This window comes from Globicephala melas, chromosome 3 (assembly GCF_963455315.2).
Source record: "Globicephala melas chromosome 3, mGloMel1.2, whole genome shotgun sequence".
Classification (NCBI taxonomy): domain Eukaryota; kingdom Metazoa; phylum Chordata; class Mammalia; order Artiodactyla; family Delphinidae; genus Globicephala; species Globicephala melas.
This window is the reverse complement of record NC_083316.1, coordinates 138,714,435-138,786,523: the sequence shown is the minus strand read 5'-3', so window position 1 is coordinate 138,786,523 and position 72,089 is coordinate 138,714,435. Positions and strand designations below refer to the sequence as shown.

General features: G+C 39.7%; 1 protein-coding gene and 1 pseudogene across 3 annotated transcripts; one reads left to right on the top strand and one right to left on the bottom strand.

Annotated features, from left to right (window-relative positions):
* The first annotated feature begins 34,912 nt into the window (after nt 1-34,912).
* Nucleotides 34,913-36,790, top strand: LOC115844264 (afadin- and alpha-actinin-binding protein pseudogene; annotated as a pseudogene).
* A 16,588-nt stretch (nt 36,791-53,378) lies between these two features.
* Nucleotides 53,379-69,322, bottom strand: MAT2B (methionine adenosyltransferase 2 non-catalytic beta subunit). Of its 3 annotated transcripts, XM_060296572.2 has the most exons (8): nt 69,163-69,298; nt 68,597-68,787; nt 60,942-61,136; nt 59,492-59,606; nt 59,148-59,300; nt 56,350-56,543; nt 55,013-55,126; nt 53,379-54,493 (listed from the first exon to the last, which is right to left on the bottom strand). In XM_060296572.2, the coding sequence occupies exons 2-8, from the start codon at nt 68,681-68,683 to the stop codon at nt 54,323-54,325; spliced, it is 1,029 nt and encodes a 342-aa protein (XP_060152555.1). In that variant the 5' UTR covers nt 68,684-68,787; nt 69,163-69,298; the 3' UTR covers nt 53,379-54,322. The 3 variants fall into 3 exon arrangements, with proteins under 3 accessions (XP_060152555.1, XP_030697105.1, XP_030697104.1); XM_030841245.3 differs by lacking the exon at nt 68,597-68,787 and having other exon boundaries at nt 69,163-69,322; XM_030841244.3 differs by lacking the exons at nt 68,597-68,787; nt 69,163-69,298 and adding an exon at nt 66,748-66,912.
* Between the last annotated feature and the right edge of the window lie 2,767 nt (nt 69,323-72,089).

Here is a 72,089-nt window from a genome sequence, read left to right as displayed (position 1 = left end):
AGGGCTGCAGGCTGCTGTGCCCCATCCCAATTCCCGCCACTGCCCCAGATCCTGCTGCAAAAGTGAGTGGGACCCTTACTCCCCAGCTAGGAAGCGGGGGACAACATAGCTAGTCTTTGTTTTATTCATATCAGGCATGTCTGCCGCTCTGTGCAAGTGCCCATTCAGTGTCCGAGAAAATGAGTTTTGGCATCAGATACACCCAAACTCAATACACCCCACCTCTGCCCCTTACCAGCTGTGTGATCTCAGCGAGTTAATCTGTGTCTCGAGTTTACATCCTGATCTATAAAACAGGGATAATGGTCCCTGACTCACTGGGTTGGTGTGAGAATGCATGCCTGTTTGGCACACGACACATGTTGTTAAATGATGATAACAGAGCTGGCACTGTAAATAACTGAAGCAGGTTTTGAAGGCCGGGTGAATCTGAGCTTGGGGTGAGCAAAAGTATCGAAGCCAGAAAGCCTCTGGATGCGATTTAGACTTAGTGACTAGGAGGGATGCAAACTCCAGCATCAAGATCAAGGGCAGGGTTGGGAGTCCGACAGCCCGACCAACATGACTCACAGCCATTTGTTGAACATTTACTCCTTCCCTTGTAACCTGTCAGGGGCCACTATCGATCATCTTCCTTCCCTTCTGAGCCATCCGCGCAGCTGGGCTGACAAGGGTGAACGGCAAAGTGCTGGCTCCTAACTAGGAGGTTTTCATGATGCCACATTTCTCTGGCTGCTGCTGTAGTCTTTTCACACCAGGGAGACCAGCCCTGCCCTCGAGTGCTGGGCAGATGGATTAAGTTTCCAGTCCCCGGTCTCCCTTCAACCTAGAGTCCGTTCTCTACTTTGTATTCCGGACCCATTTTTAGGCCAATCCCCAATGGGAATCTTGGCCCTTGATCCGTCATTACCTTTTCAGGGAGCTTTGGTCCCAACTGCTTTGTGCGGATCCATTCTGCCTTTCAATCACTACACCTCCTCCACTTTTCCTTGTTGCCAGTGAAATAAAAGCCCATCTGACCTGCCTCATCTGCAGCATCTTCCCTGATAAAAATTGAAATTGACATCCCAGTCTCAAGCTGGAGGGGGTTTTTTTTTAGTTTTATTGTGATAGAAATTACATATCTTAAAATTTACCACTTTTAAGTATACAATTGAATGAATGATAGTAACATTACAGTTGTACAATCATCACCACAATCTAATTTTGGAATATTCCCATCCACCTAAAAAGAAACCTTGTGCCCATTTACAGGCACTCCACAGTCCCACCCCTAGACTTTTGACCATTTCATGTAAATGAAATAACACAAAGCATGTACTTTTGTATCTGGTCAAGCTGAGCTCTTTTTACATATCCTAGTGCCTTGGCCGTCACCTTGGACAGCCCCCAAAAGCCCATATATCCTTCTTCTTTTGTTCTCTATCCTCTTAGTGAAGATGCCTGCCTTTCTGAACAACTCTGAGCCTCCTCTATATATTAGGCTCTGGGCTTAGCCTCGGGATACAGTGGTCAGCAAAACTAGACAGAGTCCCTGTCCTCACGAAGTTACACAAGTATTTATTTCACCCAGATTTAAAGTTATCAGTGTGATGTGTTCTGCAACAGAGAGACAAAAATCTTGATTTTATTCTGAGCTAACTTAATACAGTTTATAAGAATTGCCTACTATCAAGCATCTTGAAAACCACAGACTTTCCGGTCAAAGTGGAAATGTTTTTGTTTTTGCTAAAAGCAAGACATGGTATTCTATGCAATCCCTATCAAAATCCCAGTTGCCTTTTCTGCAGAAACTGACAAACTGATCCTGGAATTCATATGGAAATGCAAAGCATCGCAAATAGCCAAAACAATCTTGAAAAATAAGACCAGTGTTTTTCCTAATTTCAAAACTTACTACAAAGCTACAGCAATTAAAATAGTGTGGTACTAGCGTAAGGATAGGCATATCGATCAACAGAATAGAATTGAGAGTCCAGAAAAAAACATAGACATTTATGGTCTATTGATTTTTGGCAAGGGTGCTAAGATAATTCGTTAGGGAAAAGAATAGTCTTTTCAGCAAACGATGCTGGGACAACTGAGTATCCACATGTAAAAATTAGCTCAAAATAGATTAAAAACCTAAATCTAAGAGTTAAAACTATAAAAATCTTAAAAGAAAACATATGTAAATCTTTGTGACCTTGAATTAGGCAATGAATTCTGAGATATGACAACAAAAATATGAGCAGCAATAAAAAACAGATTAGACTTCATCAAAATTGAAAACTTTTGCACAGCAAAGCACATTATCAAGAAAATAAAAAGACAACCTATACAATGGGAGAAAATATTTGCAAATCATATATCTGATAAGGGGTTAATATCCAAAATATATAAAGAACTCTTACAACTCAACAACAAAAACAATCCAATTAAAAATGGGTAGGACTTCCCTGGTGGTGCAGTGGTTAAGAATCCACCTGCCAATGCAGGGGACACACGTTCGAGCCCTGGTCCGGGAAGATCTCACATGCCGTGGAGCAACTAAGCCCGGGCACCACAACTACTGAGCCTGCGCTCCACAGCCCACATGCCACAACTACTGAAGCCTGTGCACCTAGAGCCCGTGCTCCGCAACAAGAGAAGCCACCACAACGAGAAGCCGGCGCACCGCAACAAAGAGTAGCCCCCGCTCACTGCAACTAGAGAAAGCCCGTGCGCAGCAACAAAGACCCAACGCAGCCAAAACTTAATTAATTATTTTTTTAAAAAATCATTTACACTTCAAAAAAATGGGCAAAGGACTTGAATAGACATTCTCTGAAGAATTTATACAAATTGTTAACAAGCACATGAAAAGGTGCTAGGGTTATTAATAAAGTATAATTTCATTTTACAGAAAAAAATCACATGAGATATCATTTCACATCCATTAGGATGGCTTTGATCAGAAAGACAGACAATAACAAGTCTTGATGAGGATGTATAGAACTGGAACCTGCATACATTGCTGGTAGGAATGTAAAATGGTGCAGCTGCTATGGAAAACAGTTAAATAGTTCCTCAGAATGTTAAATATAGAGTTACCATACGACTCAGCAATTCTACTATTTAGTATACACCAAATAGAATTGAAAACATATGGCCACACAAAAACTTGTATACAAATGTTCATAGCAGCGATATTCATAATAGCCAAAAAGTAGCAACAATACAAATATCCATCCACTGACGAAGGATAAACAATATGGGGTATATCCATGTAATGGAGTATTAGTCAGCTGTAAGAAGCAGTGAAGTACTGATAACACACTACAACATGGATGAACCTTGAAAAGTTTGCTAAGTGAAAGAAATAAAATAAAGAAGGCCACAAATTACATGATTCTGTTTATATGAAATGTTCAGAATAGGCAAATCCACAGAGACAGAAAGTAGATTAATGGTTGCCTAGGGCTGAGGGGAGGGATGGGGGTGTAGGGGATGGGAGGTGATAGCTAAAGGGTACAAGATTTCTTTTGGGCTGATGAACATAGCCTGGAATTAGATAGTGGCGATAATTGTACAACTTTATGAATATACTAAAAAATACTGAATTGTATACTTTAAAGGGGCACATGAAATATATCTCAATAAAAAAATAAGTAAGGCTTGGTCACCCTAAGCCAATTCAAACAAAGCAGAAGAACATATAACGTGAGAGTAAGTGTCTGCATTCCCTTTTCCCCACATGACTGTCATTAAGCTCCTGTCTCTGGGCTCCAAGCCTACTTTTCCATAACCTGCTTTGTGATGCTTTGACTGGGACTCAGCATGTCACATTTCTCACAAGAGGGACATTGTCAGGCAGCAATGTCCCTTGACCCCAGGAGTGCAGTTTGTTCCGGTTCCAGTCTCCAGCTTCTTTCAGCCCTCCTAGCACCATCCCTGTGGCCCCCTTTGGAAGGGTACCAGAAAAAGCCAGGAAGTGCTCCCTTCTCGCAGGTCTGAGCCCTCCTCTGAGGTTCTAATAACATTCAGCCTCATCTTATTTCTCATTCTTAGATGCGGTAGCTGCTTCCCACAGTTACTGTCTTTGTGATATCTCAATATTCCCTTCTTACTTTTTCAGCACTCCAACCTTGTATATATTTCTTTATACCAAATCCCTTTTGTTGAAATATTTTGTATGGTTTCTGTTTGCTTAATTGCATCTTGACTGACAAAGCCCATTATATACCTATACATTCCTCTAAGTTGCTTTTAATTCATATTTAAGTATTACCTACCATTGTTCTTTATATAATGGGATACTATATTATGCCATAAGTTGCTTTACATTGTTTCGTCAATGTACTTCCACATCATTTTGTATACAGTTAATGTATCCTTTTTTATGGTACTTGGATGCATTTCATCTTCTCCCATGATGTTCATTGCTCTAAATGTGTCTAAAGTATATTGCTCTTTTGAGAAACTTTGATTGCACTGAATTCTAATTATATTCACTTATTTATGAAGCACCTACTCTGTGAAAACATTCTACTGAGTGTTTGAGAATATAAGGATAAATTAGACATGGTCTTGCACTGGAGGAGATACGAGATATAGCTGAGACTATAAAACTGAATTTTTCAAGACATTTCCAGTTTTAAGTAATCTGTCCTTTTCCTTCAATATACTAATTCTCGTACCCAAATTTTTATTTTCAGTCAAACACAAATCTCCATTCAGTCGCTACTATGCAACTCTTTATCCTGAAGTTCATCTGCTCCATAAAAAGAGGGGTTCTATTCATACCTTGTAATGGTTTTGAGACAAAAATTCTGAGAGTGCACCTAAGTTTAATTTTTTTCAGATAAAAAGGTAGTAGTTCCAAGGAGATATAAAATTTATCAAACTGGAAAAAATAGTAATATAATTATACCTAATATTACACTGATATTCAGAGAATTATCTGAACCAAACTCAACTTTGACCCTATTGGAACTTAAATAGTCTCCCACAGGGTCACCAAAAGGTATTTTCTTAGACATCCTAACAAGGTCATTTCTCTTGGTGTACATAAGGGCAAGATACCAATCCTACATTTCATTGACAACTGGGAGAGGCCCAGAGGCTCAGAATAATTTATGACATTTTCTTTAAATAAGTTCTCTTCATAAGTCCATAGTATATTCAAAAGGAAAAAGAGGAATGAAATAAACTTATTTAACATCACTAAGAGTTGCTAGAAAACCAATTCATGACTCTGAAATTTGATAATTAAAAGGGGGAAAAAAGGTCAGAATATACTGCACCTGTCTAGTGTAAATATATCTTAAGGCAATGGAAACACCTTTAGTGAAGCAAAGAAAGTTTTCTATGTAAAAGAATTCCAGCTAATAAATACAAAAGAAATCATAGAATTCACAAATCACCATTTCACAATCTTTAACGAAATACCAAATCCAGGCAATGATCATGTATTAGTTTCTTAGGGCTGCTGTAACAAAGTACCACAGACTGGGTGGCTTAGAAGAACAGAAATTGAGGGCTTCCCTGGTGGCGCAGTGGTTGAGAGTCCGCCTGCCGATGCAGGGGACATGGGTTCGTGCCCCAGTCTGGGAAGATCCCACATGCCGCGGAGTGGCTGGGCCCGTGAGCCATGGCCGATGAGCCTGTGCGTCCGGAGCCTGTGCTCCGCAACGGGAGAGGCCACAACAGTGAGAGGCCCGCGTACCGCAAAAAAAAAAAAAAAAAAAAAAACACAGAAATTTATTTTCTCACAATTCTGGAGGCTGGTAGTCTGAAACAAAGATGTCAGCAGGGCTATGCTCCCCAAGACTCTGGATAGAATCTCCCCTTGCCTCTTTCTCACTTCTGATGGTGGCCCCGTCAATCGTTGGCATTCCTTAGCTTGCAGCTGTATAATTCCAGTCTCTGCCTCTGTCATTGTGTGGCATTCTCCCTGTGTGTCTCTGACTTCACATGACAGTTTCCTCTTCCTATAAGACACCAGTCATATTAGATTTAAGCCCACCCCAATGACCTCATGTTAATTTATGTCTTTATGCAAAGACCCTACTCCCGAACAAGATTCCATTCACAGGTACCAGGGGTTAGGACGTCAACATATCTTTTTTGGGGAACACAATTCAATGCATAATAGTCAACAACAGATGATAAAAAGATTAAGCAAAATATTGATGCAAAACGTTACACTGAAAAGATGAGGATGTCACCACCTGAACCCACGGATCAATATTAGTATCACTAAAGGCTAAACAACAAAACATTACATATGACATGACATGATAAAATGTAAACCACTTGGCACCCCTATAGCATATTCTTATGAAACAAATAAAAAGTGAACTGATTTTGAAACGAGTTTGACTTTAGTTCTGCCTTCCCTCCCACAGAATACTGGAGATAGAGGAACACGTTAACCTGTACCACAAGGAAACATCGGCCAAACCCAGACTGCGGGACAGCTACCTTGTTTCTTCAACAAGCAAAGACATGGGGAATGGAAGAAAGGGAAGTGGTCTAGAGGAGGAAAAAGTAGAGCTAAGAGAAAATTCAGGTGTAAGAATGAAAAAAAAACAGACCACATTTGGAAACCAAATCAATAAACAGAGCAATAGTTAGAATATAAGTTTATAATAAAGCAATGTTAATATGCACTGGATATTAGATAATATTAAGAATATTTTCCTAATTCTATTGGCTTTTTATGAAACAGACATTTTTTGAGAGGCATTTTGCAGCATTTAGTGATTCACTGACAGGATATATAATATTTACTTTAAAATGCTACACACAGTGGGTACTCTTTGTTAAATGAGCGAATGGACGGATGGATGGATGGATGGATGGATGAGGATGAGGGTGGCTATGGCTTTCCCCTGTGGATTAGGTCACTCTGCTTTGAATGTCAAGTGTTGCCCATTCAGGTGAGACTTAAAGATTATGTCTTACAAAAATCAGCATTTCAGAAATAGGCTCAATTCCTGAAAATTTCATACCTCTTTCGACCATTTTCTGCCCATATCATAAACTGATTTAAGGATGAACAAGAAGTTAAGGGCCACCGTTTCCTGAGCACCTACTATGTGGCACGCACCATGATGACACATTAAAGCTATTGTCTCAGTTAATCCCTAAAACATTTATATAAGGCAAGTACCATTTTAATCTTCATTTTACAAATCTGGAAATTGAGGTGTGGAGAGACGAAGTGACTTCCCCAGGGTCCCAGAAGTAATAACCAAGAGAGCCATTGCTTGAACAGAAATCTGTCTCCCTCCAGCACTTGTGACTGTAAGAAGAGTGCAGTAAGATCAACTAGGTGGGCTTCTTAATCAATAGTTTGCTCCACCTACATGGGAGACTTTCAATAAAATTTAGGAAATGGAATACACATTATCTCCTCTCCCTCCCAAGACCTCACTATATCAATACTAAAGGGATTTGAAAAGAAAAAGGTATAAACTCATAAGAACAAAGAATAGAAGAAAAAAATGAAAATAAAATTTTAAGATCTGGAAAATAGACTAAGTGGTCATCGATTAGCAGACCCGGGAAAACAGAATCCTAAGCTGGCAGAGGGAGATCCGAGAAGCAACCCATTTGATATCAGAACCCAAATGCACAGGACTTTGTCACAATATTTACTTCTGGGATTGTGGAGTAAGGATGAAACTAAAAACCTGAAAATCGATGGAGCCTGTTTCATAAGCAGTTAGATGCGCAGAGTCCTTTCCTCATTCTGCACAGAGAGGTAGTGAGGGTACTACATAGGCTAAGGTAGGAATCATCCATCAGAAACAGGAGGAATAAGAGAAAAGTTACATACCAAAACTTGAGACTCCCAGCCTTCTTCCCCCACCTGAGCCCAGAGTGTTGATACCTTAAATTATACCCTCTGGGCAGGATGTAAAAGACCTCACTATGGAATCTGACCAGCCAGAGAGGAAATCCCTAACAATCCCGGTATTTGGGGTACCCTAATGAAATAGCCAGTGAAGTCACCTTACAGTGAAGCTCACAGTTGACAGCCCCTATTCTCACGCCAGCTTTTTGTGCCCTATTCTTAAAAATGATCAGGACTTCCCTGGTGGCGCAGTGGTTAAGAATCCACCTGCCGATGCAGGGGACACAGGTTCGATCCCTGGTCCTGGAAGATCCCACATGCTGTGGAGCAACTAAGCCCGTGCGCCACAACTACGGAGCCTGTGCTCTAGAGCCTGAGAGCCACAACTACTGAGCCCATGCACCACAACTACTGAAGCCCACGTGCCCTAGAGCCCACGTGCCGCAACTACTGAGCCCACGTACTGCAACTACTGAAGTCCATGCGCCTAGAGCCCATGCCTCGCAACAAGAGAAGCCACTGCAATGAGAAGCCCCCGCACTGCAACAAAGAGTAGCCACCGCTTGCCGCAACTAGAGGAAGCCCACATGCAGCAACGAAGACCCAACGCAGCCAAAAAAATAAATAAATAAAAATTTTTAAAGAAAGATCAGACTTCTATGATTCCAACTATATGACTGGAAAATATATTCCAACTGTATATTCTGGAAAAGGCAAAAACCATGGAGACAGTGAAAAACATCAGTGGTTGCCCAGGGTTGGAGGGAGGAAGGAATGAAAGGCAAAGAACAGGATTTTTAGAGCAGTGAAACTACTCTGTGTGGTACTGTAATGATGAATACATGTCATTATACATTTGTCCAAACCCATAGGATATAAAACACCAAGAGTGAACCCTAAATAAACTATGGTCTTTGGGTGATTATGTATGTTCATCAATTGTAACGAATGCACCTCTCTGGAGGGAGACGTTGATAACAGAAGCTGTGAATGTGTGGGTTCAGGGGGTATATGGGACCTCTCTGAACCTTCCCTTCAATTTTGCTGTGAACCTAAAACTTCTCAAAAAAAATTTTAAAGGAGCTCTTTATATTATTCTTACAAGTATTTTGAAAACTCATAATTTCATCAAAATAAAAAGTTACCCACCTCATGCCCCCCCCACAAAAAAGAAATGTATATGAAATTGATGGAAGGGGTCAGGAGATAGAAGGTGTTGTGAAATAAAAAGGACTGAGAATTCTGAGATGTGCTTTCAACTTTTTAGAGTTGAAAACTTTTCAACTTTTTAGAGTTGCCTCTTCCCTCTTTCTGGAAATAATCATATTCAAAGTCTGCTCGTTTATAACCCCACATAAGACACAATTTTCAGATAAAAAAAAAAAAAAAGAAAAGAAAATTGCCCGATACCATTGTAAATACCCAAGTCTCAGAAAATAGGCATTTTGGTTCTAATTTGGTGGAACATACAAGTGTGCAGAAAGTAACATCAAAAAAGGGGGAGCAATAACCTAAAAAGCCAACAGCAGGGAAGTGATTAAATACATGGTGTTACATTTGCAACCTGAAATAGTATGACATAGATATATTGAAAGATTGCTTATTGTCATGGTTAAATGTCTATGATAGCACATTGAGCAAAATACGGTACAGAGAAACCTATACAGAGGAATCCATGCAAAGAGGTGTGTAGATGGGGGAGTAGACCTCTTGTATTGTATGTGGCATAGTAGTTTCTAAGAACCTAGCATAATAAGATCTATCTCTTAATGAATGCAAAGTATTTGCATATGGCAAATACTCCATAAATACTGTTAAAACAAAAACCAGATGAAAACAAGCCAAAATGTTATCAATGATGACTTCTGTGTGGTAAGATTATGAGCTATCTTTCTTATAGGTGTGGTTTGCTTTTTTTTTTTCCTGTTTTTGATAATGAACATCCACGATCTTTTTTTTTTTTTAATCAGGAAAAATATAAATTGTCTTCTCCTGGCCATACTACTTTCACCTGGCAGTTAAAGGACCCAAAACTGACCAGACATATCGTTCAATTGTAGGCATCCAGAGAGAGTCCTGCAATTGAAAAAACAGACCTGCGTTCACTGACAGCAAGAGCATTTATGTCCAAAGAAGGCACAATTGTTCCCTTATGAAGGCTGAGAGCTTGACATATATAAGCTCTACTGTATACTATACTGTATACTATACCATACAGTATAGTATAGTATACAATACTATACTATACTGTATGCTATGCTGTATACTATTATATACAGTAGAGTGAGACAGGTTAAAAAAAACATTGTGTGCACTTGCCCAAGTTTCTCAGAAAGCTTAAGACTGAATAAATCCTTGACAAAAGTGATGATTAGATATGCATTAAATCCAGAGTTCCGAAGTATGTGTTTAGCTTGGTTGTGGATTAACACTAAAGGTAAAGGAAAAGGAGGCTTGCTTATTAATAAACATATTTCTTACTTAACCTGCTGAAGGACGTTTTGGGAGGCTAAAGCATCCCACGACCCTGTGGATATTCTCCAAGCTTGAGTGTGGGCACCCTCATGTATCTAGATTGAAAAGTATCAACAAGCTCCTAACAGGGACCCTGTGGATAGTCAGGTCTGAGGCTCTGTCACCAATTCTGAAAGGTCTCATTCCCCTCCCTACCCACTGCAACAATAGAACTTACAAGGGTTTTCACACTTGAGAAGGCCTCTTCCAGAAAGATCCCACACAAAGGTCCTCAGAATTGATCCATCTGTTATGAACTGAATTGTGTCCCCCCAAATTCATATGTTGAAGCCCTGACCCATGATTTGACTATTTAAGAAGATAATGAAGGTTAAATGAGGTCATAGGGGTAGGAACCTAATCTAATAGAACTGGTGTCCTTCTAGGAAGAGGAAGAGATACCAGAGCACAATCTCTGTGCACACACAGAGAAAAGGTCATGTAAACAGACAGCAAGAAGGTACCCACTGTCTGCCAGCCAGGAAGAGATCTCACCAAACCCACCCTGACAGCACCTTGATGTGGAAAGCCCAGCCTACAGAACTGTAAGAAAATCAATGCCTGTTTAAGCCACCCAGTTTGTGATAACTTATTATGGTGGCCTTAAGTCAACTAACTCACCACACTTGCTTTTTAACACAAAAATTTAACCATGCCACATTGAAGAATCTAAGGAAACATTTTACAATGGTCAGACTGACCGAGGTTTGAACTTCCACTTCCTAATTCCCTTTTCATAAAGATCAGGCTAAAGGGGTATTTTCCACTAATATGGATCTATTCATAATGCTTGATGGTTCAATTTATTCTGACTTGACTGTCTGAAGAACTGGATATATAAGAATCAAAATAACTTCCTCTGATTACCAAATAAATGCGTAATGAAAATATGCAAAAGCCATCTGGGGCTACACAAGCCAATCCTAGATATCATGACTGTTCCCTTTAAGCCTGCTTTGGTTTGAATTGTAGAACACTGATGGGAATATTCTTTGAGTTTTTCAGCTATCATGCTGAGAAACACAGAAGGGATCATGGAGATTTTATCTTTGACACTAACAGAAAAGAACTTCTATAGGAAAGCAAACTGCTTTTATGCTTCAATGCTCTCAAAAATGACCAGAAAGTCACTCTAAAATTTACTCCTGAAAAGGTGTCAGATTTGTATTGACTCATGGGAGCCAGATTTTGGTTAATTAGAAGCTCATCTGTGAACAGACATCTGAAAGTTCAATGAAGAACCGTTAACAACTTGTTGGACAGGTTTCTCTTCATCTGTTGTCTCACAGAGCAGTCAGTATTGGGATCTGTCCCTTTTTCTTAAGATATAAAAGTCCAGTTTTTGCCAAAACATACGTTCAGTGAGCTGGTGCCTTCTGGAGGGCAGGCTTTTGTTGGCCTCTTTTATTGATTTTCTTGACCCCAGAAATACACAGTAAATAGCATTCTGTTCAACTTGAAAAGAGAAACTAGACTCCCAACACTGTCCATACCAATCTAAACCCTTCATTGATTAAAAAGAAAAAAAAAAAAGGAAAGGCAACAACAAATTAAAAACCACAAAAACAATAGGCAGCAAGCCAAAGGCAAGACCATTATAAATAAAATGATCTGCTTTAGAAAAGAGGCCCAGTGTTCTCCATCTAATTTAAAAATTATAATGCATTGAGCTAAAAATCAGAGAGTCTCTTTTTATGGTAGATAAAAGGGGGAACCGGGAAGCCCATCAGGGACTGAGCAAGAATCGTGGTTATGCTGGGGGAAGGGGTCCATGATTCCCCTCCTTGACCTACCATAACCTCATCCTGCTACCCTGACTTTGCTGATAATACTGTTTGTAATATAACAGGTGACCTTCCAATTAAGAGTAATAAATCCAGACCTATTTAAGTGATTCTTCTCACTACCTAGTATTAAATTATACATTTATTTTCCCTTGTATATTGCCCTTGAGCACCACCAGAATCAAATCCATAAAGTCACCTCCATTTCCTCAATGTTTGATGAATAAAGGAATTAATGAATGAAACATAGGGGTTGAGATTGTCGCATCTGCTTGCAGCAAGCCCCTGAAGATGAAATGAGAACTCAAGTGATCTGGAGGAAGGGAAATGGAACTACTATATTCAGAACATTATCCCTTGATTATTAGGCAAAAGCTAGGAAAAGTCATTTGAAATAAAATAGAGAAATCTTGTTGGGAATGATCAAAGGATACTACTATCATCAATGACTACATATATAAACCATAATATCAATACAGTGGGAAGGTATACAGCCATTTAAAAAATCAGATCATAGAATATATTTCAAGGGGAAAAAACAGTGACTGCATGTATATTAAAATGGCAGATAGCAAATGCATAACGTAGTTCCATTTATTTAATAATCTGAAATCCCATACCACTAAATACTCAGTAATCATCATTAGATTAATTCAGGGTGATTGGATTTCTTTGCACTTATTGCTGCTTTTAGGAGGTGTCTGTATTGGATATGTATTCATTCATAATTAGAAACTGCTCCATGGAATTCAAGAAGAAAGACTTTCCTTCAGTCTGAAGCTCACAATTGGATCACAGGACTACATTTACTGCCCTCACAGTCGTATCATCTACCCTTTGGAGAGAGTATGGGTGAATGAAAGCAATTCTCTTGTTAGAAATAGGACTCTCTAAGAAAACAAACAAAAATAAATCTACCTCTTAACCTAGTCTGTCAAGCTCCCTGGACCCAAGCAACAGCAACATGGCTCTTCTGACTATCCTCAGACCCTGATCCTTTTCCCTCCCTTTGGATACCTTTTGTTATGTATGGTTTAGAGTCTTGCCTCCCATTTGTCCATCACAGATCTCTGTGCTTCTTGCAGGTGCAAAGGGAAGGCTCCTATCACAGGGAGGATCAAGAGCCTGCTAGGACCTTATATCCACCCAGAAGCTGTCTCAAACTGAAACTCCTTACAGCTGCAGGTTTACTAATACCTGACACACAGAGTTGTCGCAAGGACAAGTGGTAATCCCAAAGTTAGACGCATGGGGTGGGGTGGGGGAGAAGTTCCTGGAAGGTGTCCTCTCAAAGTAAACAAACATCAGATTCACCTGAGGAGCTAGTTAAATGAGAAGTTTCCATGACCTCGCTCCCAAGATTCCTTTTCAGTAGGTCATTTTTCATGTGTACATTGAATAGCTTTCTAAGGCAATTCTGCTGCAGACAGCCCACAGATCACACTCAGAAACAGTGCTTCCAAACTTTATCTAATGACACAGGGTGGACAGTGAGGCCAACGGAAGTGCCTCAAAATTTTATCCCAACTCTGGGTGAACTGAAGTCAACAGGTTTGCCTCTAGCTAACTGTAAAAAAAAAAAAAAAAAGCTGAAGTGATAAAGTAGACTTTCTGAGCATTTGACATTTAAATCTCAATTTCTCCTTTTAGGAATGTGACAGCATTCTCACCTGGGAACTTTAGGCAATGCTGTTGTGCATTTAGAGTTTATTTTGCTCGGTAATTATTCACAAAATGTTTTACAGGGTATATTTGGTCTCCCCAGCTTGACTATAAATTCCTGGCATAGTTGGAAGGCTTTAAAAAAACGTTTTTAATGACATGGAAAGAGAGAAAATGTGCTTAGCTCAGCGCTGTTGACAAAAGTGCATCCAACGTCACTAGATGTATATATATATATTTTTTTTTTTCTTTATTTATTTATTTATTTTTTTGCGGTACACGGGCCTCTCACTGTTGCGGCCTCTTCCGTTGCGGAGCACAGGCTCCGGATGCGCAGGCTCAGCGGCCACGGCTCACAGGCCCAGCCGCTCGCGGCATGTGGGATCTTCCCAGACCGGAGCAGGAACCCGTGTCCCCTGCATCGGCAGGCGGACTGTCAACCACTGCGCCACCAGGGAAGCCCTAGATGTATATTTTATGCTGCCTCATTCAGCTCTAAATCTGGAGTATGATTCCTTTTAAATTGGAGGCCAGGAGTAGGAATATCAGGTGGAGAATATTATCATTTTAAATTTTAAAAAGCTTTTACTTCATAATCAGGGCAAGTTTCACTTTAATGCAATGGTCCTCAAAATGCGGTCTACAACCAGCCAAATTAAAGTGACCTTATGGAAAATGCACATTCTCAGGCTCCTCCCAGACCCACTGAATCAGAAACTCTGGCAGTGCACCCAGACATATGAGTTTTAACAAGTTCTCCAGGGATTGCTTCTGTCTTAGTCAGCTAAGGCTGCTATAACAAAATACCACAGACTTGTGCGGGTGGGATGGGGGGAATTAAACAAGAAACATTTATTGCTCACAGTTCTGGGGGCTGGGAAGTCCAAGATCAAGGTGCCGGCAGATCCGGTCCTTGGTGAGGGCTTTCTTCCTGGTTTGTAAATGGCTGCCTTCTTGATGTATACTCACGTGGCCTTTCCTAGATGCTCTCTCTCTCCCTCTTATAGGGACATTAAATCCCATTGTGGGACTTTCTTGGCGGTCCAGTGGTTAAGACTCAGTGCTTCGACTGCAGGGGGCACGGGTTCGATCCCTGGTCGGGGAAGTTCCGCATGCCGCGAGGTGCGGCAAAAAAAAAAAAAAAAAAAAAATCCTGTTATGGAAGGCCCCACCCTCAAGGCATAGTTTAAATCTAATTACCTCCCAAAGGCCTTACCTCCAAACACCATCACACTGGAGGTTAAGGTTTCAACATGTGAATTTGAGGACATATTCCCTTTGTTACACGTTCAAATGCACACTTAAATCTAAGACTGGGGTTGTAAGGGATGGAGGAAATCTGTCTTATTATGCATATTAAAAACAAATAAACAAAAAACACTTGAAGGCAATAAAATAGAAAAGCTAGCATGTAATCAAAGTGTACAATCTGCTTGCTAGAAAACACTATTCATAAAATATATGTGCATGAAAAGAGATCCCCCCACATACATGTATACAATAAATGCACAAAAACAAATGAAAATATTTCTGTTGCATTTTACAAAGTGCCTTGTCTCACTTGATCTCAGTGGAGTCTCCTAACTTCCCTGAGTTGAAAATTAAGTCCTATTACTTTCCTGTTTTACAGGTAACAACACAAAGTTCAGAGATGACCTCGGGCAAGTCACATTGGTACCCAAGCTGCCTAAATTCTGTATTCACTTCCCTCCACCAAAAAGCATTTCCTTCTTTTATTATAACAAATGAATTCCCCTGTTCCTTCACCCTGTTTCACAAGGATTGGGGTAAATGTTATCTTCCAGAGCTCCTAGCTAGTTTGTTTGTTGTCTGCAGACCTTTTCTTCATTCACAAATTAACAGCTTGTCCTCATATTAACCAGATGGATGGCTGCACCTGGTTAATTGGAGTTGTAAGATGGATAAGTGGATTAAAGAGCACAGCAGCTGGAATGCTCACTGCTAGCCGGACATAATTAAGAAAGGAGGAGTGAGCAAGTTCTACTGGGGCTTCAGTGAGGGAAAGGCTCAGTGGACTGATTTCCTGGAACTGCTTCAATTGCTAAATTATGAGAAGCGCTTGCTGCCGCATCGGAAGAACGTTGCAATTCTGCTGCTGAGAGAGCACAAATTCTGCTCTCTCCCTAAGATGTTCAGCATTTAAATCAATGTTTCTCAGAGTGTGTCTATTGACCACCTGTCTCAGAATCATCTGGATGTTTATTAAAAATGCAGATTTCTGGACCTCATCCAAGACCCACTAATTTAGGGGGTGGGGGTTGCTGGTGGGGACCAGGAATCCGTATTGTTAACAATCTCCCTCTAAAATTGTGAACCACTGACGTATTGCTATCCTCAAATATGTAGAATTTCTAGAATCACCTAAAAAAGCCTGCACAATCCACACTTTGGGAACAGTAACTCTGGCAGAGCCCTTGGCTACCAAAACCTCCAGCAACTGAATCTCCAAAACCCCAAAAGTCCTTGAGAAAGCAAAGAATCTATTGCCAGAATCCAAGTAGGTTTTGTCTCAGAAGCCTCCTGAGACACTTGTTAGAAATTCTCAAAAAAAAAAGAAACATACAGGGCTTCCCTGGTGGCGCAGTGGTTGAGAGTCCGCCTGCCGATGCAGGGGACACGGGTTCGTGCCCCAGGCCGGGAGGATCCCACATGCCGCGGAGCGGCTGGGCCCGTGGGCCATGGCCGCTGAGCCTGCGCGTCCGGAGCCTGCGCGTCCGGAGCCTGTGCTCCGCAGCGGGAGAGACCGCGGCGGTGAGAGGCCCGCGTACCGCAAAAAAAAAAAAAAAAAAAAAAAAAGTCTGTAGTTCTATGACCCGTTCAGTCCAATTGTTATACTTGCTATATTGCCTCTGGAGCTGAAGATTGCCACTGCCTACCCTTTGCACTTGAGTTCAGCGAAAGCACAGTTTTGTTCCTCTGAGTCAGCCTCTATTGCTGGTCCAGGGATCACAAAACTTCTGCAACATGTGTATGATTTCAGACCCTATGTGCTTCTTGAGCTTGTACTTTTCACCTTTACCTTGGTATGTTTTCAATTATTCAGCCTTGATGTTCCATCACACTAAAACTCCTATTGAAATATTGTCACATAGAAGACTAGTTTGCCTGACTGTCAAGGGTTTACTAAGTAGCCCATGTCTGTTGAGATGAGGTATGTACAAATTAGACAGTGAGGATTTGCTTCTAATAGGGACCTACCAGAATAATTTGTGCAATAAAGACTTTGAATAGCTAGTAGGTTTATAGAATTTCTCTAGTGTAATTAGGAGAGGCATTGTTGTGTAATGAAGAAAATTAATTAGAACTAAGTGTTTAGGGAATGTCTGGTTAGGTAACCAAAGGCATATTTGCAGCCTAATTGTTTTTTGGCAGCTGGAGGCATTTTATACCCTTTCAGAGTGTTTAGCTAATGGATATTTTAACATGCCCCACTGTTTGCTTTTCCTTAAATTTAAACTACTTTCCCATATATATAAAAAAAAAAAAAAAACAGTTCATCAAAGGTTTAAACCAAGTATCTATCCCATTGGAAAAATGCCTCAGTTATCTGATTTATTTGATCATACTGTCTGCCAAATGTTCACTGTTTTCAGAGGAAGTCCATACTGAGAGTAATTTGCATGCCCTCCTGCACCATGTGTAATTATAGAGTTCTACTGTATGCTTATAAAGCACAAACACCAACACATCTTCTAATATTTTTCCAATATTTCTTCTAACCTGCACCCAAGTTGCAAGTATTCTGTCTCAAGGCTTCTCTGGAGCAAGGTAGAGTTTTGAAAATACAGTATGTTTTAAAATAAGATGGGAGCTTCCCTGGTGGTGCAGTGGTTAAGAATCTGCCTGCCAATGCAGGGGACACGGGATCGAGCCCTGGTCCAGGAAGATCCCACATGCCGTGAAGCAACTAAGCCTGTGAGCCACAACTACTGAGCCTGGGCTCTGGAGCCTGCGAGCCACAACTACAGAGTCTGCATGCTGCTGCTACTGAAGCCTGCACACCTAGAGCCTGTGCTCTGCAACATGAGAAGCCACCGCAATGAGAAGCCTGAGCACCACAACGAAGAGTAGCCCCCACTCACCACAACTAGAGAAAGCCCGTGCGCAGCAACTAAGACCCAACGCAGCCAAAAATTAAAAATTAAAAAAAAAAAAGATGGATCAGTTGGTTGATTATTTTTCTAATATGCATAAAAATTTGAAGTCAAATAGACATAGGTTCAAATCCTGGCTCTGTCACTTGCTATGAGATGTTTAGAAAATTATTTAAACTACCTAAGGCTTAGTTTCATGATCTGTAAATGAAGATAATAACCCTGGCATTATAGGGTTGAAGTGAAAATTAGACAGAATAGTATATTTTATTAAATTAGGACATTTTTGGTTTCAGATGAGAGAAACCTGACATAAAATAACTTAAAATAATAAGAGGGAAATAACGTTTATTTAGAATAATTTTATATTTCCAAAAGAATTACAAAAATATTAGTTTCCCTTGAGCCAGCTTCCCCAAATATAAACAAGTTCACTGCCAAAAAATTATTAAAACCAGAAAATTAACATCGACAAAAATACCTTAATCCACAAACCTGATTCAAATTTTGGCAACCATCTCTTTTCTTGTTCAGGATCCCACATTGTATTTAGGCTTCGTATCTCCCTGGTCTCTACCGCCTAGGAAAATTCCTCAACTTTCTTTATTCTCTTGACCTTGACAAGTTTGAAGAATATTAGCCAGTTATTTTATAGAAGTCTCTCAATTTGAGTTTGTCTAATATTGTCTCATGATTTGGACTGAGGTTATTCATTTTTAGTAAGAATACCACAGAAGTGATGTTGTACTCTTCTCAGTGCATCAAGAGTCAATATGTCCCATTGCTATGATGTTAACTTTGATCACCTGGTCCAGGAGGTGCCTGCAAGGTTTCTTCACTATAGGGTTACTAACTTTTCCTTTGTAAATAACTATTTTGTGAGATGATACCTTGTGACTGTACAAATATGCTTTTTCTCATCATAGTTTTGTCCACTCATAGCATCCATCAACGATTATTGCCTGCAACAATTATTACCACGGTGTTTGGCAAATGGTTTCTATTTCCACCATGCATTCTGCATTTATTAATTGGAATTTTACTGTAAGGAAGAGTTGTCCCATCTCCCTGACTTATTTATTCAATTATTTATTTACGGATGTATGGACTCACAAATATTTTATTCTATAGGATATAATCCATTACTACCTTTATTTTATTTTTATCTTATTTTATTGCTAAAATTGCCTTAGATTTGGTCATTGGGCGATCCTTCAAGTTGGGTTCCCGTATCTTTTTAACTCGCTTCTGTTATTCTTTGGGCCCTTCCTCACTTTCTGGCACCTATGTACGTCTCATAATTCCAGCCCTGGAATGAGCCATTTCTCCAAGAAAACTTACATCATTGGGAAGTTCAAGGCAATGAAGCTGACTTTAAGCACAGCTGAATCAAAGGGTTCAACGGATGTCACTAGGAATTCAAAGCTTTCTCTCAAACTTTTGGTTCTGCTTTTCTCAGTTTCATTCTTAGGTAAATGCTTACACATGGTGGCTAAGATAGCTGCTGACGCTTACCCTCACAACTGTTTTTCCTAAGAAAAAAGAGAAAACTACTGATAGTCACAGCGAAAGTCCCATAGAGAGGTCATATTAGCACAACTTGGGTGATATGCCCATCTCTGATCCAATCTCTTCGGCCAGGGAAATGCGGTACTCTGCCCAGGTATGTATCATATGGCCACAGGCAGGGAGGAGGGGAGTTCAGTCCCATGAGACCACATGGAATGGCTTTTCCTCAAGAAAAGGGGGCTTCAGTAAGATGTGGATGGGCTCCCGCCATGCACAACATCTACAAAGCTCTTTGCTTAGTGAAGCACATAGTGAACATTACACAGTGACTGTTCCATCAATTCACTCTTCTGCCTCACTTCATCACTTCCATCTGAAAGCAGGCAAATCGGAGATGAGATAAAATTCACATGAATCAAGTTGGTTACTTGCTGGCACTGCTGGCCACAGGTTTTTTTAAGTAAAATGATGAGTATAATGTTACAATGTGGAGGTCTCAACCTCCTATCTACAACAAAAGGTTACCTGGAATGGCTGAGGACTACTATTCCGGTTAACATTGTGGATGGTGTGCACATATATGTTTGCACGTGTGTGTATAACATTCAGATTCACAGTTTTCAAAGATTTAGAGATAGTGTGGCAGAACAGAAATAATAGGGCTTTAGATACAAGTAGATCTCAGTTCCAGTTCTGCCCCTTGCTGTGCCTTGGGTGAGTTACTTAGTCTCCCTGAGCTTGTTTCATCTGTAAAATAGAATAATTCGTACCTCACATGAAGTGAGGAATCAATGACATAATGCATGTAGAGCACCTAGCACAAGAGTAAGTGCACGAGAAAAATTTCAAATAAAATACAGGTAAAAATAAAGGAGATATATAGAAAAAATAAACTAGAATGGATGTCATCTTTCTTCAACAATAATACAGGCACCTCAGCATGTCCAAAACATCATTATAAGCATCAGCTATTGTTGAATTAAAAATATGAATGTTACCAGTTAACAAAATCTGCAGTGTGTATTTCTCTTTTTATGTTGCCTGAAAACAAACAAGCAAACAATAACAACAGCAAAACCTAGAGTGAGGAAAAGTAAACAACAGAGTGAGAAGGCAACCTACAGAATGGCAGAAAATATTTGTAAACAACGTATCAGATAAGGAGTTAATTTCCAAAATATATAAGGAGCTCATAGAACTTCTTATCAAAAAACTAATAACCCAATGTTAATATTGGCTAAAGACTTGAATAGACATTTCTCCAAAGAAGACATACAAATGGCTAACAGGCACATGAAAAGATGCTCAATGTCATTAATCATCAGGGAAATGTATATCAAAACCACATGAGATCATCTCACACCTGTTAGGATGGCCATTATCAGAAAAAACAAAAGATAAGTGTTGGCAAGGACGTGGAGAAATTAAAACACTGTTGGTGGGAATGTAGTAATGGTGCAGCCACTATGGAAAACTATGTGGAGATTCCTCAAAAAATTAAAAATAAAACTACCAAGCAATCCAGCAATGCCACTTCCAAGTATTTATCCAAAATAATTGAAATGAGGATCTCAAAGAGATATCTGTACTTTCATGTTCACTGCAGCATTATTCACAATAGCCAAGATGCAGAAACAACCTAAATATTCATCAACAGATAATGGATAAAGAAAATGTGGTATATCATACAATGGAATATTATTTGGTCTTTAAAAAGAAGGAAATCCTGCAATGTGACATAGAAGAATCTTAAGGATATTATGCTAAATCAAATAAGCCAGTCACAGAAGGACAAATACTGCATGATTCCACTTAAATGAGGTACCTAAAATAGTCGAGCTCACAGAAGCAGAGAGCAGAATGGTGCTTGCCAGGGGCTAAGGGGAGGGGAAAATTGGGAATTGCTAATCAATGGGCATAAAGTCTCAGTTATGCAAAATAAGTTCTAGAGATCTGCTGTACAACATTGTCCCCATGATTAACAATATTCTATTGTACAATTAAATATTTATTAAGAGGGTAAATCCCATGCTAAGTGTTCTTACCAAAAACAAAACAAACAAACAAAAAAAACCTGAGAGTGAAGAAGCCAAAGCCACAGTTCCAAATGTAGGTAGAGGGACTTCCCTGGTGGTACAGTGGCTAAGACTCCACACTCCCAATGCAGGAGGCCCAGGTTTGATCCCTGGTCAGGGAACTAGATCCCACATGCAACGAAAATCCCACATGCCGCAACTAAGACCTGACGCAGCCAAATAAATAAATAAATAAATATTTTTTTTAAAAAATGTGGGTAGAGCAATGGGGCAGGGGGTACATCTGTGTTGAGGGCTATGGCACATGAGGGTTCCACTTCGTTAAAAGTGGCTCCAACAGTCTCTCCATACTCAAAACCCCTTTACTACTTTCCTGGCATTTGTTTGTTAATGTTGATATGACAGTGATTTAACGAGGCGGCTCTTTTAACATACAAGACGGAATATAAATTCCAATAAACGTCATCCCCTTCAAAATAGTTTCAGAGAAAAGATATATACTTGTTTCGGTGATGTTCCAAACTTCTGTGTCTAAAATTTTTCCCAAGACCAGATATTCAAAAATCAATTAAAATTTATTTAAATCCAAGACTAAACAGACGGATCAAGTTTAATGTATCTGTTTGGCATTAAAACAATAAGGTAGGATTTCAGGGGAAGATGGCGGAAGAGTAACACGTGTAGATCACCTTCCTCCCCACAGATCCATCATAAATACGGAACAACAACTACAGAACACCTACTGAATGCTGGCAGAAGACCTCAGACCTCCGAAAAGGCAAGAAACTCCCCCACATACCTGGGTAGGGCAAAAGAAAAAAGAATAAACATAGACAAAAGAATAGGGACAGGACCTGCACCAGTCAGTGGGAGGGAGCCGTGAAGGAGAAAAGGTTCACACACACTAGGAAGCCCCTTCGCGGGCAGAGACTGCGGGTGGCGGAGGGGGAAAGCTTCGGAGCCGCGGAGGAGAGCACAGCAACAGGGGTGCAGAGAGCTAAGCGGGGAGATTCCCGCACAGAGGATCGGTGTCGACCGACACTCACCAGGCCGAGCGGCTTCTCTGCTCACCCGCCGGGGCGGGCGGGGCTGGGAGCTGAGGCTCAGGCTTCAGTTGGAGCGCAGGGAGAGCACTGGGGTTGACGGCGTGAACACAGCCTGCAGGGGGTTCGTGTGCCACGGCTAGCCGGGAGGGAGTCCGGGGAAAAGTCTGGACCTGCGGAAGACGCAAGAGACTTTTTCTTCCCTCTTTGTTTCCTGGTGCGCGAGGAGAGGGGATTAAGAGCGCTGCTTAAAGGAGCTCCAGAGACAGGCGCGAGCCGCGGCTAAAAGCGCGGACCCCAGAGACGGGCATGAGACGCTAAGGCTGCTGCTGCCGCCACCAAGAAGCCTGTGTGCAAGCTCAGGTCACTATCCACACCACCCTTCCGGGGAGCCTGTGCAGCCCGCCACTGCCAGGGTCCAGGGACCCACGGACAACTTCCCCGGTAGAACGCACGGGGCGCCTCAGGCTGGTGCAACGTCATGCAGGCCTCTGCCGCCGCAGGCTCGCCCCGCCTCCGTGCCCCTCCCTCCCCCATGGCCTGACTGAGCCAGAGTCCCCGCATCAGCGGCTCCTTTAACCCCGTCTTGTCTGAGCGAAGAACAGACGCCCTCCGGTGACCTACATGCAGAGGCGGGTCCAAATCCAAAGCTGAACCCCGGGAGCTCTGCGAACAAAGAAGAGAAAGGGAAATCTCTCCCAGCAGCCTCAGGAACAGCGGATTAAATCTCCACAATCAACTTGATGTACCCTGCATCTGTGGAATACCTGAGTAGACAACGAATCATCTCAAATTGAGGAGGTGTACTTTGAGAGCAAGATTTATGATTTTTTTCCCCTTTTCCTCTTATTGTGAATGTGTATGTGTATGCTTCTGTGTGAGATTTTGTCTGTATAGCTTTGCTTTCACCATTTGTCCTAAGGTTCTATCTGTCCTTTTTTTGTTTGTTTTTAATTAAAAATTTTTTTTCTTAATAATTATTTTTATTTTAATAAATTTATTTTACCTTACTTTATTTTATTTTCTTTTATCCTCTTTCTTTCTTTCTACTTTTTCTCCCTTTTATTCTGAGCCGTGTGCATGAAAGGCTCTTGGTGCTGCAGCCAGGAGTCAGTGCTGGGCCTCTGAGGTGGGAGAGCCAACTTCAGGACACTGGTCTACAACAGACCTCCCAGCTCCACGTAATATCAAACGACGAAAATCTCCCATAGATCTCCATCTCAACACCAACACCCAGCTTCACTCAACAACCAGAAAGCTACAGTGCTGGACACCCTATGCCAAACAACTAGCAAGAAAGGAACACAACCCCACCCATCAGCAGAGAGGCTGCCTAAAATCATAATAAGTCCACAGACACCCCAAAACACACCACCAGACGTGGACCTGCCCACCAGAAAGACAAGATCCAGCCTCAACCACCATAACACAGGCACTAGTCCCCTCCTCCAGGAAGCCTAAAAACCCACTGAACCAACTTTAGTCACTGGGGACAGACACCAAAAACAACGGGAACTACGAACCTGCAGCCTGCAAAAAGGAGACCCCAAAGTCCAGGAAGCACAGAGAGTCCCATACAGAATAAATCCAAGGAGAAACACGCCAAGACACATATTAATCAAATTGTCAAAAATTAATACAAAGAAAACATATTAAAAGCAGCAAGGGAAAAACAACAAATAACACACAAGGGAATCCCCATAAGGTTAACAGCTGATATTTCAGCAGAAACTCTGCAAGCCAGAAGGGACTGGCAGGACATATTTAAAGTGATGAAGGAGAAAAACCTACAACCACGATTACTCTACCCAGCAAGGATCTCATTCAGATTTGATGGAGAAATTAAAACCTTTACAGGCAAGCAAAAGCTGAGAGAGTTCAGCACCACCAAACCAGCTTTAAACAACTGCTAAATGATATTCCCTAGGCAAGAAACACAAGAGAAGGAAAAGACCTACAATAATGAACCCAAAACAATTAAGAAAATGGAAATAGGAACATATATATCGATAATTACCTTAAATGTAAATGGACTAAATGCTCGCACCAAAAGACGCAGATTGGCTGAATGGATACAAAAACAAGACCCATATATATGCTGACTACAAGAGACCCACTTCAGACCTAGAGACACATACAGACTGAAAGTGAGGGGATGGAAAAAGATATTCCATGCAAATGGAAACCAAAAGAAAGCTGGAGTAGCAATTCTCATATCAGACAAAATAGACTTTAAAATAAAGACTATTACAAGAGACAAAGAAGGACACTACATAATGATCAATGGATCGATCCAAAAAGAAGATATAACAATTGTAAATTTTTATGCACCCAACATAGGAGCACCTCAATACATAAGGCAAATACTAACAGCCATAAAAGGGGAAATCGACAGTAACACATTCACAGTAGGGGACTACAACACCCCACTTTCACCAATGGACAGATCATCCAAAGTGAAAATAAATAAGTAAACACAAGCTTTAAATGACACATTAAACAAGATGGACTTAATTGATATTTATAGGACATTCCACCCCAAAAACAACAGAATACACACTTTTCTAAAGTGCTCATGGAACATTCTCCAGGAGAGATCATATCTTGGGTCACAAATCAAGCCTTGGTAAATTTAAGAAAATTGAAATTGCATCAAGTATCTTTTCCGACCCCAACGCTATGAGACTAGATATCAATTACAGGAAAAGATCTGTAAAAAATACAAACACATGGAGGCTAAACAATAGACTACTTAATAACGAAGTGATCACTGAAGAAATCAAAGAGGAAATTAAAAAATACCTACAAACAAATGACAATGGAGACACGATGACCCAAAACCTATGGGATGCAGCAAAAGCAGTTCTAAGAGGGAAGTTTATACCAATACAATCCTACCTTAAGAAACAGGAAACATCTCGAATAAACAACCTAACCTTGCACCTAAAGCAATTAGAGAAAGAAGAACAAAAAACCCCAAAGTTAGCAGAAGGAAAGAAATCATATAGATCAGATCAGAAATAAATGAAAAAAAATGAAGGAAACGAGAGCAAAGATCAATAAAACTAAAAGCTGGTTCTTTGAGAAGATAAACAAAATTGATAAATCATCAGCCAGAATCATCAAGAAAAAAAGGGAGAAGACTCAAATCAATACAATTAGAAATGAAAAAGGAGATGTAACAATTGACACTGCAGAAATACAAAAGATCATGAGAGATTACTACAAGCAACTCTATGCCAATAAAATGGACAACCTGGAAGAAATGGACAAATTCTTAGAAATGTACAACCTGCCAAGACTGAATCAGGAAGAAATAGAAAATATGAAGAGACCAATCACAAGCACTGAAATTGAAACTGTGATTAAAAATCTTCCAACAAACAAAAGCCCAGGACCACACGGCTTCACACACGAATTCTATCAAACATTTAGAGAAGAGCTAACACCTATCCTTCTCAAACTCTTCCAAAATGTAGCAGAGGGAGGAACACTCCCAAACTCATTCTAAGAGGCCACCATCACCCTAATACCAAAACCAGACAAGGATGTCACAAAGAAAGAAAACTACAGGCCAATATCACTGATGAACATAGATGCAAACATCCTCAACAAAATACTAGCAAACAGAATCCAACAGCACATTAAAAGGATCATGCACCATGATCAAGTGGGTTTATTCCAGGAATGCAAGGATTCTTCAATATATGCAAATCAATCAATGTGATACACCGTATTAACAAATTGAAGGAGAAAACCCATATGATCATCTCAATAGATAAAGAGAAAGCTTTCAACAAAATTCAACACCCATTTATGATAAAAACCCTGCAGAAAGTAGGCATAGAGGGAACTTTCCTCAACATAATAAAGGCCATATATGACAAACCCACAGCCAACATTGTCCTCAATGGTGAAACACTGAAAGCATTTCCACTAAGATCAGGAACAAGACAAGATTGCCCACTCTCAACACTCTTATTCAACATAGTTTTGGAAGTTTTAGCCACACCAATCAGAGAAGAAAAAGAAATAAAAGGAATCCAAATCAGAAAAGAAGAAGTAAAGCTGTCACTGATTTGCAGATGACATGATACTATACATAGAGAGTCCTAAAGATGCTACCAGAAAACTACTAGAGCTAATCAATGAATTTGGTTAAGTAGCAGGATACAAAATTAATGCACAGAAATCTCTGGCATTCCTATACACTAATGATGAAAAATCTGAAAGTGAAATCAAGAAAACGCTATTTACCATTGCAACAAAAAGAATAAAATATCTAGGAATAAACCTACCTAAGGAGACAAAAGACCTGTATGCAGAAAATTATAAGACACGGATGAAAGAAATTAAAGATGATACAAATAGATGGCTCTAGATATACCATGTTTTTGGATTGGAAGAATCAACATTGTGAAAATGACTCTACTACCCAAAGCAATCTACAGATTCAATGCAATCCCTATCAAATTATCACTGGCATTTTTCAAAGAAGTAGAACAAAAAATTTCACAGTTTGTATGGAAACACTAAAGACCCCGAATAGCCAAATCAATCTTGAGAATGAAAAACAGAGCTGGCGGAATCAGGCTCCCTGACTTCAGACTATACTACAAAGCTAGAGTAATCAAGACAGTATGGTACTGGCACAAAAACAGAAATATAGATCAATGGAACAGGATAGAAAGCCCAGAGATAAACCCACGCACATATGGTCACCTTATCTTTGATAAAGGAGGCAGGAATGTACAGTGGAGGAGGGACAGCCTCTTCAATAAGTGGTGCTGGGAAAACTGGACAGGTACATGTAAAAGTATGAGATTAGATCACTCCCTAACACCATACATAAAAATAAGCTCAAAATGGATTAAAGACCCAAATGTAAGGCTGGAAACTATCAAACTCTTAGAGGAAAACATAGGCAGAGCACTCTATGACGTAAATCACAGCAAGATCCTTTTCGACCTACTTCCTACAGAAATGGAAATAAAAACAAAAATAAACAAATGGGACCTAATGAAACTTCAAAGCTTTTGCACAGCAAAGGAAACCATAAATAAGACCAAAAGACAACCCTCAGAATGGGAGAAAATATTTGCAAATGAAGCAACTGACAAAGCATTAATCTCCAAAATTTACAAGCAGCTCATGCAGCTCAATATCAAAAAACAAACAACCCAATCCAAAAATGGGCAGAAGACCTAAATAGACATTTCTCCAAAGAAGATATACAGACTGCCAACAAACACATGAAAGAATGCTCAACATCATTAATCATTAGAGAAATGCAAATCAAAACTACAATGAGATATCATCTCACACCAGTCAGAATGGCCATCATCAAAAAATCTAGAAACAATAAATGCTGGAGAGGATGTGGAGAAAAGGGAACACTCTTGCACTGCTGGTGGGAATGTGAATTGGTACAGGACTATGGAGAACAGTATGGAGGTTTCTTAAAAAACTACGAATAGAACTACCATACGACCCAGCAATCCCACTACTGGGCATATACCCTAAGAAAACCATAATTCAAAAAGAGTCATGTACCAAAATGTTCATTGCAGCTCTATTTACAATAGCCCGGAGATGGAAACAACCTAAGTGTCCACCATCGGATGAATGGATAAAGAAAATGTGGCACATATATACAATGGAATATTACTCAGCCATAAAAAGAAACGAAATTGAGCTATTTGTAATGAGGTGGATGGACCTAGAGTCTGTCATACAGAGTGAAGTAGGTCAGAAAGAGAAGACAAATACCGTATGCTAACACATATATATGGAATTTAAGAAAAAATAATGTCATGAAGAACCTAGGGGTAAGACAGGAATAAAGACACAGACCTACTAGAGAATGGACTTGAGGATATGAGGAGGGGGAAGGGTAAGCTGTGACAAAGTGAGAGAGTGGCATGGACATATATACACTACCAAACGTAGAATAGATAGCTAGTGGGAAGCAGCCGCATAGCACAGAGAGATCAGCTCGGTGCTTTGTGACCACCTAGAGGGGTGGGATAGGGAGGGTGGGAGGGAGGAAGACACAAGAGGGAAGAGATATGGGAACATATGTATATGTATAACTGATTCACTTTGTTATAAAGCAGAAACTAACACACCGTTGTAAAGCAATTATACTCCAATAAAGATGTAAAAGAAAAAAACAACAACAATAAGGTAATAATAGAAAATAGCTGGTTTCCATATAATGGGATCCTATGAAGCTATTAAAAATAATGGAGCAGATATATATGCACAGCTATGAAATGACTTATAAGACATATTATCCAGTGGAAAAAAACAAGGACCATAACAGTACATATGGCATGCTTTTAACTGTTACTTTTTAAAAAGAGTATGTGTATATATATATGCTCAATCTATACACAGGCTATGTCTGAGAGGATATCTAAATAATTGGTAGTTTGCAAGTAGCTGTTGTTCCAAAAATATTAATATGTTTATGTAGCATTTTTACATGTTTGATTCTTAGCTCTTATTAGATTTCAAGATCTCTCAGGACAGGGATCATGCTCTGTTCCTCTTTATATTCCCATGTGTACAGGAAATTACACTTAGTAGATACTCAATAAAAGGCTGTGGATTAACGTGCTCAGAGTTACATATGGTAAAGCTAAGTAAAGATGGGGCATAGAGACAAAGATTCATCAAAATGAAGATGAAATTAATATGAGGGCTTATTTGAGGAGATATTCAAATACAATACAATGAACTTTTCATATTCTTCTTATCTCATATAAATAAGTGTAACTAAAACTTGGCAAAGGCCTGTGCATTCTACTGGCTATTGTGATAAGTGTAACAAAAAAGGTAACTTTCCATTTCATCCCCAGAAAGTGGATAATTCATCATGTTTATCCTGCAACCCAGTCTTGCACACAGATACCTGCAGTTATATTTACTGTCATAAAATTAATAGCCCGTGTGGTTCCCAGAACTTGGAAAGGGAACTTCCCACCACGTAGTGTGTAGTGTAACTAGATAGTGTGTAGTTAGAAACAGCTGGTCCCATGGCCAGGGAATATGCTGACTTCTGCCAAAGCATTTTCCATGGGTCATTGCCATTCTTGGAGCACCAGACCAGCCCACCAGCTCTTCATGATATGACACAAACCCACAAGCAGGTGGTTGCCGCTCCACTTCATTTCCTGCTTCAAAACATTTCCTGAAGGACTTCCCTGGTGGCGCAGTGGTTGAGAGTCCGCCTGCCGATGCAGGGGACACGGGTTCGTGCCCCGGGCCGGGAGGATCCCACATGCCGCGGAGCGGCTGGGCCCGTGAGCCATGGCCGCTGAGCCTGCATGTCCGGAGCCTGTGCTCCGCAACAGGAGAGGCCACAACGGTGAGAGGCCCGAGTATCGCAAAAAAAAACCCAAACAAACAAAAAAAAAACATTTCCTGAAGACATAGCAGTGAGCACGTGGTAAGTGTAATATAAAATTTCCAGATCGAGAACAAGTAAATCTAAGACTATGTGACTTGGTACAACTTCAGAGAAGATGTAGTCCTTGCCTAAATGGATTGAAGTGTTGAAAAGTCCGCCAATCTGAAAAGTCACAATGCTTGATGTTACCACAAGAGAGAGGCAACATGGTAAACCACTTTCCCCATCAACATCAGAAATCAGCTGATTTCGTTTGCAAATTATATCATTAAGGAGAGAACATTAAGGAAAGGAAAGGGTTAGCTAACACTAAATTTTCTCAAGGACCTACTATAGCCATGAATGTTTATGGGGGTTATCTCTGTTTTTTTCACACAAATATCCCTATTTTACTGCTGAGGAAACTAAAGCTCAGAGAAGTTAGTTAACTTGCCCTAGATCCAACAGCCATTGAAATGTCAGAATCTACATTTAGGATCTAACCTAAAGCAACAATTAGTTCTCCCAGTTCTGACAGCCAGTGAAAAGCAGAGGTGAACAGCAGGGGCTCTGGGGCCAGATCACCGGGGCATGAATCCTGACTCCATCACTTGCCAGCTGTGAGACTTAAACAACATGCTTATCATTTTTCATCACTGTCTCCCTTACCTCCATTTGTAAAATGAGCACAAGAATAGTAACTACCCAAGAGGGTTATTTTGAGGATAAGAGGATTATTACAAATAAAGCACTTAGTAAGCAATACTATTATTATGTTGGCTGCTGACTCTGGAGAGAATCAGGACAAACATGCTTTGATGAGAAGTAGAAAGGAGTATGATAAAGCTGTAAATCAGAGGACGGTAGATCAAGGCAAGAGAAATAATGCAGAGGTCTCAGTTTCGACCTGCGATGGTATTTGAGGATAGGAGCGGGAGACAGCTCACCAAGAGAGAACATGGACGAATGCCAATGGATAGAACATTAACGAAGACAAACTTAGAAATCAGAGTTGTTCTGTGGATGGGAATACCCTGCAGTTTGTTTTTCACTGGCTTTGCTGTTGTTATTGTTCCCTATTCTTTAAACAGAAAAGACATCACTTTGTTGAACCATCTCAAAAGCAACTGTGTAAAAAGTAAAGTCTATACAATCTGAACTCCTATGAGAGGTTTAGTCTACTTTCCTCAGCTCAGGCAAAGGCTTCTGGAAACAAAGCACCAACTTTGATTCCTAAATGAGCATCAGTCCCTGTGGTTCAGTTACTCAAAGCTTCCAGCAGCACAGAACCTAATAGTTCATGCTCCACAGCTGGGTTCTGAGCCTGGGGCTTCCAGTGACTTTTCAGAGAGCTTCATGATTGGTTTGCTTCCATGGGATTTGGATCAAGATGAAAAATGAGCCCAAGGTTATTTGGAAACAGTTCATATTTAAGAGACCTTCCAACACTTTCACAAATAAAAGCGGTCTATGAATATTGTATAATAACCCTCTAATAACTTCCCACTTGCTAATGTTTATCACGCGAGGAAAATTAGCAACGGGTACACCCATACTTCAAAAGTTAGGAAATGGGAGATAAAATCCAAGTAGTTTGGAAGAGTTGAAATCATTTTACTCAGAAGGGAATAGCAGTTCATCAGGGAAGGAAATTGCATTTGAATTTCCTAACATTGTGATAATAAAAGTATTCTAACTAGATACCTATTTTTGACAGAGTATCCCCAGGCTCCAGCACCTAACCCACCAATCTCTGTCCCCACTAACTCGTTATGGGCCATCCATGGAGCCTGTATTGTTCTGGAGTCACAGGGATGGGGTTATGGAGATTGAAGATCATCTGTCTATCTTTAATGCATAAAGTGGAAACCAAACGCAATAATCTCATGGACAATTAACAAATCAACGTCTTTTCAATCACCATCCATCACCATCCTTTTGTGGCATTGGTGCTAACCCTCACCCTTCATTCTGGAGCAGAGCTGCCCTTTAGGACCTGTTCCACATTAGTGAGTGAAATCGGCCATTTTTTCATTGCCATCCATTTCATTTTTTCAGACCCCCTGGCTTAAAAATCAGCGTTTACAAAGAAGCTTGTGATGCGGTAAAGAGCCAGGACAGAAATGTAATAAACAATGTTTTGAATTACATTTTGGACATTTAAAAATGCTCTGGGCTCAATTTCATAAGGCATTTGCATTTGTAATGAGAAATTTAAAAAACCATCTCTGAGCGTCCAGTCTCAGGTTAACAGCCTCTAACTTTTTTGTAGGAGCAATTACAAATTGTACACAGATTCATTATTTCTCGAGTACTTTATCAGGACATTTCCCCATACATCTAATTTATCCTGTCTGAAACGTAACTTGACATAAGGGATTTTCTTAATTGCTTTTGAAGCCCTTCCAAGATAATCAACTGCTTTTGGGAGGATGATAAAAGACAGTAGACAATATTGCCAGTCTGTCTACAGATCACACGCTGAAGTTTATGGGTACGAGATAGCAAAGAAAGGCAACATTTGCCTCTTAAACTATCTAGTATCTCTGTTTTAATTTGGTTTCCATTTAAATGGCAGTGTTTTGCTATAAGAATAGCAAGAAGAAAATCTCCCATTTTCATCTGCCCCATTGCAATAGCTGTCACTTTGCCGGGGGGGTGGGGGGTGGGGGTAGATGCAGTCATTATTTACAAATGGACAAAAGTACAGTCTTTGTTATTCTGAAGAATCCTAACCAAAGATTAAATAAAGATTAAAGCAAAAATAAAATAACCAAATTTGGGGAGGAGAAGAAATGCTGTCAAAAGCTGGTTGTGTTTCTGCAACCCACCATTTAACAATTTAAGCAAATGATAGAACACTTTTTTAGACCCTTTTTACCTTGAGTTTTCAAGCTGCCAATTCTAAATAATTCCATTTTTAGTTACAGAACTGTTATCTAATGTACATGGTAGGCAGGATTATGGTTGCCCACAGATGTCCATACCTTGACACCCAGAACCTTACATGGCAAAATAGACTTTGTAGATATGATTAAGACTATTGACCTTAAGATGGGGAGATTATCCTGGATCATTGGGAGATACCCAATCTACTCAGGTGCGTCCTTAAAATTGGAGACTCTTTCCCGACTGTGGTCAGAGAGCGATGAGATGGAAGCGTTGGGAGAGATTCAACATGAGAACTCGACCCACTGCTGCTGGCTTTGAAAAAGGAAGGAGGGGGCCACAAGCCAAGGAATGTGGTGGCCTCTAGAAGTTGGGAACAGCCTTCAGTTTATAACTAGCAACAAAATGGGGACTTCATTCCCTCAAATGCAAGAAACTGAATTCTATCAACAACCCTAATGAGCAGGAAATTATTCTTCTCTAAAGCCTCTGCAAAGGAATGCAGCCTGGAGACACTTTGATTTTAGCCCATTGAGATCTGTGTCAGACTTCTGACCTACAGGACTGTGAGATAATACATTTGAGTTGTTTAAGCCACTATGTTGGTGGTTATTTGTAAAAGGTACCCAGAAAACCAATATGCTATCTAAAGTATAATATCCTATTGTGGTACCCAGATCATCTTCCTAATGCCCAAATATAAGAGATTTAATATGACTTGTATTATCATTTAGTTAGTACCACCCTGTGCAATGGAAATTCAAATGCTGCTTGCTAAAATCAAATTAAATTATATCTCACAAATGGAAAATATAAAGACTCTAATGTCCTTTTAGGAAGCTGACATTATTAACTTAAGAACACTGACTGGGACATTGGGTAAAGGAAGAAAATTATTAGCTTTGTTTTAGATCAACAGTGTTAATATGCCATGCTGACCCTTAATCATCTCCCAAGAATTGCTCTTGGCAGGAATTGGAAAATTGATTGTTCTCAATTTTAAAGCTTAGCCTTGGCAGTCTTGAAGTCCATGGGAGTTCAAGGAATATTTAGATCTTTTCAACTAAAAGATACTCCAAAATGATAGGAATCATAACTAATAACAGAATCACTTCTTCCAGGTAATGCAGGCAACATTAATAGCCAAAAATAAAATGGTTAGTTTGGTGCTTCACTTGTATTAAACGATGGATGACCTTATCCTAGGTATCATGTTCCAGTTGTAGTTAATTAACTTTCCCAAAGACACAATAGCAAAGAATAGCAATTCAAGTGAGGCAGGAGATCACAAAAACTGCTATGGAAGGCACCAAACTAAAGAAAACTGGGAGCATTCAGCTCATAAAGCAGGTCAGGAGGAGATCCATGATCTAACTTTATAAATCAATAAAAGTATGGCGTCCTATTTTAAGATGGTGGATGGAATACATGTATCAAATTTTGTTTCCTCCCAAAACCCCAGTGAAAAATACTTAAAAAAAAAAAGACATAAAATAACAAGGACAGGAAGAAGAGGAAAGGAGACAACAGTAACAAAATTTTGGAAGCTGGAAAGCAAAGGGAACTATGGTAAAGGATTTAACCAACCCCCAAAAGCTGAGTTGTAGCCAGTGGTTGTGAGAGCTGAGAACCAAAGTAATTTACTCTGAAAATCCTTAAAAGACTCAGGACCAGATACCTCCAAATCTTGGGTGAAAGGGAAGGAAGAGCATAAAGAGAAATGAGTGAAATCAGATTCCCAGATCCTCTCCCCAACACCTCCAGATTTCTGAACATCTATCCTCTGGAGAGTCTTTTAACACAGATGATTTCTGGAGTGGAGTACAGGAGGTGAGATGGGCAGGTTGAGGATGGAGGTACTACACTGAAGACAGGAGGAATAAGTGAATGTATGAAAGCTGAATGCTAACTTCAGGACTTTGAACTGTGTGGGGGCACTAACAGAATCTAGCAAGGAGTTCAGTATCTTGGGTCAAGGTCTCCACTGGATGAACTGCACACCTTAAGAAAGTCTATTATGTAGGCTGCCTGTGTGGACCCTCGGAGCTGCGCGAGCAGGTCTAGGACAGCCAAGCGGTGCGTCTCCGCCGCACCCAGGGGCCGTGATGCCTACAGAGTAGAGTGAAAGCAGCTGGGCTGAATGTTTCACCGCTGAACTGGTTCCTCAGGTATCCTGGCTCTGGCGATTGCTATGGGAGATTGGATGACTGTTACAGATCGAGGTCTGTCTTCAGAAAGCAAAAATATCTCTCAATATACCTCAGAAACAAAGATGTCTCCATCAAATTTATACTCACAGCAAGTGCTATGTTCTTCAATACCTTTATCAAAAAATGTGCACTTTTTTTTAGTGCCTTCTGCACATAACAGAATATTGAACAAAGTATTTCATATCTTGATCAGGAATTGACTACTTTCGGTTTTCCTTCATTATATGAAGAATCCAAAGGTAAAGAGACAAAGAGAGAATTAAATATACTTGCTGTTTTAAATTGTATGAATGAGCTACTTGTACTCAGCAGAAGAAACTTCCAGCCCAGAAAAATGTGGAAACACAGAATCTGAAACTGGGAAGCGATATGGACCATCTGCAGAACTGCTATGCAAAACTTAAGGAACAACTGGAAACCTCCAGGACAGAAATGATTGGTCTTCAGGAGACAGACAGACAGTTACAATGCAAGAACAGGAATTTGCATCAGCTACTGAAAAAGGAGAAAGATGAGGTGCAGAAATTACAAAATATCATTGTAAGTCAAGCTACTCAATATAATCATGATATGAAGAGAAAAGAGCGTGAATATAATAAACTAAAGGAACGTCTACATCAACTTGTTATGAACAAGAAGGATAAAAAAATAGCTATGGAAGTTTTAAATTAAGTGGGGAGAGCTGATGGAAAAAGAGGCTCCTGGAGGATGGGTAAAACTGAAGCCAGGAATGAAGATGAAATGTAAAAAATTCTCTTGAATATTGTCAGAAACAAATCCTAATGGAAAATGCTGAGCTTAAGAAGGTTTTTCAGCAAATGAAAAAGGAAATAATCTCTCTTCTTTCTCCCCAAAAGCAGAAACCTAGAGAAAGAGCAGATGATAGTACAGGAACTGTTATCCCTGATACTGAAGATGCTGGGGAACTGAATAGAGAGAGTGCGTTTCACCTTTCCTGTGCAACTGTGAGAGAGCAGCTTACCAACAGCATCAGAAAACAGTAGAGAATTTTGAAAAGTCACGTAGAAAAAACTTGATAACCAAGTTTCAAAGGTACACCTAGAAGGTTTTAATGATGAAGATGTAATCTCACGACAAGACCACGAACAAGAAACTGAAAAAACTTGAGTTAGAAATTCAACAGTGTAAAGAAATTATTAAAACTCGGCAGCAACTTCTACAGCAGCAGCTCGCTACTGCATGTGATGATGACACCACTTCACTGCTACAAGACTGTTACTTGTTGGAAGAAAAGGAACGCCTCAAAGAAGAACGGTCCCTATTTAAAGAGCAAAAGAAGAATTTCGAGAAAGAAAGACTAAGCTTTACAGAAGCAGCTATTCGCCTAGGATTGGAGAGAAAGGCATTTGAAGAAGAAAGAGCCAGTTGGGTAAATCAACAGTTTTTAAATATGACTACCTAGGACCACCAGAGCTCAGAAAATGTGAAACTTTTCAGTGCGTTCTCAGGAAGTTCGGATCGAGACAACCCTACAGTACACTCGAGGCCATGGCAAAAGAAACCTCACGGTGTGCCTACTGGGTCTCCAGTTTGCAAGTCTAAACTTATTAAATCTCTTCCTGCTTCTCCTTCTACTTCCGACTTTTGCCAGACACGTGCCTGTGTATCTGAACATAGTTCAATCAATGTACTAAATATAACCCCTGAAGAATCTAAGCCATGTCAAGTTGGAAGAGAATGTACAAATCAGAAGTGGAGCGTGGTATCAAGGTCTGGATCACCGGAAGTTTGCTGTAATGGATGCTCCTCGACCCACGCAAATGCTCACGTAGAGAAGGATGACTTACCTTAGACATGTGAACTGGGATTTTTCTTTTTTATCATTAACATGTTCATCGAATTTCCCATCTGAGTTGAAACAGGGTGTTTTATCATTAACATGTTCATCGAATTTCCCATCTGAGTTGAAACATCTCTAATAATTTAAGATGGTCTGTGTTGTCTGGACTTCCCTGTTCCTCCCCCAAAGAGCTAAAATGTTAAATCTATTTAGAAGGATATAAAAGCTTTGGATATGTATTTTTAGTAACAGAAGCACCTGGTTCTGTGAATAAAGGAATGTATAGACGTTTCGATGGAAACAAAGCACTAGAATGAGTTTCCTCTTATAGGTATTAAAAATACCACTTTTAGGAAACTGATTATTGTAAATATTTAATTTTGTCTCATATATAGTTGGCATTGGAAGTTTAGCCTTTCCTTGAAGGTATACTGCAGATTTTTAACAAAGCAAGTTATATATTTATTATGTTTAGTGTGATCTGAAATACCCTCGTTCATATGTTTTAAATAAAGTGAAATTTATGTAAAAAAAAGAAAAAGCCTATTATGTAAAAGATAAACTTGGCTCTCTAACAGTGGCCCTCTACATTACTAATTCTGGAATCTCTAAACCATATTAATCTCAGTAGGAAAAGGATGGTATGAGAGTCCCTGGAGGCTATGAGTACTGCCTGCGGGTCACCCTTCTGTCCCTTCTATCTCCAGCATCTCAAGGGAGCTTAAAGGCAGTGATGTGCTGATGTACTTAGTGCTCTGCTCCCTCTGGCAACACTTCTTTTGTGATAAAACTTTCTGATTCACTCTCCCTGAAACAGCTTAATAGTACAGATCTCAGGCTTCTTCTCCAACTAGCCACCAGACCACTGGCAGTCAAACCTCTGCCCTCCAAGCAGGGGACTGGAAGACCCTTTTCTGAGGAATCTGACCTGCCCAGAAGGAAAAACCTGAAAATAATGACATTGGGAGCTCCCCCAACTAACGGGAAGCACTCACATTGTCCTAGAATAGTTGTTCTCCTTTGGGATGACTTTGCTCCCAGGGAATATCTGGCGATGTCTGGAAACATTTTTGATTGTCAAGACTGGAGGGGTGTGGCTGGTGTCTAGTAAAGAGAGGCCAAGGGTGCTGTTAATCATCCTACGATACACAGGACAATCTTCCTACACAGATACTCAGCAGTTCCAATTAGCCTTTCAGTGTCTCGCTCTCAATCATGATCAGACAGCCAAAGATTACCAGACAGCTTAGCAAAGCCTCTAACAGAGAAGAAAACAGACTAAGCACAATCAATCAAATAAAAGCAGTTTGGAGGAAACATACCTTGCAGCCAAAAAAAAAAAAAAAAAAAAAAACTAGAACAAAACTATCATTAATAAAAAAAGAGATAACGCAGTCCATACATCCATGAAACATAACAATGATGTTCTTTTTTAAAAAGGAAACATTGAGAGAACGTAGGTTCTTAGAAACTAAGATGATAACAAAAAGAATAATTTAGCAGAAGTGGGGAACATTTTTTTAAAGTTAACGCAGTCTCCCAGAATAAGAATACTAAAAAGACAAATAATTAAAAAACAGAGATGAAAATCAGAGGATCAGTTATTGGTTTCCTATTGCTGCTGTAACGTATTACCACAAACTTGGTGGCTTAAACAACACTAACTTATTATCTTTCAGTTCTGGAGGTCAGTAGTCTGAAATGAGTTTCACTAGGCCAAAACCAAGGTGTTGGCAGGGTCATGCTTCTTCCTGAGGTGCTAGAGGCAAATCTGTTTCCATACTGCTTTTTCTGGCTTCTGGAGGCTGCCTACATTCCTTGGCCTGTGACCTCCTCCTTGCATCACTCTTGCTTCCATTATCACATCTACTACTTAATTTCCTGCTTCCTTCTTAACAGGACCCTGTGATTACATTGAACCCACGAGGATAATTCAGGATAATCTCATCTCGTTATTCTTAATCACATTTGCAAAGTTCCTTTTGCCACATAAAGTACCATTCACAGATTCTGGGGATTAGGACATGGGCAAGTTGCGCTGGGGGCATTTTTTGGCCTACCACAATCAGATTATGAGGCGTGATATCCATAAAGTACAATGAAAAAGAAGATGGAGAGGAGGAGATAGTAATGAAATACTGAAGGCTTTAAGTTTAAAGACTGAATGGGGGCTTCCCTGTTGGCGCAGTGGTTGAGAGTCCGCCTGCCGATGCAGGGGACACGGGTTCGTGCCCCGGTCCGGGAGGATCCCACATGCCGCGGAGCGGCTGGGCCCGTGAGCCATGGCCGCTGAGCCTGCGCGTCCGGAGCCTGTGCTCCGCAATGGGAGAGGCCACAACAGTGAGAGGCCTGAGTACCGCAAAAAAAAAAAAAAAAAAGACTGAATGGGCTAAGGGCTAAGCAAAATGAATGAAAATAGACCTACAACAAGGGGCACCACTGTAAAATTTCAGAACAGCAAAGATAAAAAGAAGATTCAATAAGCTTCTAGCGAGGGGGAACAGAAACATACGAAGGACAAAAAAATCACTGTCTCTGGACTTTCAAATACCAACATTGGAAGTACAAACAATGGAACAATGTCTCCAAAATCCTGGGGGGAAATGTTTCCCCTGTTAATATTTTATGCCCAACCGGTCAAGTTTCAACAGTTTTATCCCTTATAGACCCTTTCTCAGGAAGCCACTGAAGGATGTGCGACCACAACTAGAAAGCACAATAAAGTGACAGAAATGAAATGCAGGAAACAGGAGACTCAACACAGGTGAGACAAAGGAAATTCCAGGACAACAGAGAAGGGAGATCAGAAAATACAGGGCAGCAAGTCCAGACTGGAGCAACATGACTAAAGAGAGTAGGCTGAGACCTATCTCCAAGATGGTGTTTGCAATCCTATCATGTTTGTTTTAAACCTGAGAATGTCAGATGAGTCTGGCCCAGTTTGTTCTGTTTCTGCTCTGCCCTGCATGCTGTGAAGCCTGGAATTGGCTTAACCCCAAAGAATAAGTGCTACCTACCTCTGACAGCTAGATGGTACGCCACAACAAGCTGAGAAGCAGAAAACACAGAGCAAGCCAGTCCCTGTTACCACATTCTTTCTGGCCTTCCAGACCTACACAACAGTAGTTGGTCCAATTTTCCCAAGACTCATTGACGCCCTTGCCCACTGTAAACTTGCAGGAAAGCCGAAGTCAGAGACATTCAGTAAATCATCTCCTGGGAGCTGTCACCTTACAGTAGCAATATTATCCTTTTCTTCCCTGGCTGTGTGCTTATTATCCGTTTTTCAGAACTAAATAATATATAGTTGGGGGCTTCCGGGAAGATGGTGGAAGAGTAAGACGCGGAGATCATCTTCCTTCCCACAGATACACCAGAAATACATCTACAACTGGAACAACTCCTACAGAACACCTACTGAACGCTGGCAGAAGACCTCAGACCTCCCAAAAGGCAAGAAACCCCCCACGTACCTGGGTAGGGCAAAAGAAAAAAGAATAAACAGAGACAAAAGGATAGGGACGGGACCTGCACCAGTGGGAGGGAGCCGTGAACGAGGAAAGGTTACCACACACTAGGAAGCCCCCTCGCCGGCGGAGACTGCGGGTGGCGGAGGGGGGACGCTTCGGAGCCACGGAGGAGAGCACAACAACAGGGATGTGGAGGGCAAAGCGGGGAGATTCCCGCACAGAGGATCAGGGCCGACCGGCACTCACCAGGCCGAGAGGCTTGTCTGCTCACCCGCCGGGGCGGGTGGGGCTGGGAGTTGAGGCTCGGGCTTCGGTCGGAGCGCAGGGAGAGGACTGGGGTTGGTGGCGTGAACACAGCCTGCAGGGGGTTAGTGCGCCACGGCTGGCCAGGAAAAGTCTGGACCTGCCGAAGAGGCAGGAGGCTTTATCTTCCCTCTTTGTTTCCTGGTGCGCGAGGAGAGGGGATTAAGAGCGCTGCTTAAAGGAGCTCCAGAGACGGGCGCGAGCCGCCGTTAACAGCGCGGACCCCAGAGACAGGCATGAGACGCTAAGGCTGCTGCTGCCGCCACCAAGAAGCTTGTGTGCGAGCACAGGTCACTCTCCACACCCCCCTTCCGGGGAGCCTGTGCAGCCCGCCACTGCCAGGGTCCCGGGAGAACGCACGGCGCGCCTCAGGCTGGTGCAACGTCACGCAGGCCTCTGACGCCGCAGGCCCACCCCGCACTCCTTACCCATCCCTCCCCGCGGCCTGTGTGAGCCAGAGCCCCTGAATCAGCAGCTCCTTTAGCCCCGTCCTGTCTGAGCGAAGAACAGACGCCCTCTGGCGACCTACATGCAGAGGCGGGCCCAAATCCAAAGCTGAGCCCCTGGGAGCTGTGGGAACAAAGAAGAGAAAGGGAAATCTCTCCCAGCAGCCTCAGGAGCAGCGGATTAAAGCTGCACAATCAACGTGATGTACCCTGCATCTGTGGAATACCTGAATAGACAATGAATCATCCCAAATTAAGGAAGTGGTCTTTGAGAGCAAGATTTATGATTTTTTTCCCCCCTTTTCCTCTTTTTGTGAGTGTGTATGTGTATGCTTCTGTGTGAGATTTTGTCTGTATAGCTTTGCTTCCACCATTTATCGTAGGGTTCTATCCATCCGGGGTTTTTTTTGTTTTTTGTATTTTTTATTTTTAATAATTATTTTTTAATAACTTATTTTACTTTATCTTCTTTCTTTCTTTCCTTCCCTCCCGCCTTTAGACGATGAATCATCCCAAATTGAGGAGGTGCACTTTGAGAGCAAGACTTATGATTTTTTCCCCTTTTCCTCTTCTTGTGAGTGTGTATGTGTATGCTTCTGTGTGAGATTTTGTCTGTATAGCTTTACTTCCACCATTGGTCCTAGGGTTCTATCCGTCCGTTTTTTGTCTTTAATTTTTTTCTTAATAATTTTTTATTTTCATACCTTTATTATATTTTCTCACTTTATTTTATTTTACTTTATCTTCTTTTTTTCCTTCCTTCCCTCCTTCCTTCCTTCCTTCGTCCCTTTCTTTCTTTCTTTCCTTCTTTCTTTTTTTCCTTCTTCCTACTTCTACTAATTCTTTCTTTCTACTTTTTCTCCCTTTTATTCTGAGCCATGTGGATGAAAGGCTCTTGGTGCTGCAGCCAGGAGTCAGTGCTGTGCCTCTGAGGTGGGAGAGCCAACTTCAGTACACTGGTCCACAAGAGACCTCCCAGCTCCACATAATATCAAACGGCGAAAATCTCCCAGAGATCTCCATCTCAACACCAGCACCCAGCTTCACTAAACGACCAGCAAGCTACAGTGCTGGATACCCAATGCCAAACAACTAGCAAGAAAGGAACACAACTCCACCCATTAGCAGAGAGGCTGCCTAAAATCATAATAAGTCCACAGACACCCCAAAACACACCACCAGACGTGGACCTGCCCACCAGAAGGACAAGATCCAGCCTCATCCACCAGAACACAGGCACTAGTCCCCTCCACAAGGAGGCCTACACAACCCACTGAAGCAACTTTAGCCACTGGGGACAGACACCAAAAACAACGGGAACTACGAACCTGCAGCCTGCAAAAAGGAGACCCCAAACACAGTAAGATAAGCAAAATGAGAAGACAGAAAAACACACAGTAGATGAAGGAGCAAGATAAAAACCCACAGACCTAACAAATGAAGAGGAAATAGGCAGTCTACCTGAAAAAGAATTCAGAATAATGATAGTAAAGAAGGCCCAAAACCTTGGAAATAGAATAGACAAAATGCAAGAAACATTTAACAAGGACCTAGAAGAACTAAAGATGAAACAAACAACAATGAACAACACAATAAATGAAATTAAAAATACTCTAGAAGGGATCAATAGCAGAATAACTGAGGCAGAAGAACAGATAAGTGACCTGGAAGATAAAATAGTGGAACTAACTACTGAAGAGCACAATAAAGAAAAAAGACTGAAAAGAACTGAGTACAGTCTCAGAGACCTCTGGGACAACATTAAACACACCAACATTCGAATTATAGGGGTTCCAGAAGAAGAAGAGAAAAAGAAAGGGACTGAGAAAATATTTGAAGAGATTATAGTTGAAAACTTCCCTAATATGGGAAAGGAATAGTTAATCAAGTCCAGGAAGCACAGAGAGTCCCATACAGGATAAATCCAAGGAGAAACACGCCAAGACACATATTAATCAAACTGTCAAAAATTAAATACAAAGAAAACATTAAAAGCAGCAAGGGAAAAACAACAAATAACAGACAAGGGAATCCCCATAAGGTTAACAGCTGATCTTTCAGCAGAAACTCTGCAAGCCAGAAGGGACTGGCAGGACATATTTAAAGTGATGAAGGAGAAAAACCTGCAACCAAGATTACTCTACCCAGCAAGGATCTCATTCAGATTTGACGGAGAAATTAAAACCTTTACAGACAAGCAAAAGCTGAGAGAGTTCAGCACGACCAAACCAGCTTTAAACAACTGCTAAAGGAACGTCTCTAGACAGGAAACACAAGAGAAGGAAAAGACCTACAATGACAAACCCTAAACAATTAAGAAAATGGGAATAGGAACATACATATCAATAATTACCTTAAATGTAACCGGACTAAATGCCCCAACCAAAAGACACAGATTGGCTGAATGGATACAAAAACAAGACCCATATATATGCTGTCTACAAGAGACCCACTTCAGACCTAGAGACACATACAGACTGAAAGTAAGGGGATGGAAAAAGATATCCCATGCAAATGGAAACCAAAAGAAAGCTGGAGTAGCAATTCTCGTATCAGACAAAATAGACTTTAAAATAAAGACTATTACAAGAGACAAAGAAAGACACTACATAATGATCAAGGGATTGATCCGAGAAGAAAATATAACAATTGTAAATATTTATGCACCCAACATAGGAACACCTCAATACATAAGGCAAATACTAACAGCCATAAGAGGGGAAATCGACAGTAACACATTCATAGTAGGGGACTTTAACACCCCACTTTCACCAATGGACAGATCATCCAAAATGAAAATAAATAAGGAACACAAGCTTTAAATGATACCTTAAACAAGATGGACTTAATTGATATTTATAGGACATTCCATCCAAAAACAACACAATACACATTTTTCTCAAGTGCTCATGGAACATTCTCCAGGATAGATCATATCTTGGGTCACAAACCAAGCCTTGGTAAATTTAAGAAAACTGAAATTGTATCAAGTACCTTTTCCGACCACAACGCTATGAGACTAGATATCAGTTACAGGAAAAGGTCTGTAAAAAATACAAACACATGGAGGCTAAACAATACACTACTCAATAACGAAGTGATCACTGAAGAAATCAAAGAGGAAATCAAAAAATACCTAGAAACAAATGTCAATGGAGACATGAGGACCCTAAATCTATGGGATGCAGCAAAAGCAGTTCTAAGGGGGAAGTTTATACCAATACAATCCTACCTTAAGAAACAGGAAACATCTTGAATAAACAACCTAACCTTGCACCTAAAGCAATTAGAGAAAGAAGAACAAAAACCCCCAAAGTTAGCAGAAGGAAAGAAATCCTAAAAATCAAATCAGAAATAAATGAAAAAGAAATGAAGGAAACAATAGAAAGATCAATAAAACTAACAGCTGGTTCTTTGAGAAGATAAACAAAATTGATAAACCATTAGCCAGATTCATCAAGAAAAAAAGGGAGAACACTCAAATCAATAGAATTAGAAATGAAAAAGGAGAAGTAACAACTGACACTGCAGACATACAAAAGATCATGAGAGATTACTACAAGCAACTCTATGCCAATAAAATGGACAACCTGGAAGAAATGGACAAATTCTTAGAAATGCACAACCTGCCAAGACTGAATCAGGAAGAAATAGAAAATATGAAGAGACCAATCACAAGCACTGAAATTGAAACTGTGATTAAAAATCTTCCAACAAACAAAAGCCCAGGACCACACGGCTTCACACACGAATTCTATCAAACATTTAGAGAAGAGCTAACACCTATCCTCTCAAACTCTTCCAAAATATAGCAGAGGGAGGAACACACCCAAACTCATTCTAGGAGACCACCATCACCCTGATACCAAAACCAGACAAGGATGTCACAAAGAAAGAAAACTACAGGCCAATATCACTGATGAATATAGATGCAAACATCCTCAACAAAATACTAGCAAACAGAATCCAACAGCACATTAAACGGATCATACACCATGATCAAGTAGGGTTTATTCCAGGAATGCAAGCGTTCTTCAATATACGCAAATCAATCAACCTGATACACCATATTAACAAACTGAAGGAGAAAAACCATATGATCATCTCAATAGATAAAGAGAAAGCTTTCAACAAAATTCAACACCCATTTATGATAAAAACCCTGCAGAAAGTAGGCATAGAGGGAAATTTCCTCAACATAATAAAGGCCATATATGACAAACCCACAGCCAACATTGTCCTCAATGGTGAAACACTGAAAGCATTTCCACTAAGATCAGGAACAAGACAAGGTTGCCCACTCTCACCACTCTTAGTCAACATAGTTTTGGAAGTTTTAGCCACAGCAATCAGAGAAGAAAAGGAATCCAAATCGGAAAAAAAGTAAAGCTGTCACTGTTTGCAGATGACATGATACTATACAAAGAGAATCCTAAAGATGCTACCAGAAAACTACTAGAGCTAATCAATGAATTTGGTTAAGTAGCAGGATACAAAATTAATGCACAGAAATCTCTGGCATTCCTGTACACTAATGATGAAAAATCTGAAAGTGAAATCAAGAAAACACTCCCATTTACCACTGCAACTAAAAGAATAAAATATCTAGCAATAAACCTACCTAAGGAGACAAAAGACCTGTATGCAGAAAATTATAAGACACGGATGAAAGAAATTAAAGATGATACAAATAGATGGAGAGATATACCATGTTCTTGGATTGGAAGAATCAACATTGTGAAAATGACTCTACTACCCAAAGCAATCTACAGATTCAATGCAATCCCTATCAAACTACCACTGGCATTTTTCACAGAACTAGAACAAAAAATTTCACAATTTGTAAGAAAACACAAAAGACCCCGAATACCCAAAGCAATCTTGAGAATGAAAAACGGAGCTGGAGGAATCAGGCTCCCTGACTTCAGACTATACTACAAAGCTACAGTAATCAAGACAGTATGGTACTGGCACAAAAACAGAAAGATAGATTAATGGAACAGGATAGGAAGCCCAGAGATAAACCCACACACATATGGTCACCTGATCTTTGATAAAGGAGGCAGGAATGTACAGTGGAGAATGGACAGCCTCTTCAATAAGTGGTGCTGGGAAAACTGGACAGGTACATGTAAAAGTATGAGATTAGATCACTCCCTAACACCATACACAAAAATAAGCTCAAATGGATTAAAGACCTAAATGGAAGGCCATAAACTATCAAACTCTTAGAGGAAAACATAGGCAGAACACTCTATGACATAAATCACAGCAAGATCCTTTTTGACCCACCTCCTAGAGAAATAGAAATAAAAACAAAAATAAACAAAAGGGACCTAATGAAACTTCAAAGCTTTTGCACAGCAAAGGAAACTATAAACAAGACCAAAAGACAACCCTCAGAATGGGAGAAAATATTTGCAAATGAAGCAACTGACAAAGGATTAATCTCCAAAATTTATAAGCAGCTCATGCAGCTCAATAACTAAAAAACAAACAACCCAATCCAAAAATGGGCAGAAGACCTAAATAGACATTTCTCCAAAGAAGATATGCAGACTGCCAGGAAACACATGAAAGAATGCTCAACATCATTAATCATTAGAGAAATGCAAATCAAAACTACAATGAGATATCATCTCACACCAGTCAGAATGGCCATCATCAAAAAATCTAGAAACAGTAAATGCTGGAGAGGGTGTGGAGAAAAGGGAACCCTCTTGCACTGTTGGTGGGAATGTAAATTGATACAGCCACTGTGGAGAACAGTATGGAGGTTCCTTAAAAAACTACAAAAAGAACTTCCATATGACCCAGCAATCCCACTACTGGGCATATACCCTGAGAAAACCATAATTCAAAAAGAGTCATGTACCAAAATGTTCATTGCAGCTCTATTTACAATAGCCCGGAGATGGAAACAACCTAAGTGTCCATCATCGGATGAATGGATAAAGAAGATGTGTCACATATATACAATGGAATATTACTCAGCCATTAAAAGAAACGAAATGGAGCTATTTGTAATGAGGTGGATAGACTTAGAGTCTGTCTTACATAGTGAAGTAAGTCTGAAAGAGAAAGACAAATACCGTATGCTAACACATATATATGGAATTTAAAGGGAAAAAAATGTCATGAAGAACTTAGGGGTAAGACAGGAATAAAGACACAGACCTACTAGAGAATGGACTTGAGGATATGAGGAGGGGGAAGGGTAAGCTGTGACAAAGCGAGAGAGAGGCATGGACATATATACACTACCAAACGTAAGGTAGATAGCTAGTGGGAAGCAGCCGCATAGCACAGGGAGATCAGCTCGGTGCTTTGTGACCGCCTGGAGTGGTGGGATATGGAGGATGGGAGGGAGGGAGACGCAAGAGGGAAGAGATATGGGAACATATTTATATGTATAACTGATTCACATTGTTATAAAGCAGAAACTAACACACCATTGTAAAGCAATTATACTCCAATATAGGTGTTAAAAATATATATATATAGTTGGAGATGCATACATAAATTATAAAGACAATCAAGACAGTGACTAAAACAAGAGTCACAATACTACTGCACACCCATTAGTATCACTACTATCAGAAAAACAGAAAATATCAAGTGTTGGCAAGGCTATGGAGAAACAGGAACCCTTGCCCTGTTGGTGGGAATGTAAAATGGTGCAGCCACTATGGAAAATAATATGGTGACTCCTCAAAAAATTGAAAAATTGAACGACTGTATGATTCAGCAATTCCAGTTCTGAGTATGCACCTCAAAGAATTGAAAGCAGGGAGTTCAAGCGCTATTTGACACCCATATTCACTGCAGCATTGCTCACAATAGCCAGGAAATGGAAGCAACCCAAGTATCCATGAGTGGATGAACAGATAAACAAAATGTGTACATACAAACATGTAATATTATTTAGCCTGAAAAATGAAAGAAACTCTATCACGTGTTTCAGCGTGGATGAATCTTGAGAATATCACACTAAGTAAAATAAGCCAGTCACAAAAAGACAAATACTGTACAGTTACATTTATATTACGTACCTAGAATAGTCCAATTCATAGAGAAAGTAGAATGGTGGCTGCCCGGGGCTGGGGGAGGAGGGGATGAGTTGTTGTTTAATATGTATAGTTTGTTGTGCAAGATGAAAAGTTCTGGAAATTTCTTGATGAATGTACTTAATACTACTGAACTGTACACTTTATGTGTATTTTATCACAATATAAAAAAAAATTTTTAAGGGAAGATAATGGTTACCTCTGGAGGGAGAACCGGCACTGTGTATAATTTTGTAATTTGGTGTGTCAATTTGGCTAGGCCAGAGGGTACCCAGATATTTGGGCAAACATTGCTCTAAGTATTTCTGTGAGGCCGTTTGGATGCGATTAACATTTAAATCAGTGGACACTGAGTAAAGCCCTCCATAATGTGGGTGGGCCTTATTTAACCAGTTGAAGGCCTGAATAGAACAAAACGACCAGCCTCCCCTGAGCAAGAGAGGGACTGCCTTCACACGTCATGTGCAACATCAGCTCTTCCCGATTCTACCACAGACCTCCTATGGACTCAAACTGCAACACCGGTTCTCCTGAGTCTCCGACCTACAGGCCTACCACGCAGATTTTGAATTTGCCAGCCTTCACCAACACATAAGCCAATTCCTTATAAAAATCTCTCTCTACATATATATATATCATATTGGTTCTGTGTCCCTGGAGAGCCCTAATTAATACAGGTACAATAGGGGAAAGGCATACAGAGAGCTTTTAAGATACCTGCAATGTTCAATTTCTTAACCTGGGTGGTATTACTAAGTGTTTATCACTATTCTTTAAACTGTACATACATTTTATGCACCCTCTGCATGTAAGATTTTTTTTTCACCATTAAAAATACTTTTTTTTAAAAAAATCTAAGATTGGGATGGAACCCAATCTATTCACCAAAGTTCACATCTAGATCTCTTAACCCTTCAAGATTTTAAATAAATAACCTGGGCCTGCTAAACCTCTCTGTAGCTGAAGATGATTAAATTGGCTTGGCAGAGTTAAGTGGATCATGAATGATGGATCTGAAATGAGTCATTAAAAACTTAAGAATGTTTAGAGGTTGACATTATGAAAGATGACTATCCCTCAGGCTGCTGAGAGACATGTTATCAAACCAAATAGAAAGTGGTGCCATCTCATACGGTCTTAGCTCATATAGCACATATTTTTTTTCCGTCATCCATCGTCGTCCTTTAGTTTCAGTGTGAATTCTAACTACAGAAGAACATTGGTTCTGAATGCAAGAACCCTCATCACTCTTTCAGCTATCCAGTGACTTATGTACCAAGCACATAAAGTCTGGGGTAAGACAGTATAAGGAGAAAAAGAGATTATTCCCCACCCTTCAACATACCCAAGTGTTTGTCCTCTCCTGAATAAGTTTAGCATCTCATATTAAGATGTTTTGAAGCCTCTAAGTCAAGTTCACATTTTAAAGGTAACTTTTTTTTTTTTTTTTAGGTAAGAAGTGGATTTATTTAGAGAGAAACACATTCCACAGAGCGTAGGCCATCTCAGAAGGCGAGAACGGCCTCAAAGGTAACATTTTTTGAGTTCTGTAACAAAGTACGGAAACATTGGAATTGCCCAGTAACATATAGTATGTTTTTCAAAAATTAGATTGGAGATGGAGACCATGGAAAGCAAACAATCGTGTGAGCTGAGCAATTTCATGGCCATCTTTTGGTATAGATCATCTGCAAATAAATATATGAATTTTAATTTATCCAATTTCCAGATATACAAGTACATGCATATAAATTCACGTATCTTGTCATCTGTGTGGCAAAATACAGAAAAGAAATTTCAGAAGTTGTTAGGCTAAACAGGTTATAAAAATAATTTACATTATTTTCAATTTTTCAAAATTTTATTTCTAAATATAAAAGTATGTTCATTGTAGCAAAGTACTACTAATGATACGGTTTTCAAAGAGATAGGATTTAATTTAGACTCCAACAGTAATTTATTCCAAAGGTTTTGCAATATTGGCAAGTTGGATGTTTCCTTCCTTCCTTCTGAAAGTAGCTAAAATGATTATTTCGTATTAAAACCCATGCAAAATAAGCAAATACTCTGAGGTAGGACAGTGTTAGTTTAAGCCTGTAACATAAAAATTGTCTGATTAGGATGCATTCTTTTCCTCACACATTCAGGTCCATATCTCAAGAAGTATTCCTATTTTGGTAATGAATTTTTTTCTGAATTCATTCCTACTTCACAGACTGATACACATTCAGGACCTGTAGCATATATTTGTCATCTTATAGGTATAATCTGTGGACATACAACAGAGTAGAAAATCCCACAAACTTGAAAGTTTTAGACAATGAGCTCACAAAAAGCATGCTCTAAAGATTCCACACAAATAACCGACTCACTTCGCTGTACAGCAAAGACTGGCACGACACGGCAAATCAACTATACTTCAATTAAAAAAAAAAAGGCACAAGACTAAAGATTCCATACAATCAAAAGCACATCAGTAAGGGGGCTTCCTTGGCGGCGCAGTGGTTAAAAATCTGCCTGCCAATGCAGGAGACATGGGTTTGAGCCCTGGTCCGGGAAGATCCCACATGCCGCGGAGCAACTAAGCCATGAGCCACAACTGCTGAAGCCCAAGTGCCTAGAGCCCGTGCTCCACAAGAGAAGCCACTGCAATGGGAAGCCCACGCACCACAACGAAGAGTAGCCCCCGCTCGCCACAACTAGAGAAAGCCCACATGCAGCAACGAAGACCCAACGCAGCCAAAAATAAATAAATATTTAAAAAAAGCACATCAGTAAGAAACTGATTAAAGAAACTGTGATTCATTCACTTGATACAAGGGAATAAATGCAGCCATTAAAGATACCTAGATGCTTCTCTTTGGTGCTCTCCTGGTTCATGGTGGACTGCAGGGCTGCTGATGCAGTGCCTTGTGGGCTGCGAGAAGGTCCTCAACCAGGAGCAGTGGCCCACATGGTAAATAGCATCAGGGCCATGGCCCAGGGGTCAGGAATGCTCAACTGGCTCACAGAAGCCTGTGGGGTAAGGGGGGGAACAGAGGGAACTTGGTGTGATCAGAAGAATGGCTCTTATAGTTGATTTGAATGTTGAAAATAATGGGAGCTAGGTTTCTCATTGTCAGAGAAAGGAACTACAAATACGAGAAGAGGGAAGCTAAAATAAACCCTGTGGAGCAACATTAGAATTGGAGGCATTGATGTGAATCCATGATGTCAGAAATGTCAAGTCAAGAAAGAGAAAGAAAGACTAAGGAACTATTCTAGACTGAAGCTGAAGCAAGATGGTAACAAATGCCATGAGTAATCCTGGATTGGACAGACTTACAATGGACATCACTAGGACAACTGATGAAATGTGAACAGGGTCTATGAATTAGAGGATAATATTGTATCCATGTTAACTTCTTGACTTTGATGGTTACATTATGGGATATGTGGACATGTATTCTTACTTTTAAAAAACATACCTTAAGTTTATATACTAAGTAGGTGATTAGGCATCATGACTCCAACTTACTCTTAAATGGTTCAGGGAGGGACTTCCCTGGTGGCACAGTGGATAAGACTCTGTGCTCCCAAGGCAGGAGGCCCGGGTATGATCCCTGGTCAAGGAACTAGATCCCACATGCATACCGCAACTAAGAGTTCACTTGCTGCAACTAAGGAGCCAGCGAGCTGCAACTAAGGAGCCCACCTGCTGCAACTAAGACTCAGCACAACCGAATAAATTTTTTTAACATAAAATATAATAAAATAAATGGTTCAGGGGAAAATACATGTATCCTGTGTGTATATGTAAAAGAGAGAAAGAGGGCTTCCCTGGTGGCGCAGTGGTTGAGAGTCCGCCTGCCAATGCAGGGGACACGGGTTCGTGCCCCGGTCTGGGAAGATCCCACATCCCACATGCCGTGGAGCGGCTGGGCCCGTGAGCCATGGCCACTGAGCCTGTGCATCCGGAGCCTGTGCTCCGCAATGGAATAGGCCACAACAGTGAGAGGCCCGTGTACCGCAAAAAAAAAAAAAAAAAAAAAACAAAAGAGAAAGAGAAAATGATAGGAAAAATACAGCTAAATGCTGACAATTGGGGAATCTGGAAAAAGGGATTACAGGCATTCTGTACGGTATTATGGCAACTTTTCTGAGACTGAAATTTCAAAACGAATAGAAAAAAGAAGACATTCTTTATAACTATATAAATTCTAAGGCATAGTAAATGAAAAAAAACACTAAGTGCAGAAAAATGTATGTTGCACTATGTAAATAAAGAAAGTATGGTGAGCGTATGAACACAAATATGTATGTCATGAGACTATATTCTGATACAGGTAGAATGCCTCTGAAAACATGCCAGAATCTTATCTACACTGGTTTCTTCCACAGATGAAAGGTAAGTGGGTAGAGAAGGATGAGAAAGAAGTTTTTTTACTCTGAAAATTTGAATTCTGTACTATGTGAAATGAAGTAACTTAAAAAGACAAGCCAGAATGCGTCAGTGGTTGCCAAATACAGGTGCCAGGCTGGCTACCTTAGAAGAACCTGGGGAACATTTAAAACTACATTAGCAGGCATCAATTCCAGAAATTCTATTTCAGTGGGTCCAGGATAGGGTTCAGGTAGCGGTAAAATTTCCCTAGTTAATAATAAAACATAGCATGGTTTGGGAACTGCTGCTTTAATCAAATCACCCAGACCTGATGCTCTCTAAATCCCAAATTCTAAGTAAATTAGGAAATCAGAAACAAATACTTTTTGTCTAATGAGAAAATAAGATCATAATATCTAGGGAAAGAATACTCCACAAGTGAAACTGGAAATTCTGAAACCAGGATTTACACTGAATTCCAAATAGAAGCCAAGTCTCACTAGTTACTCTACCTTTCTGCTCCCTTATTAAGGACCAAAAATATTGTGGAGGCTAAGGCAACCTGAATATCACTTGGTATAGAAAACACATTCAAATACTCTGCATTCTTCAAAAGGAACATTCTATGTAAATCTATTACAAGAGTATATAGTTATTTACTTTCCATTAAAAAAAAGTCAGTGTGGGCTTCCCTGGTGGCACAGTGGATGGGAGTCCGCCTGCCGATGCAGTGGACGTGGGTTCATGCCCCAGTCTGGGAAGATCCCACATGCCGCGGAGCGGCTGGGCCAGTGAGCCATGGCCGCTGAGCCTGCGCGTCCGGAGCCTGTGTTCTGCAACGGGAGAGGCCACAACAGTGAGAGGCCCGCGTATAGCAAAAAAAAAGAAAAAAGAAAAAAGTCAGTGGACACAACAAGTAAACACAATATCTGTAACATTCTAGATTTCAAGTGGTATGTTCACCAGGGTTCATTTTATTATTGTGTTTTATATCTTAACGTATATTAACTATATTCTCTTATATGCATCAGATGTTACATGATAAGAAGGTAATTGTAAAAAATTAGAGCAACAAAACAACAGTTCAGATATCTGGTCCTTACATTTAAAAAAGAGAAGTAAATACAAGAAAACTAAGCATTACCATGCCAGCAGTACATATTTATTATTATTCATGAATGGTCAAAAGACTTACAAGGCCCATTACTATTAGTATAACCACACATAAGAAATACCACTTAGTGACATGGAGTGAAAAGGACAGTTTCATATATATTAAAAAAATACATACACATACACACATTCTCTCTCTCAAAGGCTCACCATTCACTGCTACAAAAGCAGGAGGCATCAAGCGGCAGGAGTTCCGATATACATAACAAGTTGAAACATCTCAAGCATAAAAACTACACTTAAGTTGCAAAAATAAAGTTTCTTTCTTCAAACATTTTGATCTGAGCTCAAGCAAAGCAAATGATGAACGCCAATGATTTTTATACTATTTAACATACTTTAAAACATAAAAGGATCAACAGATACAAAAGTCCTGAAAATGTAGGGGTTATTTATAGGAATGAACAATGCATTTCATCCAAAAAAAAGTCTACAGCAGATGTGTTTCATCCTGGCTCTCAAATATTTGAGAATCATAATTTACTATATTCAAACAGCAAGTTAAGCCAGAACAAAATGATAAACAGAAAACTCATTACTCCAAACAAGGCATTACTGCCCTTGGTTTCCTCAGACAGTTTCACTAGTGCAAGAGCATCATTTACCTGAAAGATCATGAGTCACAATTGAAGAGCACTCATACAAAACTATTTCCTTTTTTCTTTAAAAAGTGCCACATACTTGACTTCTCCTTTAAAAAAAACAACAACAACACACATACACTAATGAAAGACCGTTTGTCTCCATCTCTTGTCAATGAGGAAAGGCCAGAGTGATTCTTTGATTCCAATTCGAAATGGTGTTCGCTGGCCAATGCCTAAGGTCTCCAATTTGGAGCAGTCAAGCTGAGCGTTTCTTGGACGTTGTGCTCCTAAGACAGGACTGTCAGTTATCTTTAAAACAAAAACAAAAAAATCAAAAATAAGAAGCCTCAGGCTGAAGTTTTATATTCGCTACTTCCCTTTGCCCTCTTGCCCTCGGTGCAAGAAATCAGATTTGATCCCTGGAAAAATAAATAAAATGTCCACCACAATCAAGACAATACTTTTTCTATAAACTTCACCAATACTCATGGGCTTCTTTATACATGGTAATTTAGAGAAAATTAACAATAGAAACTGCCAAAATACAAGCAAAGTTCACTTTGATTAGTGCCAGAAAATAAAGTTATCCAAAACTTCCAAACAACAAGAAAAATGTTATCCATAGTACACACTGTAGTGATAGACCTGGACTTCCAAACAGTAAGGTTAGCTTGGTTTTTTTTTTCTTGCCCACGCCTCAAGGCTTGCAGGATCTTAGTTCCCCTACCAGGGATTGAACCTGTGCGCCCTGCAGTGGAAGGGCCAAGTCCTAACCACTGGACTGCCAGGGAATTCCCAGCAAGAAGGTTTTAAATGCCATGTACTTACCGGTCTTAAGTGGCTGCTGGGGAGGTTGAAGGTGTCTGCAATTGCACACGCCATTTCATACTTAGTCATCTGTTCATTGCCAGACCAGTGAAAGGTTCCCTTAATTGACGGATCCTGACAAGGACACAAAAAATTCAAAACGGTTTCAAACTTTTTGAGTTGAGTGGAATGGCAAGTTTGACAAGAAAACTAACTTAAACAGGTTCAGGAAATAAAATGCATCGCTCCTTTCTGGAATGCTATACACAAGATATCTAAAATCAAATTCCTATAAATATCCCCAGCTAAACCAGAAAAGCAATTTCTAGAATTTAGCCTTAAGAATTTTTTTAAATAAAAGTATAAGTAGTTCCAATTTTATTTAGTGGGAATCCTAAAATGATTACAGATTTTTATGAAACACAGGCCAATTTAACAAGTATTTCCAACTATCCTAAGAAGCTAAAACCAAAACTTAACAGAACCATTTTTCAAGATGAGCTAATTGGTCATAACATCCTTAAAAATTGTCATGGTACATATTTTTTTTAAAAAATATATAAATTTTGATGTATTAGAAAAAGTCATGCTACTATTAATATTCTAAAATAAATCACTCTCTAATCTTTCTTTCTGTGGATATTCTATTTTTTCAAATGCTTAAAATGAACTACTATTCAAATATCCAAAAACAATTACAAATTATTCTTACACTGGCTGAAATGATAAATCCCTATGTAGCTTCTTCTCTGCCACTACCTAAATCTTAAATAGACATTATTTAAGACAGTCTTCTTAAAAGACATTAGGAGATTATTTTGTTACCCGAAGAAAAATACCAGTTTTCAGTTATCTTGCAATAAGAGAGTGACAGATGGGGTCTACAGTATTTGAGAAATAAAATCAAACGTAACAGCAGAATACTTTTATTATTCATAAATACAGCCTACTATCTGAACTACTTTTGTTTGGTGTCCTTGTTAAGTTTTTAAAAAGCATTTAGAGGGCTTCCCTGGTGGCGCAGTGGTTAGGAATCCGCCTGCCAATGCAGGGGACACGGGTTTGAGCCCTGGTCCGGGAAGATCCCACATGCTGCAGACCAACTAAGCCCATGAGCCACAACTTATCGAAACTGCGCTCTAGAGCCTGCGAGCCACAACTACTGAAGCCCGCGTGCCTAGAGCCCATGCTCTGCAACAAGAGAAGCCACTGCAATGAGAAGCCTGCGCACCGCAACAAAGAGTAGCCCCCGCTCACCGCAACTAGAGAAAGCCCGCTCGCAGCAACGAAGACAAAACACAGCCAAAAATAAAAATAAATTAATAATAATAATTTAAAAAAAGCACTTAGATTCTCACCAGCATCCTCTTCTCTGCTAACTGACGACACACAGTGGCCACATCTTTGACGTGTGTGGGGAACCGCTGCTGCCAGTGGTCCATGTTCGCAGACTTGTTGCTGAACTGCACTTTATCAAACATAACAGTCACGGCGCTTTCCTCAAGCTTTTCAACTTCTCCATACAGAACAGGAATTCTCAAAACAGCAGCTCCTACAGAGTAATAAAAGCAGGTAATACTTCAAAGCTGACTGGTTCTTAAGTCTTGCTATAAGATCAAAGTGTGCAGATTTAAACGACATCATCGCAGAAAACTTGCAATATACCAAAATGACACAGCTCACCTATTTAACAAATGTGATCCTGAATATTTTTAAGTGTCTCTGTCATGTGGGTTATTTTTTATAATTATATTAATTAAATAATTACTTCATTATTGTGGCCATTAAAAATAAAACTGATCATGACAACTAAATGCAACAAGTGATCCTTGATTGTGCCTAAAAAATAAATGCGATAAAGGACATTACTGGGACAAAATTCCTACACAGACTGTATTGTATTAATGTTAAATTTTCTAAGTGTGATAACTGCATCGTAATTATGTGAAGAACATCCTTCTTGAAGATACACAGTGAAGTATTTCAGAGTGAAATTCAACTAATTCTCTATGAGTTCAGGAAGAAAAGAGTGTACATATAAAACACGTGGCAAAACATTAACAACTGGTGAATCTATATAAAGGGTATATGAGTGTTCACCACATAGTCCTTGAAAACACTGACTAAGGAATTATGAAGTATTTCGATTTTATGTTGGTCAATACTGAGGGGTTACAACAGTTTAAATAATTAACGCTTTAACTGAAATTTTAAAAAAACTATTTAAAATTAAATTAACTTATTGTGCAGCTGCAGACGACCTTTGAACAACACAGGTTTGAACTGTGGCATCCATTTATATGTGGATTTTTTTCATGTAGCACATCATGTACAAGACTTGAAGTGGACAGCCTATCCTTACATAGGCATAAGGTGAGTGACCTTTAATATAAAATTAATAACGTGTTAGTTTTCTTACTGTTTTATAACTTTGTTTTCCAAGAGTTACATTACTATACAGCATGCCTCTCTTCTCTCTCATAATTGGAGAAATTCTATATCAGTCTACCACACAGGTAAGTGGTTTTAGAAAAAAATATACCAGTATTTCTAACACTATTATGAATATGACTGTAATACTGTATATGCCATTTAAATTTTACAAAGATTCATTCATTAGTGTATAGGCTAGGCTACCATTAAACAATCATATCGATTACACTAGGCTACCATAAAGCAATCATATTACTGCTTCTTCCTTATCAACGCCTGAATCATACCTGTAAATAATTACAAATTTCTTCTCACACTGTCTTTTCATTTTTGATGTGTAGTGTTAGTAACACGTGTAACACCTATAGTGTTTTGTATCATATAAGACAACAATGGGAGTACCCTGGTGGCGCAGTTGTTAAGAATCCGCCTGCCAGTGCAGGGGACACAGGTTGGATTCCTGGTCCAGGAAGATCCCACATGCCATGGAGCAACTAAACCCACGCACCATAACTACTGAGCCTGCACTCCAGAGCCCGCAAGCCACAACTACTGAGCCCATGTGCCACAACTACTGAAGCCCACACGCCTAGAGCCTGTGCTCCGCAACAAGAGAAGCCACCGCAATAAGCCTGCGCACCGCAACGAAAAGTAGCCCCTGCTCACCGCAACTAGAGACAGCCCGCATGCAGCAACGAAGACCCAACACAGCCAAGAAAGAGAGAGAGAGAGAAGAAAGGAAAGGTTAAAGACGTGACTGTCCTGGGAATTATATTTTAAAAAAATACATATAACACACAAAATATGTGTAAATCGATTGTTTATGTTTTAGTAAGGCTTCAGTCAATAGTAGGCTGTGAGTAAGTCTTTGAGGAGTAAATGGATTTCCCACTATGCAGGGATTGGCAACCCTAATCCCTGCACTGTCCAAGGGTCAGCTATATATTGATAATATATTCAAGGATGATTTCCGAAGGATAATTTATAACACACAAAAAAAACCCCAAATGTGTTAGTATGTATATATACTAGGGGATGCTTCTCAGGGATGTAGTACAGTCTGAGGCAGGAGTTTTAGTGCAGGGGATCATTAAGTCAAATATTATGCAGCTACTGATATGAAAAAGATATTCCAGAGATGGCTCCTTAAGAACTGAAATGCATGTACATGGGGGGAGAAAAACCAGGTTACAAAACAACGTGCACACAGGTTTAAAAATTCAAAAAAATACTTCCATACATAAGCACAGTTGGTGCTTCTCTCTCTGAGGGAGTATTGAGAGAACTCTTTACAATTTTAAATGTTTTTAAAAACTTTTTCAAGGAGGGTATACTTTTTATAATCAGTACATTTATGTTTGCATATATATACACAAACACACAGGAAAAAAGAAAAACCATACAAATAACAGAATACCGCAATCCAAGAAAAATGATATTGACCCGTTTTTTGAAAGATTACAAAAATTTGTAGTGTATGATTTGTTTTCTTTAACGACATTCCTGTACCCACTGATACTGGAAAAAGTCTGGAAGGATTCATAAATTCTTCAGGATTTCGAGAATTCTTATTTTTCTTTTTTATTAACTGCATTCCCTAGTTTTTCTCCAGTGATTTATGTTCCTCGACTAATTTTTTTTAATTAGAAACATATATATACATCATAAACAAAAAGGAATCCTCAAAAGCAGTCACGTACAGGGCTAAAGAGATGTGTCTTACCTAAATTGTTCTCCAGGACAGCCCTTTCTCCTTCTAATTTTGTTTTGCCATATAGATTTAGGGGACTTGGTATGTCTTCCTCTCTATAAGGTGGGTTTGTTCCATCAAAAACATAATCGGAGCTAATGTAGATTAGAAATGCTCCAACTGCAGCTACAAAAAAAAAAAAGACAGAAAGAAAAGAATCTATTAAATTACTACATGACATTACTGTTCACTGGAATTTGTAACAGCTTATTCATCATATATATAACAAATCTTTTATAAACCATCTAAAAAGTTTAATCTTTACAAACTCAGCGATCACTCAATATCTTATGAAGATTTTATAAAGACATCATTACCTGCTTCCTTTGCTAAGTTCCCAGAAGCATCCACATTAAGTTGAGAAGCAGCATCCGGCTGATTTTCGACAACATCTGGCCTTCTCTCTGCTGCACAATGTACTATGACATGGGGCTGGGAGTTCAGCATTGATGTGTTTTTAACCCAAAAAGGAATAAAACAAAAGAACTGTAGCCTTCCAACAGTAAATTAATTCATAGAAAATGTTTATTAAATCGACATTCCTTCAACTAAAGAATCATTGTAATTTTTAATGTAGTTTTGTCACACTTCCCTGTTTCAACGTTCAAACTTCCTGAAAGGCAAAGAGCAATTTAGCAATCCCCAGGCAAAATCAGACACAACTCTTGTTGACAACCATGCTTTTAAATCAAAAGAAGCTTCATTCCCCTAATCTGGGTGGGAGAAAAGAGCGATCATTTATGGAATTAACTTGATCTAAATACTTAATAAGTCTATGGTAAAGGGAGAGGAATATCAATTGCAAATTAAATTCATAAATTCCAATCTCTTAAACCAGTCATTTAAAGATTAACCATCCATAAAACTTGTATTCCCAGTTGAGCATTTAAGTATGCCACCTATACGCTAAGCACCCTGCGAGAAGCAAGGATTTCACAATCTAATGCAAAAGACAGATATGTAAAGAGACTGTTTCAATATCATATGACCTATATCAGGACAGAGGAATGCAGAGGGTCCTTTGTAGAGAAGGGGCACCTACTTCCCAGAGGAGCTGAGTAAGAGCTAAGATTTGGGAAGATGAGTGACATGCAGGGCTCGTGTACCCACTCACCCAACTTCCTCCTTCTCAGCAATTGCTTGAGGAAGCATGATCTGAGAGCTGTTTTCAAACTTAAGTGTGCATAAGCTGGGATGGTTCTTAAAATGTAGATCCCAGGCCCCACCACACACTTATTGAATGAAAATCTCTGAGAGTGAAACCTAAGAACAAGTTTTCCAAGTGATTCTGATGCAGGTTTTCCTTGGATCATATTTTTAGAAAGAATCTGAACTTCTGATTTGATCAGAGGTGTAACAGAATCTAAATTTTTCTGTTAAGTCTTCTGTGACCATCGCCAACAAGTGGTTTAACCACTCTTGCCTTTGTGATCTCTAAAATGCAAATGAGAATATTTTGCAGTGTTGTAAGGTTTACAGATAATATTAAGAAAGGATTTGCATAGAAAGTAGTACTTAGAAGAATACTTCACAAACATAAGCATTTTACAAAATGCTTCATTTTCTGCCTTTTGTCAACCTATGTCTCAACCTAATCTTTTATAAGGATGACATATTCTTATCCATGCCAAAACAAAGTGCAGTATATATTACTGTTGCTTAATATGTTAGAGCTTTAAGTACAATAACTTCCTTGAGAACAAGAGCATTTTTCAAGTCATCCAGACAATTATTAATAGTTAACTTACGTGTTAAAATAAACCATACCTGAAAATCATAAATGATGTGATGAACTGCATTAGAATCCAAGAGATTAACCTGCTCAAATTTTGGTCTTGCTCTTCTAAAACCACAGCCAACGGCATGCCAATTATTCTGTTGAAATTCTTTGTAAACAGCTCTGCCAAGAAGCCCAGTGGCACCAGTAATCAGAACCCGCCTGTTGGGGATGTTAACTTCCTCCTAAACGTGAAGGGGGTGGAAAAGGATTGTTTAATTTGAAAATAGTCTCTCAACGAAATCAGCCACCATTTTCATTCACTAAATACTTCAAAAGTCTTAATTGTATGCTTCCTTGCCCAATCTATAAGCCAATTCTTAAGTTAGAACAAAGATTAATCAAAATGCATGGGTAAGTGTGTCACTTAAGAAAAAGTTTTGCCAGGGAGCAACTAAGCTCGTGCGCCACAACTACTGAGCCTGCACTCTAGAACCCGAGAGCCACAACTACTGAAGCCTGTGCACCTAGAGACCGTGCTCCGCAACAAGAGAAGCCACTGCAATGAGAAGCCCGCGCACTGCAACGGAGAGCAGCCCCCGCTCACCGCAGCTAGAGAAAGCCCGCGTGCAGCAAGGATGACCCAATGCAGCCAAAAATAAAAAATAAAATAAATTTATTTTAAAAAAGTTTTAATAATCTTACGCAAGAAAAAGAACCTAAGATGATACTGCAAGGAATCACCTAGTCAAATAGATTTAGATTTCCTGTGGTAATAATGGAAAAGCTTATTTTTACGATCAGTGATGTCCAAATTAGTAAAAAACAGCAATTACGTTCTTCCGTTTATAAAAATGCAGTTAGTTCTAAGCTTACTTACTTTATGGCCCGATTAAATACTGGGGCTATGGTCTGCTGATATGTTTCCAAATTGACATTTCTGGTCTTCAGTTTTTAATCTCAAGGTTTTTTTCAAATCTCATTGACTTTATCATACTGTGATAGGTCTAAATTAGAGAATTCACATTTCACAGGAATTTATGTAGAAGAAAAATAAATTTGGTCCTTATAGCACTAACATTCTTTCTAAGTTTAACCAAACTGGTAAATATATTACTGCATTAACTCTTCTTTTTTTTTGGAAATACTTTCATTTGTATCATTTTTTTAGATTCCACATCATATAACATTCTTTTTTTAAACTTTATTTATTTTTTATACAGCATGTTCTTATTAGTTACCCATTTTATACATGTTAGTGTATATATGTCAATCCCAATCTCCCAATTCATACCACCACCACCATCCATATTCCTGCATTAACTCTTAATTTACCTATTTAGACCAGTTAAAACAAATAAACAAAGATAGAGGAACTCGTCTGTGCTGCTATTGTGAAAGGAAAAATTCCTCACAGACTGAAATTAAAAAGGAACTACTATTTAAGAAACAATTTAAGTTCTATGTTTACATAGAACTTTCCCTTCTTCCCAAGATAGGTAACACCGAATTTCCTCACTCTTGAATTAAGTCAACATTTACTATTAAAAAACAACAAAAAGTTTTATTAAATTTTTATCAACTTGAGTCCTTTTAAATTTCAGATGTTGTTATAGTCACCTAATTCTGAGCTGTCAAAAATCTTAAATATGCACGCACGCAATAACCTTTTTTGTGCACACAAAAAGACTTTTTTTTCCTAGCCCTCAATTCAGCTAACTTAGAAGACTATACATTTTTTTTTAAAAAGGCCACCCAAATCAAGTATTTCTAGCATATGAAAAACCTGAAATGAAAGAGCTGACAGAGACAGTACAAAGGTAGTTCTTAAAGATATTTTTTCCTTAGTTCAACCAATTTCAAGACATTTTAGAAGTTAGAGAAAAATTCATCTATGCTCTCTGTTGCAAAACTTGCCTCTAAGCCAAATGATCTATAAAAACAAGGATTTCAGCCAGCAAAATATTTTCTCTGAATTTCTGGCAAGAAAACAACTCTACAAAGATTCTAATTGTAAAGAGGTTAAAACATGTCAAGTCTAGTAGAGATATGATCAGAAAACAATTTACACAGGATAAAGATCCCTGGGAAAATACTATAACAGAGCTATGATCTGGTTTCTTCTAAGTTTCTCACTTCACTCTAAAGAAGGAAAGGAATAGACAAGAGTTCTTAGATCAGTGGTTCACAGGCTTTATACGCTGCGGACAGGAATCGACTGGAAGGCTTTCAGATCAAGTACATTTGGAATAAGGCCTCGTAATTTGCCTTTGTAACAAGTTTCCAGGTGCTGATGCTGGTGATTTGGAAACGGAATTTTGAGAACTCCAGGAAAGTCCAAGACCTTCCTAAAGATAGCTCTTAATCAAAGAAGTCAAAAAACTGCCATCTGCCTTTCTAGCAGCGACAACATCTTCCCCATTTTCCCCCTTAAAAAGGAAAACTAGAAGAAGTAGTTAAAGAACAAGCATCATGCTTGCAGTAACCACAAAATTCTTAAACAGTAAAATAAGATCTCTAGGTACTTCACTGATTCTGTGAAGCACATTTTTTCCTCATTTATCATCTCTGTTAAATGAATGAAATAAAGATGGTTTGGCAGTGTTTTTTACTTTTTAGTGCATCTTAAAATAAGAGCCCAGATAATCTTATAATTGAGAGCATCTTAGATTTGATGAAATACAGTATTAAGTTACAAGCACAGCAATGCTCTTTAGGGAATATAATACCACTTAACTTTAAAAAAGGATGGGGGTTGCATGGAAAAAATACAACCTTACATCCTTATACCCTGGGATAATATGTAAGGTCCCTGGAAGAAAATATGAAACTGTCCGTGTTACCTAGTGGTCAGATGTCAATGCTCAAGAATTTTCTACGTTAAAAGAGCAGAGATCGGGCTTCCCTGGTGGCGCAGTGGTTGAGAGTCCGCCTGCCAATGCAGAGGACACGGGTTCGTGCCCCGGTCCGGGAAGATCCCACATGCCGCGGAGCGGCTAGGCCCGTGAGCCATTGCCGCTGAGCCTGCGCGTCCGGAGCCTCCTGTGCTCCGCAGCGGGAGAGGCCACAACAGTGAGAGGCCCGCGTACCGCAAAAAAAAAAAAAAAAAATCAGAGATCTAAAGTACAAGCATTTTCTGAAACAAATGATTCTGCACAATCTTATATTTGAAAACTATCATGTGTTATATAAACCTGCATCATACCTTTTGACCACAGGAGGAGTCCTATTAGACAGGCAGGGCAGATATCACTTCCGAAGTGAGGAACCTTGTCTACAGATGTTAAGGGTCTTGCCCAGAGTAAAAGGGAAAAGGTTGGAAACAGAACTTGGGCCCTTTTGCTTCTATCATCCAGCAAAATACATACTGAGTTTTGTCTCAATCCTTTGAACTTATACTCGGTTTCATGATGATTAACCACACTCTGTGGCATTGAGAAGTTACTCCATCTCTATTGATCTAACTCCCACACTCTGTGGCATTGAGAAGTTACTCCATCTCTATTGATCTAACTCCCACACTCTGTGGCATTGAGAAGTTACTCCATCTCTATTGATCTAACTCCTCACTGGTGAAATGAGGCATTTGGAAAAGATGCCTAAGGCTCTTCCAGCTTTACAGTCCTACAATTCCATATTATCCTTACCACAGAGGGATCTGAATAGAGTGAAAGAAGGTTCATTTACTTAAAGTAACTTATCCTCTTTTCATATAGTTCTCTCTAGAGACTCAATGAGCACCTTTTGTCACCAGTATAGGAGCCCAACAAGATGTTTTCATTTGGACTGCAAGTTTATTGGTGGTTAGCAAATAAAATACGCATCACTCTGAAATTAAAAGAGGCCAAACAAAACTATCTCTTCTATATTTGACTCTACCTGAAGCTTCTTAAAGCACACTATTTTGATTTTTTTCTTTTTAAAAGAGGAGAAATAGTCCTCTAAAAATTATTTTGGACCATTACTCTGTAAATTACTTTAGTTCTGCAAAACACAGGAATGTCCAAACACTTCAAGGAACTCTGAATAGAGGAACAAAAACCTGTCTTGTTAACCCAAAGAATTAAGAGTTGAAGATACTCTGTCTGCCTGAAAAGTCTGTTTTGCAATTTTTATTCTTATGGGTCAGGAATATTAAACACCACTTTAAGTTGCCCTGAACATATGTGCCTCTTATCCTATAAACTCTTAGATGTACAGAATTCAGTAACTTCAGGTGACCAGATTTACAGACACCCCCCCTCCCAAAAAAAAGTAAACGCACATAAATAAACGAAGAGCTGTAGCTCTTATTACGCCATCAAATCAAATAATACCAAATTGTACAGGTAATGGAAGATAAATGGCTCTTTCAAAATGGTCTAAACAGTACTCTGGAACAGAGGTTTCTACTTGAGCACACTTGGATTAACTTCTACTAAAAAATGTCTTAGAAAAAGTCAAGAGTGAAACAAAACAAGTGTCTAAAGAGGGATCTTCTTAAATGTTAGTGGTAAATGTAATTATACTTTGCTATTTTTAGAACCTCTTCAATTTGGCAAAGCTTCACACTGATTTATATGATTCTTACAACATTCCCCTTGAGGCAGATCTATGAGGAGATACTCCTGGACTTTAAAAAACTTTAGATACCTAGGTGACACTTGTCTAACTCCTACTGGCATCCTATTGTACCCCACAGCCAGTATTACTAACAGGAACCACTACAGTCTATTTCTCAGACATAAACTATAAGACACGAGCAAGTTTTAATTCCGGTTTTGAGAGCAGCAAATATGTGCCAAGCTTTTGGTTGTGCAATTTTACTGAAGGAAAATCCATTTTCATTAGTCTACTGAACTCCTACTGTGAAAACTGATTAAGCTGTATATACATACATGTGCGCATATACACTGACATAAACAAACAATATGTAACATTACAGTACTCAGCATTGTTTGGGGTACACAGGAACAAAAGAGAGGTTTAAATTGCCCATTATTCTAACCTTACCCCCCAAATACCAAAACGATTTGAAACACTAAATCTGCTATATTTTGAAGGCGTAAGAATTCTGCATAATCAAAATAGCCATCACCTACATCCTCTCTTATATCCTTAAGATATGTTGGTCTGGGCATTAACATCTTCCTATCCCCAGTGCTAGATACACTCTGTGGACTGATGAATGCTGGGGGGTCTGGAATTAAACAGGAGAGAACGGAGGCTCTCCAAACACAGTAGTAGCTTTCGTTTATGCAACCTCCGTAGTGGTTCAAATAGATCTGTATTTGAATCCCGGCTGCAATCTTACTGAATGAACTTGGGCCAAGGACTCGCCCTCTAAGCCTCAATTTTCTTATCTGTAAAATGGAACAAAACGAGTATGTCATAAATATGAGAACTAAAGTAAATAATGCATGTAAAGTGTATAACACAGTGACGAGTTCAGTAACTTTTCAACTCCAAACCTGTTATTATTTCTGAAAAGCCACCTGGCCCCTTCTTTCTTAGAGATACGAACAGTTAAGACCAAAGGATACGAACAAAGAATGAAAAAGAAATTTAGAAATAATCAAAACTGAAACAGCTCTGAAAACCCCTCTCCGTTCCCGAGAGGGGAGACAGGAGAGTCGAAACTGAAACCCGACCTACTCTTTTCCCGTCACAGCGGCTGAAAAAGAAAACACAGAAGGGTGTGCACCGAAGTAAACAAACTCGGCGGCGCCGCCCTCGCCGCCCGGGGCCTCCGACTCCGGCAGGAGGCGTCTGGAAAACCACTCCAGCGCCCGCTGCAAGACTCGTCCCCTCCGCGCACTCAGTTCCTACGATACGCACCTCCCCTCCCCGCCCCAAGACCCGGGCCGACTCCCTCACCTCCACCAAACGGCAGTTCCCGGGAACAAAGTGAATAGAAAGCTCCTTCTCCCGCCCCACCATGCCCGCCGTCTTGGCGCCGCCGCCGCAGCGACCGCCACTTCCCCCAGCCCAAGATCGCCGCGGTCCGCAGCTCTAAAGCCCTCGGCCCGCCTCCCCTAAGTCCGGGCCAGCCCCCGCTCACCGCTTCCGGCTTCCGCCGCCAAGACCGCGCCCCTTGATTGGCCACGCTCCGCCGACGCCCCAGAAAGAGGACTGGCGCGCTCGGGACGCTCCCAGCCCACGCGCCAACTCTTAAAGGGAAACAAAGGCCCTGGTCTTAAGCAAGGAATGCGAGTTTTGTTTTGGGGCCGGGGGCGGGGGCGGGGGCGGGGGTGGGGGTGGGGGGAAGGACGAGTTGTTTATTTTGTGTGTTTTTCCTTCTAGACTAGGTAAGGATTGAATTGGATCGCCTAGACTTGAGCAGTGCATAAGAATCTACTGCATAAGAATCTACTGGGCACGTAATACATAAAGTGGGATAAAATATTTTAAAGTCATGGTGGGAGGGGGGAGGCGGGGGGGGTGAGGGGGAGGGGAGGAAGCACAATGGACCTGTGTCTCTAGAGCATTAAGAGTGTTTGAGAGATTTAGAAAGACACTGGAATAAAAATAAAAGTGTTGGTATCTGAGTCATTAACACCCCAAGAACCCATTTGTCTTTCCGGGATGCTAAAAAGTAGTACGTGTGAAATTCCAAAGATCTCAAACTAATTTTGACTAGTTAAAAATAAAAAGATGTGGGAGGCTGGGGGATGAATTATTTGGGTACCTCTTCCAAACGCAGATTCTCGGACTTTACCAGTAATTGCAGAATGAGCTGTGGTAGTAGAGCCTGAGACTTCTGGTAGATTTAACGGGAGTCCAGATCAGCCCTTGAGAAGCACCGCCTTACAGGCTGCAGCGTCGGGCTACACGAGCCGAACCTCCGCTACCAAGGAAAATTAAAGGAACCAGGGGAATATAGTAATACTGAACCTTCTACCACCTGGATCGCGCTTTTTTAAAGTAACAAAGACAGCTCTAAGCGTTGAGTCTGACCTAGCACTTAATTGCAACTGATTCCTCTTCCAGTTCAAACCCGAAAAGCCCCCCGCCAGCCGAGATGTTTATGAAATTTACTCGGGGGGTGGGGGGGAACCAGAGCATGGACCACATAGGTTTCGCCAACTTTCCACCGAACGGTCTTCAGCGTTCTTGTCCAGGCATACAGGATACCAAGACCTTAGAAGTCGCCCGCAAACGTGATTACTGTTTGGATCTTTCTAAAACGACATTATTTTCATAAACCTTTTTTTGGTTTAATCTTAGAGCTCAACGCTAAGCAGCCTTTAAAATTTTTTTTCCCCATCTGAGTCCCGTGACTTTCCTTCCTACCCAACCCCCAACAAGAACTCATTTCCTTATTTGCATAAGTATAAAGTTTCTTTAGAACAGTAACATAAGACAGCCTGAGGCCCCCCACTTTTCAATTTTTGTTTTAATCCAGGCTGTTAATCAATTTAGCATTACTTAGAGTCCTTGAGAGGAATGCCCCAAACACTAAACCATGCATAATCTGCAAACAACAAAGAAAATGTGTGGGTGGGTTTTGGGGGAGCGGTTTCAAGATCCTCTTGATCCTCCTCTCTTTAAGAAGCGGGAATTTTTGTGAAGTTTCTAGTTGCAACGTGTGATGCAGTCTGATCTTTCCAGGAAAAAAAAAAAATGTGTTCAACGCGAAAACGGTTTAAGGTCATGCATATGCAATTAGCATTTTGGGTCTCAGAGCAGCTTTATCTAGAGTGAGGAACAAATAGACTTTACTTGCCTGCGTTTGAGGATCTGGTTTCATGTTTGCCAGATAAAACGTGGGTATGGTTCCAGGGGCACATGTTCGTGTATGGGTTTTAATCATTCTTTTTAAAAATGGAAGTTTCTTTGTGAATAAAAACGCCACTGTTATACAGACAATATCCAAGTTCCTGTGGTGGCTAAGTCTATAAATTTAACGACAGCAATCTGGAGATAAAAGTTAGGTTAGCAGATTCATTTCATGCCAAGACAAAGAAAGGCTGGAACACACAACTATAGATAAAAATCGTTATTTATATAGAACCTTCACCTACATCACTGCATTTAATCTGATAAATGAAACTGCTGTTCTGTTTTGGATTTTATTTTTGTCAATTGAGACTTAGTTGAGCTCTCCATACAGTGTCAATAATTAAAGTTGCTTTATTATTCCAAGTCCCAAAGTTACACGTTTTAAAGAAATGAATGACACTTATTTGTTTTTTTACACACCCTTTCAGCTTTTACCAGACATTCATTGGGATTCTTTTAAAGAAACTCTTAACTCCAGAATGCTTCTTTTCTTGAATAGCTAACTCTTACCTGTTCCATGTTCTCCGGCATTTCAGGCATGATTCCAAAATTATCTCAGGAAAAAGATTTAAGATGGGTCTCTGCCTCTGCCTCCTCGGGCTGGGTCTTTGTTCTGCCTGCAGAGAGCGCAGGCACGCGAAAACGTGAGCCACAGCTTCACTCGACCTTTGAAATTAGCATTTTGAGTCCAATCCCAGAATCTCGTGCAGTTTTCCACACTGCAGTAAACTGGCAGCTGATTCCCCGTGGCAATCTTGAAAATACCCAATGAGAAGTTTCATGTTTTATTGCCAGCCAAATGAAGGTCCATTATCAAAACCATTAGGAAAACCAACTTTTTTTTTTTAAGAAATAAAGATGTAACAACAAAAACTTCCTGTGAAAACTTGTTGCAGTTTTCTCTTGCAAAAGAAAAGCAAGAGCCAGCAGTTGGAAAGCACACAGACTATGCAACTGATTTCTGTTCTGAAATATTTTATTGAGTTATGCCTTGTTACAATAGAATCCGTTTGGTAAAGTTCGCCAGTGCTTTCCCAACCAGTGCTTTCTAATTAACTATTTCAAAGGACGGTAAAAGGCACTGGTGGTAACAATATGTGGAAATTAAAACGCAACAGGTTATTTCCATGAACAGTGTCCTGCCCTCTGTTTGAGGAAATGGTAGGTGGAGTAGCCTTAAGTTTGGCCGAGCTTTAAGGACTACTAGATCAGTGATTCCCAGACCTGCCAACACCAGAGAACCCATGAAACACAATCAAGTGGAGCCCAGCAATCCGATTTTTAACAATTTCAAGGGTGATGAATATGCTCAGTTAAATTTTGAACCACTCTTCTGGATTAAGGCTCTGTAACAATTTAAGAACAACCAACAAAAACTTGCCATTCAGATAGAGCTTTAAAAAAAGTCACTTAACTCTTTATATTCTACTCAGAGTACACAGCATGTGGTAAACTGTATGAGGCATATAGAGGGTCTGTAAGTGATGAAGAATATACAATTTTTTTAATTGATAAATTAAAATTCATCAAAATTTAAAACTTCTGTTCATCAAAAGACAATATTAAGAAAAATAAAACAGACTGGGAAAAATAATCTTGATACATATATCTGAAAAGGACATATTCAGAATAGTTAAAAAACTCCTACAACTCAAGTTTTTAAAAAATCATTTCTAAAATGGACATGTTTTGAACAGACACTTGACAAAGTAAAGACATCATGGCCAATAATCGCATAAAAAGATGCTCAAAACCAGGGAAATGAACATTTCCTAACATACCTAACATGAATACATACCTAACAGAGATACATACCTAACAGAATGGCTAAAATAAAGACTGATAACATTATATGCTAACAAGCATTTTAAGCAATTAGAATGCCATTCATTGTTAGTGGGATTCATTGTTAGTTTCACTTTAGAAAACTGTTTGGCAGTTTATTATAAAGTCAAATATACACCTACCCCATGACCCAAAATTCCACTTCTAGGTGCTTTCCCAAGAGAAATGAAAGCATATATTCACAAAGTCTCGCACAAGAATATTCACAGCAGATTAATTCAAAATAACTTAGGGAATTCCCTGGCCGTCCAGTGGTTAGGACTACACCCTTCCCCTGCAGGGGGCTTCAGTTTCAGTCCCTGGTTGGGGAACTGAGATACTGAATGTGGCCAAAATAAAACAAAACAAAATAACCTAAAACTGGAAACAACCCAAACATCCATGAACAGATGAATGGATAGACAAACTGTGGTAGAACCATACCATGGAATATTACTCAACTATGCGAAGTAATGAACTATATGAATGTAATGAAACAAAATTTTATATTTTAAGGCAAGACAAGAAAAGTTAAACATAAAATTATCTCTGTGTGTCCACTTCGGCCTCCTTCCTCCCTCCCGAATATGCACTGTGCATCTATCTGCGTTACACATTAACCAGAGCTCATCAAAGATGGGAGTGCTTGCTCGACTGTAAAGATCAATATTATTTTTCCTTTCTTCTGATGCTAGCAATGTGACTTTTTAGAAGAATAAAGTTCCCTCCCAGCTCTGTAAGGGGTCTAGTGACTTACTGCTCACTTTGTATGTGCTTACGTGGACTATGTACATTTGGTGAACTTTATGTAAACATTAGTATGTCATTTGATGTACGAGTCTTTGTCTCAAAAATGTATATGACTGTGCTTTCAACTTCTAACTGGAGGAACAGTTCTCAGAGCTTTATGAGAATCTGTCTCCCAGGTTATAATCCTCAGTTTGGCTCAAATAAAATTCCCTTTTATTCCTTAAGTTGACTGTTAAATGAATTTTTGTTGACAAAAGAATCTCAAAATCATTATACTATGTGGGAAACCAGACACAAAACAGTATAGTTTGATTTAGGTGAAATTCTAAAACAGGTGAAACTAACCTATGGTGAAAGAAATTATCTTGCCTTAGGGAAAGGTAGGGATTGACTGTTGCAGCCATAAATGAACTTTCTGAGGTTATGGAGATGATTTATATCCTGATAGGGGTGTGGGTAACATGAGTATATATGTTTATCAGAACTCATCGAACTATATCAATTAAGATCTGTTTATCTCACTGTCTGTATTGCTGTTTGTAGTTTATACCTCAATTTAAAAACAATAATACAGTCATATTTTGGACCATTTGGGTCACAACCTTAGACACAGGCAACAACTTCCAGGATACTAGTTTGAGGTAGTATTAACCATTACATTGGTACCAAGTGATGAAATAAATGGACAGTTTTTAAATTTCTAAACTCATTAGGATTTTAAAAACCAAAATTTTTTCCTTGACATGGTATGCATACATATTTCAAGTTTGAGAAATCCATCTCTAAGTTATCGTGATACCAAAGGACAAGAACAAAGAGTTCTGTTTCTTCCTTTTTACAGCCTCCTGTGTCCCTGTGTAAAT

Excerpts from the sequence above, each read along its gene's own strand:
- MAT2B (XM_060296572.2), bottom strand. The coding sequence starts at position 68,683 with ATGATTAAAACCCATACACGAACATGTGCCCCTGGAACCATACCCACG. Across the intron at positions 56,544-59,147 it reads TGTCCTGGAGAACAATTTAG|GAGCTGCTGTTTTGAGAATT; the intron begins GTAAGACACATC and ends ATTACTCTGTAG. Across the intron at positions 55,127-56,349 it reads TAGCAGAGAAGAGGATGCTG|GATCCGTCAATTAAGGGAAC; the intron begins GTGAGAATCTAA and ends TGTCCTTGTCAG.